Source organism: Monodelphis domestica, chromosome 1, assembly GCF_027887165.1.
Source record: "Monodelphis domestica isolate mMonDom1 chromosome 1, mMonDom1.pri, whole genome shotgun sequence".
NCBI lineage: Eukaryota > Metazoa > Chordata > Mammalia > Didelphimorphia > Didelphidae > Monodelphis > Monodelphis domestica.
Window position 1 is genome coordinate 43069117 of NC_077227.1, and position 62810 is coordinate 43131926.

Below are 62810 nucleotides of genomic sequence, written 5' to 3' on the forward strand. Positions count from 1 at the left end.
TGGGGAAAATGATGCTTGAAAAGATGAAGAGCCTTCCAGTTCCGAATCAGTGATCCCAAGCAGAGTTGGGATTCAAGTCCAGTTCTTCTGACTCGAACTCCAATCCCTTTTCACTGTATTACAGAGTCCCTCAGTGTAGAAGGACCCAAGAGGCACAGGGGAAGAATTTTCTCTTCACCCTGATTCTAGAAGATATGTTGGTATTCATTGTCTGGTCTGAATGTCAGCATCAGGTTTGAAGAACCTTACTCTTCTATCTTATGGATTGTTCACATCTTTAGGAAAGATTGTGCCCTCCTCCCCTTTCCAGATGGAGGATTAGGGCACAGAGCATGTCAACAATTAGCCTAATTTCCCCATTTAGATTGAGTGAAGAACTCAGATTCTCTACTTGTTTCTGGGTATTTGCTTCTCTGGAGAACAGTGCCTTAGAAGGCAGCTGTAGGGCAGGAGAAAGGGCACCAGATTTAGAATCTAAAGTTCTGAGTTTGAATTTTAGGATCATTTTTTGCTAAACTTGGTTTCCTCATCTGTAAAATGGGACAGTTCACTTAGATGACCTTCATGACTCAATTCTTAATCCTATGCACTTAATAATAGGAAATGGGACCACATTCTTCTATGGAAGTTAGGCAATCATGTTTTCATAGGCTTTCTATATCTAGTTTCACTTGGTGTGGAGTCCCAGGCAGACTCGTCTGCTTGGTGTCCTCTCTTTCATTTCTGAGTCTTTGTAAAGGTGGTCTATTCTCCATGCTGAAGTAAACTCTCTTACCATTTCTGCCTTTTGGATTCTTTAGTTTCCTTTGAAGCTCAGTTCATGCACCATGTCTTTCTTGATCCCTCTCATCAATAAATAGACATTTATTAAGTACCTACTATGTGCCATACAAAGCAAGCCCTCTCTTCTTCCTGAAATTATTTACCATCTGTGTGAATCTTGTACCTCATTCCTCAGTAGAGTGTGAATTTCCTGAGGGCAGGAGCTCTTTTTAAAATTTTTTGGTATCTTCAGCCTTTCATTGTTGACTTGAGCATAGTAGGCACTTACCAAGTGTTTGTTGAATGAAAGAGAGAACTTTGTATTAAGGATTTTCTTAATGGTGTGACCCTATGTATTCTAGCAGTTCCTGTTTCATGGATGGAAAAGAAGAACCTATCCAACTTGGAGGAATTTATTCTCTTGGGATTCCCAGGGACGCAGGGTTTGCAGATATTCCTCTTCCTGTTGTTCTTTGTCATGTATGTGCTCACTGTAATGGGCAACATGGCCATCATCACCTTGGTCTGGATCCATCAGCGCCTTCAGACCCCCATGTACTTTTTTCTCTGTAATCTCTCCTTCCTGGAGATCTGGTTCACCACAGCCTGTGTCCCTAAGACCCTGGCTAATTTTGCATCTCAGAGCAAAGTCATCTCCTTCATCAGTTGTGCCACACAAATGTATTTCGTCTTCTCTCTGGGATGCACTGAATATTTTCTTCTGGCTGTAATGGCATATGACCGCTATCTGGCCATCTGCTACCCTTTGAGATACAGCACCATCATGACGCACTCTGTGTCAGCCCGTCTTGCCTTGGTTTCCTGGGTGTGTGGCTTCTCAGCCATCACTGTGCCCACTGCCCTCATCACTCGTCTCTCCTTTTGTGCTTCCAATGTCATCAACCACTTCTTCTGTGACATTGCCCCATGGATCGTGCTATCTTGCACGGACACTCGGGTGGTAGAACTCGTGTCTTTTGGGATTGCTTTCTGTGTCATCTTGGGCTCTTGCATCATCACCTTGGTCTCCTATATCTACATCATCTCCACCATTGTGAGGATCCCATCAGCCCAGGGGCGACACAAGGCCTTTTCCACGTGTTCCTCCCACCTCACTGTGGTTCTCATCTGGTATGGTTCTACCATCTTCTTGCATGTGAGAACCTCTGTTGAGAGTTCCCTGGACTTGACCAAGGCCATTACAGTTTTGAACACCATTGTAACTCCTGTACTCAACCCCTTTATATACACTCTCAGGAACAAAGATGTGAAGGAAGCCTTGAGGAAGACAGTCAGTGGGAAGTGAATGTCCCCCAGACCCAGCACCCTGGTTTGATAATTGAGGTCTGGAAAGTTCCTATTAATTCGAATGTTGCGTGCAGGCTTCCTAGACTGTATATTCCTTAGTTAAAGCTGATAAAGTCTAATTGGGGCATGTTGACTAACTGGCATAGGGATGGGATTGAGTCATGTACTAGATAATGTAAACATCATCACCGATAAAAGCTTATTAACAACATTCAATTCAATCGAACACAAATTTAATAAGTGGTTTCTAGGTGCTAAATAAACACAAAATAAAGGGTAGTTGCTGGGCATATGAAGACAAAAAAGAGAAAGTCTTTTTCTTTTCTGGGTCAGAGTCTTCCCACCACTGGGTCTATGCTAGTAGCCTGTGGAGTAATTTGTATTTTTTCCTCCCTTGGTTTCTTTTGTACAAATTAAGAAGCAGTTTCCCCCCTTTTCCTAGCATACTTCATGGAGAAGAAAAACAAAAAAGTAAAACCAAATCCTTGTAACAAATGTCAAGAAAAGCAAATCTTCACAATGGCCATGTATGAAAATATTTGTCTCATTCTGCCTTCTTTATTTTGAGGTTGTTACCTCTGTTTCTCTTGACAAGCTTCTAGTTCTTTCTTTTTCTACAGAAAAGAAGAAAAGATAAGCATACGAGTGTTGCAGGGATTTTCCCATAAGACATTCTGGCATGGGGGAAATATTGCTCATCTTCCTCTGTGGAAGTGGTATTCCCTCATTTTGTAGACCCAATATCTTAGGTGCTCAGATCCTGAAAAGCAGAGAATACAAACCATGACTTTAGGTGAGCATGATGGAGTGGAAAGAGGGGAAATTAGAACACATTTTTAGTACTCAGAACAAGCTTTTCCTTGTAGCAACCAGGAAGTGAAGAAGTACAGTAGATAAAATATTGGACCTGGAGTTAAGAACACTTGGGTCCAAATTGGACCTCAGATAATAGCTGTGTGACCCTGTGCAAGTATTTAACTTCTGTCTACCTCAGTTTCCTTTCCTTTAAAATGGGAATGATTTTAGCACCTACCTCATAGCTTGTCGAGGATAAAATGGTATAACATTTATAAAGTAGTTTGTAAAACTTGAGAAAGTACTATATAAATGTTAGCCATTTTAATTATTTTACCCATATTCTTAAATTGGTGGGAAAAAATATTCCTCCAATCCTAACTTTCTCTTTATGAAAATACAGAATTAGGATATCTTGACATTTAGCTCTTTTATACTGACTGCAAGTTTCTATGGATGAAATTATTATCAGTAACAGTAATAATCTATTGACTTGTGCTTTCATCAGTGGGGATACTTACTTCTCCAGAGCATTTCCTTCCCTCTTCAATTGATCTTTAGGTGATCTAGGGAAGTTGCTGTTATTGAAAAAATCACCACCTTTTGGCAGAGCTGGTGACTCACTAATACTAAGCTGAGCTTGCCCTTGAGTTACAGTGATTCAGTGATACTGAGTCCACACTAGAAGCCTTTCCAGTTGTGTAGGTCTCATTTAATCTTTCCTCCTTATGGCATCATTTTCAAGAACCAAGGATCACCTCCAGGAGCTACGCCATCATCACCATGATGAGGAATCAAAGAAGGATTTTAAGGAGGAGTGAAATAAATAATTCATAAGATAACAGATATGGAGTTGGCAGAAACCTGAGAGGTCACTCAGCCTAGCCTCCTCGTTTTACAGCTGGGGAAACTGAGTCACTGAGCCATTATGTGACAGAGGCAAGACTTGAACTGACTTGAACTTGTCTGAACTCTCTGTCCTCTATGTCTCATTGCTTCTCTTTTCTTATTATATTTATTAAAAACACAGAAAGAAAAATTAACTTTACATTTCATAGCATTAGCCACCTCACATCAGTGACTTCAATACTTTTAATTCTCTTTTTTTAACCCTTACTTTCTGTCTTAGAATAGATACAAGTATTGGTTCTAAGGCAGAACAGGGATATGGGCTAGGCAATGGAGGTTAAGTGACTTGCCCAGGGTCACCCAGCTAGGAAATTGTCTGAGGCCAAATTTGAACCCAGGTCCTGCTGACACCAGGTCTGGCTGTCTATCCACTGAACCACCTAGCTGCCCCAGTTCACTCTTATAAGGGAAGAAGGGAGGAGAAGTTTCTATGAAATGTGAAATGAGAAATAGCAGAATCACTTTCATTTCCTCTTGGTAATGGCCTGTGAAGGAGATAAAATATGACCAGTTAATATGCAGGGTATCCCAATAGTCCCAATAGACTTGCCAAATCATATAAGAACTTTTATGAGTCGGAATTCTGGAATTCCACAGTTCTTTAATCCAGGGAATTCTCCATGGTATTGTATGACCTTTACATGAGTAATCTTTTGAAGAAGAGTCTTGGGAAGAATTCATCTCAACTTACCCAAGATGATTCTATCATGGGCTGCTTTAGATCCCTAGGATGTGTTGATTAATATTCTCCCATCATGGTGAGGGAAGCCAGAAAATAATTTTCTCTTTCCCAGTCAGTCAATCAATCAATCAATCAATGAAATAATCAACTCTCAAACATTTATTAAGCACCTACTTACAATATGTTAGGCATGCTATTGCCATAGAATAATTTCCCAGCAATATGGCACAGGGATAGGCACCTATAAATGTGTATGTATATATATACACATATGTATGTATATATATATATATAATTTTTAACTCATATATATATCTTAGACATTCTTCTCCATCAAATCATATGTATATGTGTCATGTTTTTCTTTGTTTTTTTTTTAAATATAACTCATTAAACATTATTTTCAAGAACTTTTTTTTAATGTTACTATTTGGAAAAGAGTCAAATCTTTTTGTATCTTAATCTTTTAAATTTATAAGATGGTTACACTTTTCACACTCATTACCTGATTCAATTGGCACAAAAAGCCTGGGAGTTAATTTAGTCAGTCTCATAAGACTCATCAGAGAGGAAGAGGGAGAGCATTTTAGCCACAGAGGACAGCCAAGAAAATGCCCAGCTGGGGAGAATCAGAAAAGAGTGATATTCTGAAAATCTAGGAAGAAGAGGATGATGAACAATGTCAAAGCTGGCAGAGAAGTCAAGAAGAATAGACATTGAGAAAATGCAAGGAATAAATCACAGAAACAAAAATAATCATTTTTAATCCATTTTTATTTTTTTTTAAATTTTATTAAATTAGTTAATTTAGAGTATTTTTCCATGCTTACAAGAATCACATTCTTTCCCTCCCCTCCTCTCACCCCATCCCATAGCTGACATGCAATTCCACTGGGTTTTACATGTGTTGTTGATCAAGACCTACTTCCATCTTATTGATAAAAATAATTATTTTAAAGAACATTATAAAGAAATTACAAACAAAAGATACCATAATGCAGCCGAAGTGATCCTTTGAGAAAAATGTATCCCTTTGAAAAAATAGATGAACAAAAGTGAGAAAATGAAGATAATACATTGAGTATTCAATTAAAAAGAAACTCTTAAATATAACAAAAATTGTTAAGTTCTCCAAATGAACAAAAGTGCAATTTTAAATTAGGAAATAAAATTAAAAATAGGCAGTTACATGGATAAAAACAAAAAAAAATTTAAACTCATACCTTTTGTTTTAGAATGGGTACAAGTATTGGTTTCAAGGCAGAAGAGTGGTGAGGGCTAGTTAACTGGGGCTAAGTTACTTGCCCAGGGTCACACAGCTAAGGAAGTGTCTGAGGCCAGATTTGTGTTCAGGACCTCCAATCTCTAGCCTGGTGCTCAGCCACCTAGTTGTCCCTAACATGTGGTATTAAATTTTATTTCATTTCTCCTTAGGTGGGAGAAGCAGGTACTTCCACCATGGGGCTTTTGTGATAGAAATAGAAGCCAATCTTCTTCAAAGGCAGCAAATTGTAAGGGTAAGAGCAGTGGCGTTAGGGTCAGAAAGTTAACTTGAAGTTCTGGTTTTACCACTCACTTGCAATTTGACTATGTTCAACTCATAATCTCTCCAAGCCTTAGTTATCTCATCTGTTAAAAAGAGATTATAATATTTATGGGGAAAACAATACTATAATAATAACACAAGATTATTGCAAAATTTAGAGGACATAATGGGTATGAAAGCAAAATACTACTTAAAAGTAAGCTGTTGCTGCTTTTCTTACTTTGGGGACCATCTAATTCTTCTTGTCCAGCAAGCAGCCTCAGAAAAGAGATTGTTAATAAAGTCCATCCAACAATTAATACCCTCTGAATTGAAAAACAACCATGATACTAACATTTGAGAAAGTCAAACCTCCATGGGCATACTTCATTCATTCATTCATTCATTCATTCATTCATTCATTCATTCATTCACTCATTTATTTATTTATTCATTTATTGTTTTTTATTTTTTTTGAAAAGTTTAATTAGATGATTTAGAATATTTTTCCATGGTTACAAGGCTCATGTTCTTTCCCTCCCCTCCCCTCACCCCCTTCCCATATCCGATGCACAATTCTACTGGGTTTAACATGCTTCCTTGATCAAGACCATGGGTACATTTTAATCACCTGAAGTCCATAGTCCCTGCCAGGGGAGGAGGAAGAGCAACTTTTACCAATTTGTCATTGTGCACCTTCCTGGGTTGATCCCTAGGGTCTCGTTAGCTATCTACCAGTAAGTAACATTAAATGATGGCTGGGCAGTTCTGAAGGAGGCTTAGAGGAAGTAGCATCGCTAGTATTTTCCCCAGGGTCACATTTAAATAGAGAAATGGGGGAGTCAAATGTGTAACTCAATTGTGAGTGCAGACATCTGTGTTCTCACAGAGGGATCCAGGTTAGCCAGGCTTTGGATGTGATTCCAAGTAACCTTGGACAGCGCTCGTAATAGATTTATAGTCTCATTTCCCTTAATATCTCTGGGACCTAAATTATGATTTAATCATACACATATTTCCATATCTTGAGTGCTCTGGATTGTGTTTAAGCATGATTCATTCAGGATTCATATAATTAGAATATTAGAGACAGAAGGAAACTCAGAGGTCATCCATTTCAGCTTCCTACCCAACGCAGAAATCCTTTATTCAGTGCTCTGGACAAGGGGCTCCTATGATTATGGCTGCTTGAATGCCTCGAGTGATAGGTAGTTGTGGTAAAGATAGTAGACATAAAGATTTTTATTTATCTCTGGGAGAAAGAAGCAAGTCATCTCACTGAAGGGACCCTCCTTTAGACCAGTATGAGCTGAACAAAATTGATCTGGGAGGACGAATCTGAAATTTCATAAGCTGGAGCTGAGATTCCAAGTCTTTTCATACCCTGTGCCTGGATTCAGTGCCTCAGTACCTTTACATTTTGACTTCCTCAGTTTACTTTAGGATTCAGATTGCATCCACTTTTTCATAAGAGGCTCTTCCCATCCCCTTTCCACTTCTAGAGCCTTCTCATTGAGATCAGTACAGCACCTGGTACATATGATGAATTTTAAAAATGCTGAAATTGATGGTGAGAACTGGGAGCTCATCTGGAGAGACCTAGTCCTCTCCTGAGCGTCCAAAGAAGTGTTATATTTCTTTTAGCAAAAGCAGAAGCCCTAAGCCTAGAACTTGAGTTTTTCCAGACCAGCTCTCTTGGCATGAACCTGAAGCATTATTGACTGTCACTTCACACTATTCACTCACATGGACTTTGCCACCTATTGAATTTCTCAGATCTTTTTTTTTGTATGAATCTTCACCTAATCATATCTCTTCAATCTTGCTCTTGGGAGTGTCATGCAGACGCATAGTGATTGCTGATTTTCTTTCACCAGTCTTCTTAAATTCAAAGTTCCATATCTGTAGGATTTCACCCTCTTCTTTCTTTTGAAAGCTGGAGCAGCAGAGCCTCTTCCATTTTTCATGGTTTTTCAAAGTTCACTGAGAGTAACTCAGCAGCCATAGCTTCTACATCTTTGAGTAACCCAGCATGAATTCCATTTGGTTATGTTGGCTTAAACTCATTGAGAGTAGCAATACTATATGCTCTTTCCATTTTCTCACTGATTTGGAGTTTTACAGAAGCACATTTTTAGAGTTGATAGGGGATTCTAGTTCAACCCACATCTAGAAAAAAATGTCCCCTTCACAGCATACTTAACGAGTGGCCATTGTTTGACGATTTCTTTCTTTCTTTCTTTTTTTTTTTAAAACCCTTACCTTCCATCTTGGAGTCAATACTGTGTATTGGCTCCAAGGCAGAAGAGTGGTAAGGGCTTGGCAATGGGGGTCGAGTGACTTGCCCAGGGTCACACAGCTGGGAAGTGTCTGAGGCCAGATTTGAACCTAGGACCTCCCATCTCTAGGTCTGGCTCTCAATCCACTGAGCTACCCAGCTGCCCCCGACGATTTCTAATAGAGAAGTGAGATGGTAAGACAATTTGTCACAAATTATTTTTATTTTAGCCTTCTCAGTCCAAATATTATTCTCTTTAGCAGAGAAAACAGAAGTAAAAATATTATTCTGTTAGTTGCTCCTTAGGGAAAAGAAATGGGGACTGGATTTGTGATTTCATTGGTATAGTGAACTTCCACGTCAGAAAAAGTCCTCTGTTAAAGCTGATCAGCCCTTTTCTCTGTAATTTAGTTGCATAGAGAGTTAAAAGATTAAATGACATTCTGAGAGCCACATAGCTAGTAGTATATTGTGAGGAGAAGGGACTTGAATTTTGGTCCTTCTGGGTTCAAGATTGTCTTTCCACTCAGTAAGCTATATTGCCCTTAATTAGCATTATTTTTTTCCACCCAAAGTTTTGCAACCCTCCCTTTGGACATTTTATTGCTTTCAACATAGCTTTTTTAAAAAGCCCTCCTTGTTAGTATTCATTGGCAACCTCATGTCATTCTGAACTTCAGTGTTCCTAACACTTTTCTTATAGGATCATGTCATTCTTTTGTATTTAGCTTTGATTACCTTCCTTCCATCATTTTTACTTCTTCAGTATTCAATATTAGGCTACTTCCTCTCATTAGCAGGTCACCAGAATTATGCTTTGTGAAATATCTTGTGTATTAAAAAAATCTAATGTGGTTAGTGAGTTCTTTTTGCATCTGTTTTGAATTTGAATTATTTGTATTTTCAGAATTTCATTCTTGAGACCTTTCCATACATCTTGGTCCATCCATTTGTCTTAACCATCTGGAGTTCTAAATTAACTTTCTTCTCATTTCTCTTCATGTTGATAATTTAAAATATTTTAAAACTGCATTATGCTCCAAATCATAGTTCATTTTCCTCCATTATTTATTTACTTTTATTAATCATGAAGATAATTCAGTTCAAAGCAAACCCATTTAATGAAGTAACCTAGTAATTAGTAGATAACAAATAGCCCACTCACTTTGAGCTTACTCCCACACATATACAGAAATGCTTGTTCAGAATAGCTGATGCGAATAGGAATTTGCAATGGAGTGTACACATGAAGGCTTGAGGAGAAGGATGCATATTCAAGAAGCAAAGCAAAATGGCCTTAGATTATGCAGACAAAGGGGCAGCTCATGGCTTTGGTGATGTAGAGCTATGGAGGTTTTCTGGAGGTGTCACAGAACAAAGTATGTATGTTGGGAAGAGTCTGGGATTAAGGGACGTTTTCTTATGCTATAGAAACAGCCTAAAAGGAAGGGCAGAAGAGGATTGAGACTTGGGAAGGAAAGGGTTGAGTGAAATGAGGATGTGAGTGTTGGGAATGGCAAAAGTGGGGGGAACTATTTTTGCCTTAAATAAAATACTTCACTCTCAAGGATTCAAGGAATTGGAAGTGAAAGTTTTCTAGCTATAGGACAGGAGAAGTACCTATAGATGAGAGTCTCTACCATCTTGTTATGATAATGGAGACACAGGCATCTGCATTCCTTTAGCAAACATGGAGGATCTGGGGGATAGGGACAGTTGGATGTTGAGCTCAGGTAGATGGTTGGGTAAGCTGAGACAGCTGGATGGTGCAGTCGGTAGATCACTGGGTCAGAAGTCAGGAAGACTTAAGTTCAAATCTTGCCTCAGACATTTACTAGCCATGTGACCCCAGGTGAATCACTTAGCTTTTCTTTGTAATTCCCTCACCTGTAAAAGGGCCGTAATAATATTTACCTTCTAGGGCTCTTGTGAGGATTAAATGAGATGATATTTATAAAATGCTTTGCAAACATGAAAGCACAATATGGATGCTACAATAATAATAATAAAGATTATTAATTTCTTAAAGATGTTAAAAAAGAAAATAACATAGTTCATATAAAAGTTTAAAACTTTTCAATAGACTTCTTTGTTATAGAATATTTCAAGTAAAATGTATTCCTCTAAATCTCTGCTTTTGGTGGCAAAAAATTGGAAAGCGAGGGGGTGTCCCTCGATTGGAGAATGGCTGAACAAATTGTGGTCTATGTTGGTGATGGAATACTATTGTGCTCAAAGGAATAATGAACTGGAGGAATTCCATGTGAACTGGAATGACCTCCAGGAATTGATGCAGAGTGAAAGGAGCAGAACCTGGAGAACATTGTACACAGAGATTGATACATTGTGGCACAATGGAATGTAATAGACTTCTCTACTAGCAGCAGTGCAATGATCCTGAACAACTCTGAGCAACTTATGAGAAAGATGCTATGCACATCCAGAGAAAGAACTGTGGGAGCAGAAACACAGAAGAAAAACATAGGATTGATCACATAGTTTGATGGGGATATGATTAGGGATATAGACTCTAAACAATCACCCCCCTAATGCAAATATCAATAATATGGAGATAGTTCTTGACCAATGACACAAGTAAAACCCAGTGGAATTGCTCGTTGGCTATGAGAGGGGTGGGGGAGGAGGGGAGGGAATGAACATGAATCTTTTAACTATGGAAAAATATTCTAAATTAATCAATTAAATTAATTAATTAAAAACCCTAAAAGCAAATATCCTAAAAACAAACAAATAAATAAATGATATTCATCTAGGACAAAAAAAAATAAATTTTTGCTTTTCTGGAGGCAACCTGTGTTCTACACACTTCTATAGAGTCATTATCATTCCTTCCAGCATTTCCCCACAAAAGTATAGTACAAAGAGCATCACTTGGATAGTCAGAAGACCTGAGTTCAAGTCTCAGCTGCTCTGCCACTGCCTTCATGTTTTACCATATGATATGCCTCACTGCCATCTGCTCTAAAGATCTCTGGCATTGCAACCTGACATCCAGCTGTATTGGGAGCTTCTTGATAATAAAGAATGATTTTTCCCCACTTGAATATCTAACATTTAGCAGTTCTTTGCATATTTCAGTGTTTAATAAGTACTTTAAAAAATTCATTTAATTCATTCTCACTTATGCAAATGAAAAGCTGTATGGCTTTAGGAAAAACACTTCCCATCTCTGGGCTTTAGTTTTCGTCTTTGATTATGGAAGGGGCTAAATTAAATTCTAGCTTTAATATTCTATGAATTTACAAAGGGAACCAATGGGAATAAAATGAAGAAGGAAAATATTGGAAGAGTACTCAGGGTTCCATTGGTAAGTAGTATCTTTTAAAGAATGGCTCACTTTGGAGGTGAGATGACTGCCTATTCCTGACTGTCCTTTCAAAGCCTTTGTCAAAACTACACTACCACTTCTATAAAAACAGGACCATCTCCCCATTCCCCTTATAAAGATTTTTTTTTGCTATAATTAGCTTTAGACCCAAACTAGTCTACTAATTGAAGACATGTTGCTGCTGCTTCTTGGCTACTTTCTGCTCATTTTTTTGAATGAAAACTTTATTATTCTTTATTAGAACCAACAATTAGCCACATATGCTTAGCCCCTGGAAGTTAAAATTTCCCATGTAACCTTTCTGGGATCTCTTTATCCTTCCCAAATGGAGGCAACTTGATCCCTTCTAGTGCCATGTCTCTTTTACCTCACCAGTGCGAGTGATGTCTGGAAGTCTGAAACTTGGTAAGAGCTACTCCCCTTCTATTTTAGGTGGCATTTATCTTTCTTAAAAATAAAATTTTATGGAAATCTTTTGTTATCACCAGAATTCCCCTCATCATCCCTCCTTAACCCCCTTTAAGAAAGCCAACAAATTTTCCTTTAGAGGAAAACAAAAGAAAAAGGAAGAGAAAAATATACAAAAACTGATTAATACATCCCCAAATTCTAAAAAAACAAATGCAATATTCCTCACTTATGGGCCACTAACTTCTGCAAGGGACTGGACTGGGAAGGGTCTTTTCTTATTCCTTTTTGGATTCATATTTATTCTTCATAATTTTGCAATACTCAATTTTGATTTTTTTGAGTTGTTCTTTCCATATGCATTGTTATAGTCATTTTGTATAGTGTTTCTTCTTACATCTCCACATATTGGTTCATGCAGATCTTTCCATGTTTTTTTGTGTTCATTACACTCACCATTTCTTAGAACCCAATTATATTCCATTACACTCAGATGCCACAATTTGTTTAGTCATTTTCAACTCATTGAGCATCTATTTTGTTTAGAGTTCTTTGATACCACAAAAATTGCTACTATAAATGTTCTTATCAATGAGGCCTTATTAACTGAGGCTATCAAGGACTGAGATAATGTGCAAAGAATTATGTATAACAGGATATTTTCAGAATAAATTGTAGGCAATCATGGAGGAAAGGAACTAGGTGATTATACATAGTCATTTTATATATATATATATATATTTCTATCTCCCATACATTTGAAAATTATTTCTATTCAGCCTGGTGAAATGAATATGAGCTGATATTATAATTATGATTAGTGCCTTCTGGTTTGCCTAAATAAAAAAACTTAGTTGGGTGACTATTTGGTCTATTATGTGTAATATTTATTGGGAAAGGAAATGGGATTGGAAAAATGGGGATAATGGGAGATTTGTATAGGGGTAAGGAGGAGTTAAGGGGAGAGAGGGTATATTGCTTGGCAATGCAAGGGAGAGAGATGCCCCCTGCTGAGAGGAAACAGCAGGGGTCCAATAAGGATGGTTTGTCCTGGAATGACTTACCTGAAGTTCAGCTCCCTCTATGACCAGAAAAGATAGTCTACTTATCTGACTGCGAATTCAAATAATAAAAAGTTAGATTAGGAGTTTTTGGCTATTGACTCCTAAAAGATCCATGGATACAGAGAAATCGAGTGTTTTGTCCAATTTTACATAACTAGGTCACAGGGCTAGGACACTACCCTATTAGGGCCACTGAAGTGTGGATGACTATGTTAGCCTCTCTTTACTGAGCTCAGGGAAGAAGAGAACAGGAGCCTATGTGCCTGGTAAGGAATTCATTGTGGTGAATTAGACATCAGCTCGGTGACTCTTCTGAAAAACAACAACTATAACAACATTTTTGTTGTGCTTTGAGGTTTACAAAACTGAAAAAATAGAGAAGATAGCTTTATGAAATATAAATTTACTGTGAAAAATTTTTGCTTTGTATTTTTTAACTTCAAATAAAGACACAATTCATTTTTATGATGCTACCCCCTTGTCTTTATCATTTCAGGATGTGATTTTGATCTTTTATTTGGAGCATGATTATGGGCTTCAATTAAGTTTGGTACAAACCAACTTTGGAGAAAAAAGGTGGTTTTTAACTGGTTTTATTCGCCAATAACATCTTGTTCTATAAGGTTTATAAAGTGAATTATGTGCATAATCTTATTTGGTTCTGATCACACCTCCCCCTGTTGGTTATTATAGTTATTATCCTCATTTTATGAAGAGTAAACTGAGACACAGAGATCAAGTGAGATCCCATTGGCTAGTATATTTCAGAGGTGGGATATGAATTACTGCCTTCTTGAATCCAAATCTACACCCCCATCTACTAGGAAACATCTGATCCTGAATGTACTACCATGTTCTGGAGCCATCTGGCATGCTTAGAAAATACCTATATTTCTGATATGGTGCTGGGATAGGGGAAGGGAGAAGCATATTCTGAGGGCATTTTACCAATCGCCTTATGGGAATTCCTATCACAGATGGGAGATTACCTGAATCAGAAAACTGCTTGTTTTTCCTGGGTAGGAACGGAAGCATGTTGTCCACATTATATAATAGAAGCACATGAAGCTTTGTAACCAACTCTAGGACTATCAGTTATTTCTCCCCTCCTTTCCCCTCCATTCCACGTAGCTTCTGGTAGTAGCTTCGAAGTTGGCTTGTAAGATAGTAGGATGGTTTAGGAAGAATTGTAGGTAATGAGATTTCCAGGTGGATAGGAGTAAAACTGGTTTTATAATTACTCTGGAATTTCATCTCATATATTTTGTACAGCCTTATCTTAGGGACTACTTTTTTTAAAGAGTTTCAGATCACTCTTTTCTTGCAAGAGGATCTTATGGGGAGGATTTGTCTTACAGAGCCATTTATTAGATAAATCTTCCAGAATGAGCAGGAAATGTAGGGGAAGGTTAGTATGCCTTTTCACTTCTTAATTTTTTCAGCAAAGTTGGATAGAATGGGGGGCTTTGGGCAGGGAGAGAAAATCAGCAATACACTGAGGCTTCTATCTAGTTTCAGAATGTTCTCTCAGATAGTGGCTGGTTAGGTTTCCCATGGGGTAAAGTCTGCTAAGAGTCCACTGTGGGAGTCCATGAAAAAGAAGTGGGCAAGTGAATAGATGATGAAGAAGGCCACTGGCAAAGCAAAGAATAGGATGGAATATGAAAAGAATGAAAGGAATAGTAAGGGAGAAAGATTTAGAGTAGGACACAGTGGCACCTAGAGTGGTTAAAAGAGGAAAAGGAATAATTATATATTACTTTCATAAAGAGAGGGGAGAGGAAAATACTATAGACTAGGAATAGAAGAGAGGAGAGAATGGAAAGAGGTAAAGAAGAGGAATACAAAAAAGAATAGAAGAAGAGGGAGAGGCTGAGACATAATGGAGAGGAGGAGAGATGGTATGGTGGCAGAGAGAATAGAAAGGAGAAGAGGGCAGTGGAAGTAATAATTAGGTAAAGATGCCAGAGGCATAGGGAAGAATGAGATCTCATTAACCCTTTATTTTCTCTTCACTTCAACACCTTCCCCTCCACCCCCCAAGCCAGCCGTTCATATGCCCATCTCTGGATCACTTCCAGTCCCTTGTGTCCCACATCCTGGATTTTTCTTCAGTGTTTCCTTTCAATGTTCTCATTTCTGTTCCATCATCTTCACTCTGGCCACTTCAGTCCATTTTCATATGTCTCTTCCTTGGTCTAGCTTCCCTCATCCATCTTCAACCTTTCTGTATTCACTAGTGCAGGAAATATGGCAAAGCAACTGGCAAAGCAGCTATAAAGATTGAATGGAGCCAAGGAATACATAGTATAATGGGAAAAGACCTAAATTTCCAGTCTTTGAACCTGCTTGTCTGATTGGATCATTCATGTGGTTTCACTGGGTCTCAGTTTCCTCTTCTATAAAATTATGATTGGAGGACTAGAAAACTCCTTTTTAGATCGAAATCCCAGAATTTGACTGTTCCTAATTCCCATTCCTTACCCTAATCTTCATAGAATCCATCCATAGCATAGGATAGGATACCCACTTTACCCAGATATTAGATTAGGAACTTTCAAAGGAGCTGTTATGCTACTCTTTGGAAATTACTTTCACAGATGAGATAGGTCAGCATTGTAGCTTAATGTGAGGAATTCCCCTCAGAGGAAAGATGGCAGTGGGAAGCTCGGCTGTCTTAGGACTTTGTTCAGAGAAGGAGCTAGGAAAATCACTCCTATAAACACTTCTTACTCATCTGGTTACACAGGACCTTACTACAGTGGCCAGCACTTGGCACTATTCCTTGTACCTATTAAATATATGCATTCTTTTGGGAAAATGTAAGCTTGGATGAATGGTAAAGGCTTGCCGAGGAAAGAGTGCTTTATTTTTTGTCATTTTATTCTCAAGTTTCAGTGAACTGCAAGCTCAAGATGAGTTTACCAAGGGGATCTGGAAGTTCAGTAGTTGATATCTAGTCACATTTTCCTTATCTTGTACGTGTAAAATTATATTTTGAGCATGTCTAAAGTTATCATTCCACCATATTAGCTTCAACCCATGGTTCTAGCTACATTATTGCATGGGATAAAAAAGAAAGGCACAATGCAAATCAAGAGACAAGTATGTAGTTACAGATTTTCATTTTGCTGGTCTTTTTCTCCTCTTTCCTGAGGAATAGAGGTAGTAATGAGAGGAGATGAGACATATATCCACTTAAAACTCAGATGAATTTCTCTCTCACAGAGGAGCTAAACTGAGCAGCCACAAAGAATCTGAGCATCCTGGTGAGTTTGGCCAAGGCTTCCCACACTTCTCTGTTTCTCAGGCAGTATATGATAGGGTTGAGGAGTGGTGTCACCACTGAATAGATTATAGAGACCAGCTTGTTAAAGTCAAAGGTGCTGATGGCTCGAGGTCGGGCATACATAAATATAGTGGTAGTGTAAAAAACAGTAACCACCACCAAGTGGGACGCACAAGTAGAGAAAGCCTTCCGGCGACCTGTTCCAGATGGAATCTGGATAACAGTAGCCAGGATGCAGATGTAGGAGAATGCTGTCACACAGAGAGAGGTCATGAGCACAGCCAGAGCTGCCACAAAGTCCAGAGTCTCAATAGCTTCTGTGTTTGAACACGAGAGTTTCAGCAGTGGGGAGATGTCGCAGAAGAAATGATTGAGTACGTTGGGGCCACAGAAGCTCAGTTGGGAGATGAGCACTATAGACACAAAGGAGGCCAGGAAGCCACTAAGCCAGGCACTTAGGGCCAGAACCAGGCAGACAGTTGGGTTCATCAGTGTTGGGTAGCGCAGAGGGAGACAGATGGCCAGATAGCGGTCATAAGCCATGGCTGCCAGGAGGAAGCACTCAGAAGAGGCAAGGGAGAGGAAGAAAAAGAGTTGTGTGAAACATCCAGCAAAGGAAATAGTCTTCTTCTCGGTCAGAAAGTTGGCCAACATCTTGGGTATGGTGACTGAGGTATAGAGAGCCTCTAGTACTGATAGATTAGCCAGGAAGAAATACATGGGGGTGTGGAGTTGCCGGTTGACCTGGACAATTACAATAATGACCAGATTCTCTATAAGGGTCATCACATAGATGATACAGAACAGTAGAAACAGCAGAGCTTGTAGGTGATTGAGGCTTGGGAAGCCCAGTAAGATGAATTCTTTCACAGAAGAGGTCCCATTAGTATATTTCATGTTCTTTTATTTTCTATTAGTAGGTTTCTGTTGAAAAGGCAAATTGAGAAAAAGGATGGACAAATGGTTATTCTGGGGAGCATGGTACCAAATCTTTTATCACTAGTGAGAGAGTCATAGGGAGGGAAAATGGGTTGAAGTTTCAGGAAGAGGCATTTAGTCTAGCCACAGTGTATTGAACTAGGAAAGATTGAGGAAATATTCTTTGTTGAACATCTTAAAAAATAGGGCAACACCAACTTAAGCCAAGAATAAGTTCAGATGTCATCTAAGGGCTTCTGACACAGAGCTGTACAGATAGAGAGCTTTAGACTTGGATTCGAGGATCCAGTTATTTGTCTGTGCACATGGTAGAATGTAAGGAACTTTAGAGCAACAGTGATTTTGTGTTTTCATCACATAACCTGATGCCTTGAATATGATAGATGCTTAATAAATGTTCACTTGAATCGAACTCAATCCCCTTCTAGTAGTTGAGTAATCTTGGCCCAATCACTTTGTCCTCTCAGAACCTTGCTCCCCTAATATTACAATGTGGGGTAATTCACAATTGTCTCAATTGAAATGTCAAGTACGAAAATGCTTTTTAAAATGTGAAGCATTATTAGTTCCCTTGAAAGTTTTGATCTTTTGTTCTTCCAAATGAACTTTGCTATATTTTTTTTCTAATTCAACAAAATAATTTTCTTGGTAGTTTGGTAGATATGGCACTGAATAAATTAATTAGTTTGGGTGGGATTGTCATTTTTATTATGTTAGCTCATCCTACCCATGAGCAATGAATGTTTTTCTACATATTTAGATCTAGTTTTAATTGTGTGGAAAGTGTTCATATAATTCTTGTGTTTGTCTTGGCAGATAGATTCCTAAATATTTTAAATTGTTTAGGGTGATTTTAAATGGAATTTCTCTTTCTAATTCTCAATATTTGACAGCCCCTGTTATAGGCAATTATGTCAGCTTTTACTATCACCTCATTTTGTTTCATTCAGAGAAGTACAAATATTCTTGGTCCTTAAAATTCTACTATATGATAAAGTTCACTAGAACAAATCACTACATGCATTCAATTCAGATCTCAAGAGCGACAGGACAACTATATTTTATCTCATTGAGTACACCAACAGTCTATAATACAGCAGCTGCCACCTAGGACTATTGAACACATCTGCGCATCTTTCTCCTCTAGTAAATTCTATTCAATGAAGAATTATTAACAACTTCCATGTTCAAGGGCCTTTGGAATATTTGGGGAATAAAAAGATAAAAGATAGAATAGTTCCTTCCTTGAAGGAACTAGTGAACTAGTCAGGGTGGAGATGGGAGTTGGGGAAGTTATAGATAAGGAAATACAAGATAATTTGAGGAGAGAGATTTTAGCAACTTGATGAAACAGGGAAGGGTGACCTCAGAGGTGATGACAGAGGAGAAGAACTAAGACTTAGAGGGAGAAGAGGATTCTGAGAGATTAGGAGGGAGTAAATTCTGGGTAAATGCTTGTAGTTCTAATGCTTCGAATGCCAACTTTGGAGAACTAGTAGTGAAGTTTTTCTGGAAGTGGAGTAATTAGGAATAGTAGAAGATAAAACTAGAATGATAGGTGGGAGATAGATTTTGGAAGGCCTTAAATGCTAGACTAGAGAGTTTATATCACTGAGGCAATAGGGAATAAATGATGGTTTTTGAGAGAGGAATAATATGAACAGCTTTATACTTTAGAGAGATTATTTCACCAGATTGTAGAGAGTAGACTGGAAGGTGGGGGGAGGCTGGAAGCAGGCATTCTGTCTTCCCTCTGGAATTTTTGAAATATGCTTTCCCCCAATCGAGGGAGAACATACATTTATGCCTAGCTTTTCTTTTTTCTCTTTCTTTATCACACATTTTATAAGGGAGTGGTCATTTCCCTTTCCTCCTCCAAAACCCAGCAACATTCCCATTATTTCTACCCTAGAAACTAGGTTCTCCCTTTTAGTGTAATCTGGATTCAGTTTAGATTTTTCCCTTGTTAGTTCTGCTATCATTTATTTGAAAGATGAAATTATCACTAAAAGAAGTCAAATTATTTGTTAATTACTTGTCAAAATCAATTACTTGCTGTTCTGCTTTTTTTGGAAAAAGATAGTCAGTAGATGTCTAAATAACTGAAGCCTCTGCTAACTTCTGTTTTGTACCTCTATGCTGGACTTGTTATTCATTTCTTGATCTATTTCCTCCTGTTCAGGTAGTCTTTAATATATTTGATGATAGAATCCCATCTCTCTCTCCATTGATTTTTCAACCAAATACTCTCTGACCTGCTGCTCATCATGATTTAAAAAATATTTTTACAACACATGCTTTTAAAATATATGCAATGTTTGCCAAATTCCATTATTTATCCTGTTTCTTTTGAATGATACTTACCCTTCTCCAACTTTGATCTAGGTTTCATTTACAAGTTTCATCCCATCAAAGTCTTAGTAAAAGGCAAAAAGATTTACCCGATCTGAAGAGAAACCAGAGTATGCCATCAAATCTGTGATACTTATTTGGTTAACTTTGCCTTCTTCCTTCAAGACTTCTAGTTTTGCTTCCTTGTTGCCTAAATTTTATTCGTATTGAGACATTTGAGGCAACCGATCTTGCGATTATTTCTTTTCTAGGATTTTGTCACCTTTGAACTTTTTAGATGTTTCTAGGGCTACTCTTCCTCCAGTGCAACTCTCTCCCTATAGTTTCTAATTTTATGGTTACATACATAAGTGGTTTGCTCCCTCCTCCACCCTTTATAGGTTGGGTTTGAAAGACACCTGGTAAATACATCTTCATTAAATTTTGTTAGGTATATTCCTTCCTTGGCCAGGATCCCTTCATCTCTATTTTAAGCTCTTGTTCAGAAGCCCAAATCCTATTTACAGACATCTTAATAGGCTTTTCACTTTTCAGAAAAAAAGTGCATTCTCCTATCATCCTTTTCTTTGTACGTGAAACATTGAGAAAACACAACAAAGATCTCTTTGATCTTCAGTTTCTTTTCTAGGCTTCATACTTTTGGGCAAAACTTTAAAACACTTAATAACTCATGATCAGTGCAGTGACCAGTTATGAATTTAAGGGATGCTTGATAAAGCCTGCGTCTGATAAAGTGAAAGCAACAGAGTGCAGAATGAGACAAATATGGTCAGTGTAGAATTTTGTTTTACTTGACTATTCATATTTGTTACAAGAATTTTCTTTGCTTTCCCTTTTCTTTTTAAAGTGAGAGGGGGAACATGAAAGAGAAAATGGATTTTTGTTCATTCAAAATAACAAGTTTAGATGTTTATTATTATTAATATATGTCTTCTTTAGACTTCTGTAGTCTCCTAACTCCTTCTAATATATTAATTTGATAAAGGAATAGACTTGATCTTCTGGTTTGCAGAAGAGAAAATTAGGTGCAGTGATTGGAAAAGAAAAACTTTGACTTGGTAAAAGGAAAAACTCCCTAATACCTTTTGCTTTCCAGAGAACCTCAAGTTAAATCTGGATGGCTACTTGCAAGCTACTTTGTAGAGAGATTTTTGACCAGGTGTGGATTGAATTACGTGGTTCCTAAACCCTCCTCCATATCTGATATTAAGGTGTAAAGGACCTTAAAGGTCATATCCTCACAGAACTGTAGATTTGGGTCTTGAAAAGACTTTAGAGGCCATTTAGTCCAACCTCATTTTAGAGTTAAAGGAAATGAGGCCCACAAAAACTTAGTAACTTGCCCAAGTTCAGACAGATATGTAAGAATCATAGGTAGGATTTGATTCTAAGTCCTTTGACTCCAGATCCAGAGTTTTTCCGCTATATTGCATTGCCATGTGGTCCAAAGACACCAATTTAAAGATGAGAGGGAAGGGAAAAGACTTGCTCATCTGGAATTGTAGTTTTGATCTAATTTTAAAGTAGGACCCTTAAAACTGTGAGTCCAAAGAGATATTGTTGTTGTTTTTTTTTTCTGGGAAGCTGTTCTTTGGTACAGTCAAGGGTGGATAGTGGAAGAAAGATGTGATGACAAAAAGGCACCTTTAGAGAGAAAGCTGACTTTTAAAGGGATTTGGTGTTCCAGAGGACTTTTATTTAGGAGCTGTAAGATTTACTCCTTCCAGAGGAACTTCCTTTGCTGCTTAGACAGACCGTTTATCTCTCAGTGTCTCAGTTTGTTGAGTTAAAAACTGGGTAACAATGCTAAAGATTTGTAGGGAAAAGATAGAGTACATTACTAATTATCTCTGCTAAGAGAAGAAATATTATGAATAAAGGATATCTATAGGTAAGACCCAAATCTCTTTGTATCCATGTTTAAGCTTCATCATGGATTTACGTTTTCCCATTTTCTCCCTTTCTTAGTCCACCCTTTAATGAAAATATGATTAGAAGTAAATTATGTCCAAACAAGGTGGTAAGGGGCATGAATAATCAATCAATTAACCATATGTTAGGCAGTGGCTAGACAAAGATCAATTGATGGTTGGAAATATGAAACCCTTTGGAAATATAATGTACAATTTACATATTGGGAATTTGAAAGACATGATGGCACATACCTGGAATCCCTCATATTAGAGAGATGTTAAAGCTGGTGGATACTCTGAGCTCTGGAGTTCTGAGCTGCAGCAGGGCGATGCCAATTGAGAGTACACACTAAGTGGGATCAATAGGGCAAGTTTCCTTGAGAGGGACAGAAGACTTCCTGATGTGGGAACTGACAAAGGTCAGAGATAGAGTAGAACCAAGCTTCTGGGATTACAAGAATTAGGATTGGCTTATAAGAAGCACCTCAACATCTAGCCTGGGAGAGGTGAGGAGACCCAGTCTTTAAAAAATAGATGTGGTCAGATATCAAGTAATAGGTAGAATGGTATGTTGGAGAAAAAAATAATTATATTAAAAGCAAAAGAATCTTGGAGATTACTATTGTTCCAGGTACTAATGAAATTCATCACCTTCAGCAAATTATTTCTCCTCTTGGGTTATTAGTATTCTTCTCTGCCAAAATAAGGGACCAAACTAGATTATTTTTTAAATCTCCAGTTCCATTGCTTATGGCATTATGCCATGCTGCATTTAACAAGATCCTTTTAGTACTCTAGCGAATAAAGTCCCTTTGGATTAATCTTCTATTCAATTCTATTCTATATGAAACATTATCATAACAAGTCTATAGCATATTATAATCTGTTTTTCAAATGGAGGAATGAAGACACGGATAGTTGAAATGTCTGACTCAGTAGTTAGAATCTGATTTAAAATATAACTTTCATCTCATAGAGTGAATGAGGTGACAACATAAGACAGATTGTGCTGAATGAAGTTTGGTATTATTCCTTCATCAAAGGGTCACAGAGAAGGAGCAGAGGTCAGATTCTATGGTATCACAATTTAAAGATGGTCACTATTTAGCCTCTTCATCTTCACCAGGCTCTGAAATCCATAAAACCATTTACCCTCAATTCAGTTTGGAAAATAATTTGAAGCAACTAAAACATATCTCATTGAGATGTAAGAAAATCCCCCTGAAGTGGATGCTGTAGAATTAGTTCTTGCATGTAATCAGGAGTTTGTAGTGAATGGTCATTGGGCCTTTCAAAAACTCAGATTTTTTGAAGGAAAATTGGCTCAGGGATGGGGTTGTGAGAAGCTTGGTTGAGGAAAATGTTATATGATACATTAAATGGCAATTCTGAAAAGACACAAATGGAGAATTATGTCATCAAGACCCTAGAATCAGGAAGAATACAGGAGAGTGAATGTGGACATCCACCATGTTTCATTCTATGGCAAGAAGAGTATCTCTGAAGAGTGGAAAGAGGTCATGGGATGATAATCTTGGAAGTTGAAAGGATCCAAGAAATCATCTAGTTGAACTCTTTTAAAGATGTGGAAAGTGAGACCTAGAGAAGTAAAAAAGACTTGTCCAGATCACACACATAAGTGGTAGAATTAAAACTGGATCCTGGTAGATTTGAGCTAGATAAAAGAGACTATTTAAATATTAGCTAGTAAATTGAGATTCATTACTTAATTAATGATATAAACTTAAAAGGTAAGTGGATGCAATACAGGTCTAGGTAATAACAACTTATGGAAATTTTGAGACACTTGGACACAACTCCAACCTTTGAAGTTGGTGTCAGAGAAGATATCTGTACCCTTTCCCAACAATCATCTTGTCAGCTTCTGGACAGAACACTTGATTCATTTATTTAGTTTTTTTCCTATCGGTATCTATCTTGACTCACCTTGAGACTGAGGACATTCCTGGATGTTTTTGATGCTTCCTACTTGCTCTTTCTGAGCAGACTAGATGATGTCTCTCCTTTACCTGGTCATGATTTTCAACCAACTGAACTCCTTCTGCCAAAGAAAGTACTGAGCTTCTGGCAAGTGTTGACATGTCTCTGCCTAAGGATCATTAGTAAAAACATATAGCCTCATCATTAGTTCCTTTTTTATTCTTGTCCCCACAAAGAATTTTTATTGAATTATTGAGCTCATTAATTATTGAGCTCATTAATATTTTCATTATCCATCAACTTCCCTTGGAACCTGAGGGACTAATATCCCAGAGCTTCTTTAAGATGAGACTCTCAGAGCAAATTATGTTGTTATTCCTATAAGGGTCACAGGGGAAGAAACCTGAATAGACTCAGGCCTCAAATTCAAACGATTCTTGCCTTTCTTCCATTTTTTGGTTATTAACTATTGAGAAAGGCTCAAGTCAATTTTTGAGTAGGCTTGGGAGCTGAGTTATTCTGAAAGCCCTATAATAATTAGAATACTGACTAAGGGGATCTGAACCTTTGGGAAGCATGTCTAGGAAAAAAAATGTGGTATTTCTTGGGTCCTCAGGAATGGGGCGAGTAGGAAAAAAGAATCTACTCATCATTTTCTCCAGTGGATGCCACTAAATGTATTGGGATGAAGGAGGAAACTTAATCAGTAGTCAAGTAGAGGTACCATCTAGTATTAATAATAATGGGAAATATGCTGAATTTGAGAATGATATCCCCTGGTAGGCTTTAGAATCATTGTATAAAATAGTCAAATGATATTTATTAAGCACCTATTAGCTGCTAAGCACTGGTTCTCAAAGGATCGGATAGGTCATGTACCCTAACTCATATCTGCTCTTCCAACTGCATGATGAAATCTGGCCAACAGATATCTTTCTTACAGCTTTTTTCCCCTGAGGGTAGGGAAGATCAGGAGGATAGAGATTTATTGAATGCCAACCATGTTCTAGACACTGTGATAATTGAGTTATAAATATTATCTCAATTGATCTTCATAACCCTTTGAGGTAGGTGCTATCATGATCCCCATTTTATACTACAGTTAGGTCAATCTCTTTTTAATGGTTATGAGTATTTTTTAAACCCTCACCTTCCATCTTAGATTCAGTGCTGAGTATTGGTTCCAAGGCAGAAGAGTGGTAAAGGTCAGGAAATGGGGGTTAAGTGACTTGCCCAGGGTCACACAGCTAGGAAGTGTCTTGAAGTTGAATTTGAACCCAGGACTGCATGTCTCTAGGTCTGGCTTTCAATCCACTGAGCCACCTAGCTATTTTGTAACTTTTCAGGACTTAATGCAATTATTTGAATGTCATTTGAGAATAAGAGAATTTGGAAAACATTTATTGATAGAGAATCTTTATTCTATTTGGAGGGTCCATTGACATTGCCAGTCTTTATACTGAATTAAGATTTCTGTCTTAAGCAATTTGAATTTCAATAGCGATGTGGTGTTCCACTGCTAGTCCAATAGTTCTGATGATGCTAGTACCTTTTCTCTCCAATGTGTTTATAACCTCATCTAGGGCAGCTGTAATGCATTTATTGTCATGATTATCGGTCTGCATCTGGGTAACCAATTTCACCAGTAGATGGCACAAGGATGCTTTTTTCTGCAACCAATTTGGGGATTTTTTTTTTCATTGACTTCCAATATTCATCAGATAGATCACTTTTTCTTGATTAATTAGATTCTTCATAGAGAAAGTATCAACTTTACAAGTAAATATTAAAAAAACTCCAGTCCAGATTGTAATCAAAGCAACAAATTGTTATTATATTTATTTTATAGCATATATTATATTCATTCTAACAAATGGACTGTGTTCTTAGCATATGCTGAAAAGGTAGAAGCAGACAATCTAAAAACAAAACAGGGAACAGTTCATACATTCAAAGAGCTTATGCTCTCATCGGAGAGTACAACTCACATACTGATAATGAAGTACAAAGTTTGGAGATGGAAGTGAACTAGCAACAGGGAACATCAGGGAGGACTTTACAGAGGAGGCAGTAACTAAGCTCAAGCTAAAGAAAGATGAGGGTATCGGGAGGCACAGATGGGGAGGGAATGCATTCTAAACATGGGGAATAATTTGGATCCATGTACAAAGCACAATGAGTTCAAAGGACAGTCGAATTTTCCTGGAATATGGAGTAAAAAGGAGAGCAATGTGAAATAAGGCTGGAAAAGCAAGCGAGTTCTATGTAAATCGTGGAGAGCCTGAAGTGGTAGGTTGAGGAACTCAAAGCAGCTATATGGAGCCACTGAAGGCTTTTGAGCAATGAAATGATAAGGTAAGCTTTGAACCTTAAAAAGATTGTCTTAGCAATTGTGTGGAGTGTCTAGAAGTAGGAAGACCAACTAGTTATTGTAGACCAGGAAAGAACTGATGAGGAACTGACCTAGGCTGATGGCTATTTAAGTGAAGAGAAACAATTGGATTTAAAGATGTTTAGATATAGAATTGACAAGCCATGCCAACTAAATAGATTTTTATTATCTTATTATTGCAACAGTAATAGCAGCAGCAGTCACAACAACAAAATAAAGAAATTGCAAAGATCAGAGAAATAATTATGATAATAAAGAAAAATGAATTTTCCAAAGAGAATGATGTAGTTGCATAGGAATTTAACAACAAAATTTAAAGTATGTAGAGTGCATGTATGCAAGTGGATGTGTACAGAAGCCTGGAATGATCTTGTAAAAAATTGTATTGGCTATACCAAGAAGACTAGAGAGGAAGGAGGGCAACAAAAATGTGGGTTTTTTTCTGTATTAGAGAAAAGAGACATATCAAATAAGAAATATGATTAATGTTTGAGTGTAAGAGAAAATTATAACCAAAGACTTAGAGAGGAAGAAGTTCTCAGCTTTTATTTTCCTTCTATTTTTTTATGGAGGAGAATAATCTTTTAACTAGAAAGGAATAATAAAGATAGATTTAAACAATTGAAGCTTGAAATTAATCTTGGGATTGTAAGATATGCAGTTACAATTGATCAGTTTAAGTAAGCAGATCCAGAAAAATCGCTCTTGACACTTATAATCTATGCACAGTCAATGTCAATAATCTGTGTTGAGGTGGCATAAGATTGTAAAAAACAAACAACCAAAAGCAAATAATTTTACTTCCAAACAATAGCCTTGTGAGTTTGAATTTGATACTTGGCAAAATTCTTGAATTCGTTATCAAAGAGATATTTAGAAATGAATTTTTATAATAAATATTTATAAAATGAATTAAAGATTATAAAGAGCCAGTCTGGTTTCATCAGAAAAAAGTTAGGACAGATGCAATTAATTTCTCTTTTTGACATGATTATTAGTCTAGAAGATCAAGAATCTTAGAATAATCAATATAGGATTGGAATGAGCACTAGAACTCATCAAGTCTACCTTCTTCATTTTGTACATTAAGAAAATGGACACAGAGCAATCAAGTGGTCACACTGTTAGCAAGTATTTGAGATTTGAGATTTGACTCTGTATCTTCCTAACTCTTTCAAGTTCCCTAGTCTCTATATCATCACTGGTTCCTGTGCATAAAGTTTGCCTAGATTTCATTCCAGCTTTTAATAAAGTTTCTCATCATAACTTTGTAGATAAAGTGGGGAGGTGGACACTAGATAATACTGTTCAGTGGATGAAGAATTGATTTCGTGGCCAGTCTGAGTTTGGTTTTAGCTGCAAAGAAAATCACCAGCTATTTTTCCTTGTCTCTGTTCTATTGAATATTTTTATCAATGGCTTGGATGAAGACATAAATGGCATGCTTATCAAAATTGTACATAACAGAAAAACAGAGAGGTAGAGTAAACATGTTAAATGGTCAAGTCAGGAAAGGTAGAATGTTGGATCAAATAATATAATAATAAAATATTAATAAAGTACTCCATAAAAATAAGCACTTGCATTGACAAAATGAGATCAAAAGATAAGATTAAGGAAGCATGCAGATAGCAGTTTGTTTTTAAATGACTTAAGAGGTGTCACTGGACTATCAGATCAATGATGGTCAATAGGGTGATATGGCAGCCAAGAAATTTAATGAGTTATTTGGGTGAATTGAGAGGTCCTTGTTGCCTGGAGTAAGGGAGGTGATAGTCCTGTTTCACTTTTCCCTGGTTAGATCACCTTTGAAGTATTATGTTCAGTCTTAGGATACTATAATTTCTTTTGTTTTCTTTTCCTTTCTTTTCTTTTCTTTTCCTTTTTTTCTTTTGTTTTGTTTTCTTTTGTTTTCCTTTTTTCTTTTCTTTCCTCTCCTCTCCTCTCCTCTCCTCTCCTCTCCTCTCCTTTCGTTTTCTTTCCTTTTGTTTTCTTCTTTCCTTTCCTTTCCTTTCCTTTCCTTTCCTTTCCTTTCCTTTCCTTTCCTTTCCTTTCCTTTCCTTTCCTTTCCTTTCCTTTCCTTTCCTTTTCTTTTCTTTTCTTTTCTTTTCTTTTCTTTTCTTTTCTTTTCTTTTCTTTTCTTTTCTTTTCTTTTCTTAACCTTACCTCCATCTTAGAGAAAATTGTATTGGCTTCAAGACAGAAGAGTGTTAAGGGATAGGAAATGGGGAACAAGTGACTTGCTCAGGATCACACAGCTAGACATTATATTTTAAAAGCACATTGACAGATTGTCAAACACTCAGAGGTGAATGATCAGAATATTCAGGGTCCTGAGATCATGTCATATTAATGAACAAGGAAAAAGAGATTAGTAGGCTATGTCTTACCTATTCTAGGGTTTGCTAATATTTTGCTAATATTCAGTTCTGAGATGATAGACAGAGCTCTGAACATCTGGCATTGTCAACAGGAAAGATCCAGGGGCCCTTAACTCCAGAAACTATGGGTCAGAGCAAGAACACAGTGGATCCAAGGAAAGAACTTCTAGGAGCTACTATGCCCCCTCCCCCCCAAATTAAAGCATGGAGGATGGAACCTCCTGGCCTTGGTACAAAATCCCAATTCAAAATGAAAAGTTAAGAGATTTGGAAGTTAAAAAAATGACTTAATAAATAAATAAAACATTGTCCAAAATTTAGAGATCTCCAAGAGAAATTATTCTACAATAGGCATAAATGGATAATAAAAGAAAAAAAATAATTTTCTACAAAGACTGCATGAATAATTAGAAAAAAATAAAGCAAGAGATTAAAAAAATGAAATAAAGGATCTAGGCAAAAGAATCAAAAAGAGAATAAATGACTTAGGAAAGAAAGTAAATGTCCATGAAATAGACTCCTGAAAATTTTAATAGAACAAAGAGAAATCAGTGGCTTCATGAGATAGTGAAAAAAATTAGAATAAAATAAAAGTAATGGAAAAAGAAGAAAATATAAGTTTTCTCATGTAAGTATAGGTTGACATGAAAAATAAATCAAGGAGAGTGATAATTTTAGAATCATCCAAGTACCCTAAAAGTCATTTTTTTTAAAGAGCCCACACTCTATATTTTAGAAAAGTAACAAGTTAAAATGAGGTTTTAAAAAAAGCAAGTATTAGACTTTTAGATCATGTGACAAACAAGATAGAGGAGTAGGAATTTACTCTGATTTCCATAGCCTTTCAGACATTTTCTAAACAGAAATTATGTGTCAAAGATAAAAGAAAATTAGCTGTCTCCATGGTCTAGGACACCTGGAATAAAAAAAAATGTTATTATAAATCAACTAAATCCTACCCAGAGATCACTCAGCAGTTCCTCTTTCACCTCTTATGTTATCACTATAAGGAGTAAGATGGCATCAACTGGCCCAAGGACCTGACACATAAACTTGCATCAAAACCCACCCCTGTGAGTGGCTGAACAAATTGTGGTACATTTGTTAATGGAATAGAATACTATTGTGCTATAAGAAATGATAAGCAAGATGATTTCAAAAATTGCTATCAAGATCTGTGGGAACTGATGCAGAGCAAAATAAGCAAAACTGGGAGAATATTATGTACAATAATAGCAATATTGGATGATGATTATCTGCAAAAACTTGGCTACTTTCAGCAATGTAATAATCTGGGACAATCCTGAAAGACTTATGATGGGGAATGTTCTCCACTTCCAGAGAAAGAACTGTTTAAGTTATATTTCATATCAGTGTTTTTACAGTTTTATTTTGGGGTTTTAGTTGGGTATGAGTTTGCTCTTACAACAGTGACCAATATGGAAGTGTGCTTTGCATAACGATAAAAATGAAAAAACAAACAAACAAACAAACAAACCCCAAAAGCCCCCACCCTTGCAACCTAGTCCTCCTTCCTTTCTTCTGTGCCTTGGACATTCCTCCTTAAAGGAGTGTAATTTTGCTTGAGACCTTTCTGAAAGCACTGTGACAGCAGCATTCTGTATTTCAAAAGATATCTGTAAGAAAACAAACTGAGGGAAAGGGGAAGGCATAGAGGTACCCGATCCTACCCTTTTCCCCAGAACCTCAAAGACCCAAACTTTAAATGGTAGAAATTACCCTTGTTGTGGTGGCACCAGTGATACCTTGAACTTTCTGGTCAGAGAATTGAAAAACAGAAGGAAAAATGCATGCTTGTGGTTGTCTACAAGGGAGGAGGATATTGTGAGAGGGAAACATTTAGCTGGGTCCATTTCTGTTCCCTTGAAAGTCACTTGGGACAGAGATCTAGACAGGTGAATCAAGAATTTCCTAATAAGGGAGACAGCTGAGACATTTTTGAAATTTAGTCCTTAGTAAAATTTCTGTCAGAAGAGAGGGAGTCAATAATTGAGTAATAGGGGAAGTTTTTTAAAAAAGGAAAAAGTATTGAAATTTTTAAAAATATCAAGAAGAAAAGTCAGACTTTGAAGAAAAGCAGAAAAATTGATAGAGAAAACATTAACAGTAGGAGGAAATATGTCTGTAGATGTCATAAATAAATACTGCAAAACAAAAATAATTCAACTTGATAAGATTAAGGACTCTGTATTTTGAGGATAACATGGAGCCACAATATACATTCCTGTGTGGTTTAACGAGAAATGAGAATTGTGGGAGCAAAATTTATGTCTTGCACAGCAAAAATAATTAGAATAGAAAAAAACTGTACTTTGCAATGGCAAATCTTTCCAAGGAAACAAAATGGACAATAATAAATTGGGAATGCAAATACATAAAAGTGAAGGCAAACTAGAAGAAGAACAATGAAAGAAACAACTACCCAAACCATTCAATAACATTAAAAGAAAATATACTTACAATCCAAGCAAAACATACTGATATTGAAAACAGGATGTGTAGAGAAAACCCCAAAGAATAAGATAAGACAAAAACAAAACAAAACAAACAAAAAACACACCCTTTAACAACACAATCCAGGAAATAGTATTCGAGAATTGCTCAGAGCTTCTGAAAATAGAAAATGAAACAACAATGGCAGTAATTCATGGATTATATCTAGGAAAAACAAAATCTAAGGCTGTAAACTCTAAGACACCTAGTGGTTAAATTTTTAGTTAAATTTAGTAATTTGATTCAGCAAAGCAATTATTATGAATGGAGACAGGTATAGTTTCATAGATGATCTTTTTATGTTCTGGCATGTGTATTGAAGTATTCTTTATTTTGGGTGGGTGGGTGGAGAGACTAAATTCAGAATAAAAAAAATACAACCAGCAATTGTAGGTGCTCAGTATTGAGAAGCTAAATAGCCTCATTTTAATTTTCCTATTTTTAATTTTCCCCTGAAAGGGGGCAATTTCACTTCCTCTAGACCCACTAATTTATCCATATCATGAGAGGAATAAGAACTGGAATAGAGGGTAAAATATTCACCTTTGTGCTCTTTACTAACCTCATCATCTCCATCTACTTTTGATTTGATTAGCTTTAATCACAGAGACAGCTACATGGTATGGTAATTAGTTGCCTGGACATGGAATCAGAAAGACCTGCATTCATTTCCAGCCATGTGACCCTGGACAAGTCTCTTAATCCCCTTCAGCCTCAGTTTTCTTATTTTAATTTTTATTAATTTTTATTTTTTCCATGGTTACATGATTCTTGTTGTCTCTCTCCCCTCTTTTTTCCTCTCTCCTCCCCTCCCAGAGTTGACAAGCAATTTCACTGGTTATACATATATTAGCACTCAAATCCTATTTCCATATTATTCATTTTTGTAATAGAGTAATCTTTTAAAACCAAAACCCCAAACTCATACCTATATAAACAAGTGATAAATCATGTTTTCTTTTGGATTTCTACTCCCACAGTTCTTCCTCTAGATGTGGATAGCATTCTTTCTTAGAAGTCTCTTAGAATTGTCCTGGATCACTGCATTGCTTTTAGTAGCAAAGTTAATCACATTTGATCCTCCCATGATGTTTTGGTTACTGTGTAAGTTTTCTCATTTTTAAATAGGAGATATTAATACCCACTCCTCAGAATTGTGAGGACAACATACAGAAAACACTGTGCAATCTTTAAAAGGGTACATGATCCCATTATCATCTCATCATCATCATCAAACCATGACTGTTGATTTAGTACACCAGTTTTCAGGGAATCCAATCATGTCAAACAATGTATCCCTTCATTAATATTTGTATTATATGAAAATATTAAATATAAATAAATATTAAATATATTAAAATAAAGGAATATCTCTGGATATTCCTTTCTGAACCTCACTGTTATGAAATTAGCAATACTAATAACACTTTGATAGCACTTGAGCTTTTAGAAAATATTATGTGTTATTTTTTATATTTTTATAAGAATGTATACTCATATATATATATATATATATATATATATATATATATATATGGGTGTATGGGGTCCTCAGGGAGGAGTAATATCTTTGTTATGGAGGGCTTGTCGTGCCCTCCTAAGGCAGCTCTCCAGCCTCTGACCCTCACCTGACACCCAGCTCTTACTTGTGGTTCCCAGTAGCTGCTAGCATGAGGCAGCGGCCACACCCCGGGCAATGGCTTCGACAGGCCGGCTAAACCTTGTGAAGGTAGTCATCGGGTCGTCGTCGACCCCTGGTGAACTAGGGCTTTGCTCACCCAGCATGCGAAGAATGTTTTGGCGGAACAGGTGGAAGAAACCAACAAGAAGGTTCAACGGCTGAGAGGGCGATGCAGCAAAGCACTGTGGAGTGCTTAGGGCATGTTGGAGCACAATGGACAACAGGGCCATCCAATGCAGCTGAGGAAGTCTCCAGGTGTAACGACTTTTCGTGTCACTGGACCCAGGCTTCCAACGCCGAGAGAGTGGGACTGTCTCTGTGCATTGACTTTTCCACTTAAATCTCCATGCACAAGTTCTTTGTGCACAAAAACACACAAAGACAATTGTCATCCTCGGTTACTGAGAGACGATGATGACTACTACTACTCTTATAATACTAAAATAAAATAATATGCATTATAACATATATCTCACTTGATTCTCACAACAAACCTGGGAAGTAGGTGCTATTATTACCCATTTTACAGGCAAGGAAATGGCCACAAAATAAATGATTTGCCTGGTATCACATAACTAGTAATTGAGCATGGATTCAAATTTATATCTTTTAAGTCCAGCACTCTATGGCTGCTTTCTCCCAAATTGGGATATAACTTTTCTTTCTGTGATTATTCTCTATCCTGCATAAGACAGGGATCAATATTATGCAGAGTCTAACCATAAAGCATGTGGTTCTGAGTTAAAAAATTTGTGTTGAAAATTTTGAGTTGATCTCAGTGATTATAATCTCCCATTTCCTTCTGTAGTTGAAAAGAAGTCAGGTATGAAGCCAGCAGTTTCTTGGGCATACCCTGAACTGGTCTGATGGGAGAGTTTGGTTTGTACCTGCAGGTGGTATTGTAGAATCTGGGCCAGCAAAGAAATTATCACTTGAATAGTCTCAGGGCAATTGGGTCCTTGGATTAGTGATCCTTTTCCCATTTATCCTTTGTTTTATACTAGGGCTATACATGTTGCACACTCCCCACTCCCCATTAGAATGTAAGCTTTTAAAAGGCAAGAGCTGTTTTATTTTTAATCTTTGCATCTTTAGCATCTACCACAGTGCTGGATATGTAGTAAGTGGATTGATTTGGAGAGTATATCAGGGTATCTTCTCTGTCCATATCCAAGTGAACCAACAGAGATCACATCAAGGCTTCTGGAGGGATGTAGCTCCTTTATGAAGGACCTGTATCTCATCTATGCTGGGATGGTGGCAAGTGGGAAGGAAATTGTGCTCCCACATAAGTTTTCCAAGTCTTTTCAGAGTCTCTGGGTCAGCTTTGGGGATTTTTAATTGATGGACAGCACAGATATCATAAGAGTATTGCCATAACTGTACTCACTAGGGATAAGGAGATGTGCTGTCCATGGGCATTAAGGAGGATTCCCAACATGAAATGTTTCCACTTTTTATCCTATCAAGATATCTATATCAAGAACAGAACAGCTGAAGAGGGATGGGGGAAAGAGGCAAGAACGTGGGAGTCAGAATCCTGAATTTTCAGCTGATATCTTTTACTTCCCCAAAAGCCTTTGGTAAGTCACTTTATCTCTATGAAGCTCACGTTCTTCATTAGTGAAATGGGAATAACACATTCTATACTATTTTCCTACCATGGTTTTTGTAAAAATCAAATGAAATAATGTGTAGAATAAAAATGATTGACATTTCTGGGGCACTGGTAGGTTCACAAAGCTCTTTACATAGTCTGTCTATATGCTCACAAAAGTCTTGTCATCCCCATTTTATTTCTGAAGAAACCAGAGCTCAGAGAAAGGCTAAATGATGTCTTCAGGGTCCCTCAGCTGGTAGGTATCTGAAGCAGGTTTTGAACCCAGGTTTTTCCAACCCTGCCAATAATATTTCATCTGTTAAATTGCCTCATTAACAATGGGTTCAAAGCACTGGATTTTGTTCAGGAAATCATCTCATAATAATGTCAACAACATGTCCAGCTTCTTATAGAAGCAGGATGGGACCATGATGTTGGTCTAGACATTTACCTACATCAATGGATGGACCTCCCTATGTGTAAATGACTTCCACTGATCTGAAACAGGGGAGTAACTCCTCCACATTTTATTATCTTTGAACCTACCCTGGGGCATTGAGATATCAAATGCTTATACTAGGTAACAAAGTCATTATGTGTCAGAGGCAAAACTTAAACTCAGGTCTTCTTGATTCCAAGGCTGACACACTATCTACTATGGTAACATGTTTCTCTTGGTCAGCTTATTTCAAAGAATGGAAATAAAGCAGTTATTGTACTAGACTATAGGATTGTATAGGATCAGAGATTTGCAGCAGGGAAGTAAAATTAGGAGGCACCTAAACTAACCCCCTTCTTTTATGAATGAGGGAAGTAAGGTGAGAGAGATAAAGAACTGGGTGGACTATAGACTTCCCTGAATGTGAGCCTCACTTCTAAGATGTGATCTAACTGAATTTCTCTCTCTCTCTCTCTCTCTCTCTCTCTCTCTCTCTCTCTCTCTCTCTCTCTCTCTCTCTCGCTCTCTCTCGCTCTCTCTCTCACTCTCGCTCTCGCTCTCTCTTCTCTCTCCACATAAATATGTGCTGAAAATGATACATTTTCTATGAATAAGTTTCAATTTTTTAATTTGTTTTTTGATTTGTCACACATTTGATAAGCATTTCTTAAGCACTCCGTATACGCCTGACTCTGTGCTAAGTGTTGGAGATACAAAGAAATGTGAAAACATGGTTTCTACCTTCAAGAAACATATTCAAATCAAATAAAATGTTTCTCCTTTTTATCTGTCAATCTAAACATCTATCTATTGATCAAGCTATCTGTCCATCCATCTATCCATCCATCTATCTCTCCTCTATCTACCTATCTAACATCACTTCTGTTTAATTTTTTTGTCATTCTTTTCTTAACTAGGGGAACTGGTATTCTTCCTATTCAACCAGGTCTGTGGGAAAATATAATACATATATTTCTATATTCATACATATAAACATACACATACATATATATAGCAAATAATAGCTGATAAAAGTTGACCATCATATCTTATACTTTAAATTATAAAAGTGCTTCACATATATATTATCTCATTTGGTTCTCACAATATCCCACCCAGTGACGATGGCATTACAGGTACCATCTCCACTTTTTAGATGAGGAGATGGAGGTGCAAAAGGGTTAAGTGCTTTATCCAGGGCCACATAACTAGGAGGCATCAAAGATAGCATTCAAATCCAGGTAGTTCTCCTGGATGTAGGTCAAGAGAACTTTCTATTATACTATGTCACCTTTCAATATGATATTAATAGAACAATTATAATTGCCAGCAGTAGGAGGAGACACATATATCTTGAATGGATTTGATGACAGGACATGATCCTACATTGTTAGTAACTATGAAGGGAAACATCCTTGGAACCATGGACGTGCTGTAAAGATGCTCATCTGTGGCGTCAGGCTCTAAAGGAAGCTATTCCCCTAAAGGCATGATGATAGGGTCAGTGCTTTGCACAGTGCCAGGTACGCAATAGATACTTAATAATGTTTATTGATTGCTTTCTCTGTTGTAGCTCACTCTACTCCTTAATTTATCTCAGTGAGTCATGGTGGTCAACCTCTCTCCTTCTCAGATCTAGGGTGTGCCATCTTCTTACTGATCATCTTGCCTTTTCATGTTGAGCTTGTGAGACTCAATATTCTGAATTTTGCCACTGAGAAAAAAGTTTTAGTCCTTCAAGCTACCTGGGAATAAGTTAGCAACATTTCAATACCTCTTGGAATTCATATTTTCAATGATTACTTTCAACTCCAGTTGGAAATTGAACCCATCACTGGCAGTAATGTTTTTTGCCTCTCCTTGAGGTATAATTAAGAAGGTGGCAAAAGAGGGTCTTGGGAGGCTGAGCACTTGTATCTAGAGAGATTGGCTTGGCCAGCGATGTGGGAAGCCTCTGAATTCCTGGTTTGCTAACTAGTCAAGTTCTTTGAGCCCCTTGTTGCTCATTAGTTTTAGTGATAAGCCAGTCGGATTTTCCCTCTGGGAAAAGGGCAAATAAACTAACCCAGAGCACTTCATTAACTGGGAGGTGATTTGGATTAGACTTGACAAAACTTTGTTCTGGAACTTTGTGTAAATCTAACAATTAATAGTCCAACCAAAGTTGCTGTGGAGTCTCTGAGGAGCCAATTTATTTCAAACAAGCAATTAAATCTTCCTTTGAGGTGCCCTACTGGGGATGGGTCACCTACGGTGCTGAAAACATCCGAGCAGTTGTGGCTGGATTTTAAATATCTAATCTCCTTTACTGATGTTCTTGAATTTAAATGTAATTTATATGGAGAATGAACTGAGCTTAAGAGAGTCTGGGAGGCAAGAAACACTTTGATTTAATGAAATAGATTCTTGGAGTGAGAGGGACCTCAGTGGTCATTTGACTGTACAACCCATTACTGTCCAAGAATTTCCTCTATAATATTGCCCAAGTTCAATAAACTTCACTGAAGGAACTTCAGTGGTGGGGCATTTTCAGGTGTCCCTTTTGACCTTTGGCCATCTCTAAGTGTTACAGATTTTTTTCCCCTTATGTGGCATCCCAACGTGATCCTCTGCAACTTTTGCCTATTGCTTCTAATGCTGCCCTTGCGTACCAAGCAGAATAAATCTAATTCCTGTCCAATGAAAGCCCTTCAAATACTATCCAGATATCCACCTCAGGGTACCTTCTTGCTATCTATCCTTGAACCTTGACCTCCAGAAACTGTCCTGGGACAATCCGCTTAGTTTTGGAATTTTCAGACATTTTTTTCCCCTCTTAAGACTTATCCAGGCTAAACATATGTATTTCTCTTAATGGATCCTCTTACATCAGCTTCTCTAGATCCCTAACCATTCTGGTCACCGTCCTCTGGATATGTAGTATTCATAGTTAGTACCAATCCTCCACATATGGTTTGACTAAGGCAAAAATACAGTGGGGACTATCGCCATCTGCTGCCATTTAAATGCCTTTTCTCTTTCATGCTCTGCTATTTTTTTTCCCGTTGAGCATCTGGTCTGGACCTGAATTTACTGATAGGAAGTGAGAGCTGCTTTGTTCAGAAATTTATGGATCTTGAGTGCATGTAAAATAGAATAAACTGCTCCCTTCCAGAAAACTCTATGGATAAATTTTACCATTAAATATTCAGCCTTTTGGCTAGCAAGTTAAATCAGGAATGGAAATAGTCCTGAAACTTAATATTTGATACAATAGAAAGAGCTCTGATCTAGGAGTCCCAAGACCCTTGTTCTACCAATTACTACCTCTGTGGCTTTACTACTCGAGGCTTTGGCTTCCTTACTTGTAAAATGAGAAGTTTATTTTCCATGGCCAATGACGACTAGTGAAGGTAATTTTTTACCTTTAGACCTTTGAAAGTTAACCAAAGTTTGATTGAGTGTGTTCTCCTGAAAATCCCAGGCAGCTGAGATCAGCTTCCTTAAAAAAATTACATTTTCAATGATAAGGTAAGAAAGCAGGTATCATTTAATGCTGTGCCTTTTGGACAGAAGGGGGTTTCAGTTGAGTGGGTTGTGGGAATCTGGCAAATCAAAGCAACACAACTGGCTACCAGAGCTGGGATAAGTCAAGACATTTGTGCAACCGAGGAAGGTTGGAAAAAATCCTTTGTCAAGCCTAGTATGAACATTTCATACCCTGGGCCCACTGGAGGCTTTGAGTCTTTTCTGCAACCCATGAGATGACATCATAAAATCAACAGCTACATGCCATGGAAAGGAAGGGCTTCTGATATTGAAACATGCACATTTATCCAGTCACATTAAAGAAATCCCATGTTCCATGCCCTCTCCCAATCATGCTATATCTTATAACAATAGCTGACATTTCTGTAGTAAAGTTTGCAAAAGACTTTGACTACATTTTCTCATTTGTAAGGACCATAAAAGATTGGCACCACAAGTAATGTTATCCTATCCTGATGTCCACCTCAGGCCACCTTCTTGCTATATTTCCTTGAATCTTGACTTCCAAAAACTGTCCTGACAATGTTGAAATTCCATGTTTGTAGTTGAATTTCTCGATTAGTGAGTGCCCTATATCTTTCTGGCCTCAATCAATCAATCAATCAATGGACCAGCAATTATTAAGTACCTACTATGTGCCAGATTCTGTGCCAGGTACAGGAATACAAAGGGGGAAAAAGAGATAGTCCTCACCTTTAAAAAGTCTTAGGTTCTGTTAGGAGAGAAAGCCCACACACAAATAAGTGTATAGAAAATATATACAACATAAACCCAAGGTTCATGGAAGTGAATAACACTTAGGAGGAAAGGCTTTAATAAGAAGCCTTTGCTTGAACAGAGATTCTATCTATCTATCTATCTATCTATCTATCTATCTATCTATCTATCTATCTATCTATCTATCTATTCATCCATCCATCCATCTATCTATCTATCTATCTATCTATCTATCTATCTATCTATCTATCTATCTATCCTCAAAGTTTCATTTTATTTACCATGACAAAACACACACACACACAACTTCTATGCTCATACAGTTTTGAAGGCTACAAAGGATTTTAAGAGGTGGCAGTAAAGTGGGAAAGCATTCCAGGAATGTATATATGTAATCCTCTATGTAAGGCTGGAAAGATAAATTGGTTCGAGACTATGAAGAGCTTTAAAAGTTAAACAAATGAGCTTTTGCTTCACCCTAGATGAAATAAGGTACTATTGGATTTTATTGAAATGAAAAGAGATATGATCAGACTTGCAATTCAAGTAAATCACTTTAGTATCTGTTCAAAGATTTATTAAAGAAAGATTAGTCTCAGCCCAACCCATCTTTTATTTTATTTTACTTTTTAGCAAAGAAACCCATTCATTCAAATAATAGAAAAATAGAAATCAGAGAAGATATACACAGGAGAATATACACCACATAAGACATAATGAAGGAGCTCCCCCTTTGGGAACAAGATAACTCAAATAAGAGAAAGGGTCCTGGATTTTACCTAAGGAAAACTCCCCAAAGTATCTAGAGTAACAAATTGGGAATAGAGATATGATAGAGGCTGCCAGCTACTCTCATGTCTTTCCAGAATTTGTTCTTTCATCAACCTGAAGTAGAGTTGACCTCTTCTATCTTCTTTCTTGAATCTGGAAAGGTAGGAAAGAGATATTAGGAATCACACAGTTTTCACACTACCTGTGAAGCTTAATTTAGAAGTAAGATGCCTGTCTAATGACAACAAATGTGCCTTCTATTAAAGCAACTGAACTTATATGAGTATGACATTGTCACTATAAAACAGACCCAAAAGACAGAAGGAAGCCAAAGATAAATGGAAAGATGGCTTGCAATTTCCTCTGGAAATAAAGGAGAGGCTGGAGTATATTTATTGTTCATCCAAGGGCAATAATAAACATCATTTCTTGGGGTGATCGATCATCTTATAGTCTTATGACATCTTATAGCCACTTATGACAAGTGGCTGTGAAAAGACCACTATGAAAATAATGTAGTTTATTCACTAGCATCTACTGCAGAGAATAAAGATCTCCAGGTCCTTTATTTCCAAGTCTTGTAGCATAGTGCCTGGAATACAGAAAATGCTTACCAGGTGCTTCTTGACTAATTGATCTAGAGAAATTTGATAGAAAATGTGATAATTCCACAAATTAAATCAACATAATATTTGACATTTGACTACTTCAGTGAAAAGACAGAAAAAGGTGAGGACAACAAGAATAAGTTGTAAAATGTGGAAGAGGAGTAAAGTATAAGTCAAGAAACTTAATGTACTATTGAAAGTCCTCAAGCCTCTATTTTGTGAATATTTTCTTCAATTAAAAAGTTGGAAGTCATTGGATATGGTGACAAATAAATGTCATAAGGAACTGATTTTATTTTATTTTATTTTAACAATCAAGAGTTGGTATTTTTGATGTGGGAGTCTTTCTTGAATCAACTGTATTGTAACAAGTCTGTCTCATTTGTGCTAATTATTGGTGATCCCATAACTCTGAAATAAAGACAAAAATTGATGCAAAGGTAGAAAGAATAAGAATGAGAACAAAAATGAGAAATAATTTAAACTTCCTCAACTTGTTTAATTTAATTTAATGCAGTCAAATGAATCATGATGAACCCCCCCCCCCAAAGATACTAAAAACTATTATTTAGCAAGTACTTGTTAGCAAGTTAGCAAGTTAGCAAGTACTTGACTTACTCATTGAGAGAAAAGAAAAAACAATCCAGGGTAGTGTAGGTTTAAAATATAAACTCATTCATAAAATTTTATAAATGTAACTCCATAAAATTTTATGGAAATAATCATGAATGAGTATGAAAATCATCATCACATTAAACAGCGAGAAGTAATAGTAAGAAAAAAACAATTAAAAAAAAGCTTGACAAAAGCCCTAATTAAGCTATGTTTTCCACTGGGCATTCAAATGAGAAACACAGACAATGGATAGAAGAGAGATAAGATTTGCAGAGATATTTATAACACACTGTTTTCACCATCAAGGACAGTGAAGCTATCATATTTGGACCAGATTCCTGGTCCAGGTATTTTTATAGAAGAAATGGAAATTTCACTGGAGAGAACACATACAGGTAGACTAGAACCAGTGTTTACAGGGAAGATTGGTGCTAGAAGAAATACTTTTCATGATTGAAGGACTGATTTTTTATCTTAAAGAGGAGAATTTATAGAAACATAGAAAAAATTAAGAATTATTCAATAGTTATCTAAACATGTGGCAAATTCTTCTATGTAAATTTCTATGGAATAATTTATCCAAGTAGTAAATGTAGTCTTGGTGAGGTATTAGAGAGTCATAGCTAGGCTTTCTCAAGTGATATTCTACAATATACACATTTTTAGGAATACTAATTTGGCCCCTGGGAAGAGAAAAGAATGAAGAGAAAGGAAGTTAGACTAATTAGAAGATTATTACAGTTGTTCGGGTCTGAGGTAATGAAGATGATGGATGAACTAGAGTGGTAGCCATGTGAGTGAAGATAAAAGGAATAAATGTAAGCAATATTCTGGAGGAATAATCCACAAGAATTGGAATTAAATATGACTTCAAGACTATATCTGGGTAACTGGAAAAACAACAGTGTTCTCAAAGAAACAAGGAATTTGGAAAGAAAAAAATATACCTGGATGTGGTGATAATGTGGAAAGAGATGAGGGCTAATATGTAGATTTTGGAATTAACTTATGGAGGTGACAATTGAATTCCTAAGGACAGATAAGATCATATATTGAGAGAATAGAAGGGGGTCCACAACAGAGTGTTGGGATACACCCATGCATGTACAGAGGATAGTAAATAAAGTTTGAATCAGTCAAGGAGACTGAAGACAAATGTTCATTCAAGGTGCTAAAATATCACAGAAACTGAGGAGAATTGAATAAAATGAAAGAAGAGATGGCTAACCATTTCAAATATTTCAACAAGGTGAAAAAGTGTGAGGGCTGAGGAAAAAACCCTTGGATTTAATATTATAGGAACAACTCAAAACTTTGAGAGATGAATTTCAAGTGAGTAGTGGGGTAGGTGATCAAATTACAAGAGACTGAGAAGTGTCTAGTGAGAAGGTAGTATCAGAAATAAGAGCAAACTTTTTAGTAGTTTGGCATTAAAAGGGAGAAAGAAAATTGATTAATCTGAGGGTCAAGTGATTTTTTTTAAACCCTTACCTTCGGTCTTGGAGTCAATACTGTGTATTGGCTCCAAGGCAGAAGAGTGGTAAGGGCTAGGCAATGGGGGTCAAGTGACTTGCCCAGGGTCACACAGCTGGGAAGTGTCTGAGGCCAGATTTGAACCTAGGACCTCCCATCTCTAGGTCTGGCTCTCAATCCACTGAGCTACCCAGCTGCCCCCTCAAGTGATTTTTTAAAGGGTAGAAGAGGCTGCAGAAAGATGGGAAAATAGGGAGATAGGAAAGATAAAAGAATTATGATATAAAGTATATGATATAAGGTATAGAAAACAAATAGATATAAAAAGTTTATGGCTGTAAAAGTATATGTGACACACACAAACACACAGATATATATATATATATATATATATATGTACATATATGGGGGGCAGTTAGGTGGCTCAGGGGATTGAGAGCTAAGTCTAGAAATGGGAGGTCCTGGGTTCAAATTTAGTCTCAGACACTTCCTAGGTATGTGACCCTGGGCAAGTCACTTAACCATTACCTGCCCCTTTCTGCTCTTCTGCCTTAGAACCAATACACAGTATTGATTCTTAGATGGAAGGTAAAGGTTTAAAATATGTATGTATAGTATGTATACAATATACATAATGTATATAGATCAATATAAAGTTTAAAAGATGAAGGAATAATCAAAGAGGCAAATACACCAAGAAGACAGGAGGAAATGGGATCGAGGGCACAAGCACAAGAGTTAACTTTGTCAAGGAGAAAGGCCACCTTGAATATGTAAGTAAAGAGAAGAAGTTGGTTGACAACATAGATGGCTTAAGAGAAATGAGATTTCATGAGAGAGAGCCATGATGTTCAGGGTAAACTAGAAAGTGAAATCATCTGTTGAGAGAAAGAGGAAGGGGTTGATGTAGGAAGTTTTAGGAGAGGTTTTGGACAGCCACTGTTAGGAGCATAAGTAATCCATCAAGGAATAATAAAGAATTTCCAGGCACCAGTGAGGTCCACTTGGGATTAGTTAACTTGAATTTGCAATAGAATCAGTTGATATGATCATGAGAGTAGGAAGAGAAAAGGCAGGTAGTGGGGGTCACACAAGATTGAGGAAAGGCAACAATACAAGAAAAATAGAGGTTAAAGTATAAAAGATAATAGACACTTGAATTTGTCAACTGTCATTGGTTCAAAATGTAAAAGAAAAAAATGGTGCTAGAGCAGAAATGATAAATTGGGAATATAAGGCTAAAGATCATGATGAGGAAGATGTATAACTTTAGAAGGAATGAAACATGGGAGAAAAATGTTAGTTTAAGGGGAGGGGTTGATCAGAGGAGTTCCTAGAACAATTTGATGCACCTCCTGAGAATTGAGACTTAGATTAGAACCTTTGATTGTCGATACTTTTCCCTAGAGGTTATAGATTTGCCCATGAGCATCTTGATAAAAGGATACAAGACAATTCTAATGAACTGACTGCCCTAAGAAGAACAGATTGGTTTGGAATCATTCCTTCACTCCTCTTAGGGGATGCATTCTTAATGACTGGAGCTGCCGCAAGTGGATTTGACTGGCTTAGATTCTTATGGTGATAAAGTTTTGTGGGAAGACCCACCTCTTTCTGTTAGTCTGTAAAAGTGAGTTGAGAGACCCTTTCAGTCCCATTCTTCCCTACTAACTTTTGCTTCTTGTTACTTCTTCCTTTATCCCTTTCTTTTAGAAACTGATGGGATGCCAATTACTTGGGGAATGGCTGAAGAAGTTATGGTATATGACTGGAGTGGAGTACTATTGTGCTATGGGAAATGATGAGAAGGTTGGGTTCAGGAAAATATGGCAAGACCTATATGAACTGATGCAAAGTGAAGTAAGAAGAACTGGGACATCATTATGCAGAATAATGGCAATATTTCAATGATGATCAACTGTGAAAGACTTGACTACCCTGATGAATACAATGATCTGAGATAATTCCAAGGGATTCATGATGAAAAAATGCTATCCACTCCCAAAGAGAGAATTGAACTCTTAAGAACAAAATGAAGTATAGTTTTCTCATTTTTGTTAATTTTTTCTTTTTTTTGGAAATATGGTTAATATAGAAATAAGTTTTACATTATTTTACATACCAAATTGATAGTGTATTGCTTGTCTCCTCAGTGGAGGGGAAGGGCATTGATGGTAAGGAGAGAATTTTGAATCTAAAATTTAAAAAAGTTAAAATAAATAATAAAATGTAAAATAAAGAAAAAGAAATAGAAACGAGATGTTAAGGCATCACCTTTCAAAAAATATTGAAGACCCTAAAGAACTTTTGTTATGTGGGTTATATTTATTGGTATTACCATATTAGACATTAAAATATCAGTAATATTATGAAAATGGTTTTGACTTCATGGACTTGATAAAAGTGTCTCAAGGATCCCTAGGAATCCTTGGAGTATTCTTTTAGAACCCTTGGTCTAGTCTCTTCCATGATGCTTTATAGAATTGGACATGCTTCAAAGAAGCTATAGAAGAGTAAAGGAAGCCAATAAAAGCAACCCAAAACTATGGTTTGGTTTAAAAAGCAGAATTCTTCAAGATAACAGAATAGCAACAATCTTTAAATTTCATGGAAATGAGAACTATTTATCTAAGGAAGAATATCTTTTGGTTTCAACAGCAGAATTGCTTAAAGATCCTCAAGGCATTTTCTTCTGTAATCACTTTTATCTGAATCCTCTATCTTGCTATTTCTCACACATTATATTTGTTCTCAACCTCTTTATCCACTCTGTCTATGACTAAAATATACTCCCTCCAACACTCCTGCCTCTTAGGATCTTTAGTTTTTTTTAAAGTTCAAATCAATGGTACCTCCTACATGAGGCCTTCCTTAATCCTCTAGTCCCTAGTGCATTCACCACAATTACCTTGAATTTATTTTGAACATACCTATTTTGTAGAAACCTAGATGTGGGTATGATTTTGACCCTGATGGAATATAAGCTCTTTGTCACTTACTATCTGTATGACCCTGGGCAAATTACGTTACCTGGTGTACCTCAGTTTCCTCATCTATAAAATGAGCTGGAGAAGGATGACAAACCACTCCAGTATCTCTGCCAAGAAAACCTCAAATGAGATCTTGAAAAGTTGGATATGGTTGAATAATTGAACAAGAAGCCATTTGAGGTCAGGGACTGTTTCATTTTTATCTTTCCATCTCCAGCATTCAACAGAATGTTTGACACAATGCTTATTAATAAATTCATGTTAATACATTATCATTTATTCTTTGCCAAATGACTCAGATAAATCCTTTTAGAATTAGAACCTAAATTCCATTAGCCAATACATTTCTAAGTCTCTCTGTCTGTCTTTTTCTCTCTCAGACCTCACACTGATTCTCCCTATCTTACTTGGGATCATTAAGTGGGATCATTGCATTGCTGCTAGTAGAGAAGTCCATCACATTCGATTGTACCACAGTGTATCTGTCTCTGTATACAATGTTCTCCTGGTTCTGCTGCCTTCACTCTGCATCAATTCCTAGAGTTCACATGGAATTCTTCCAGTTTATTATTCTTTTGGGCATAATAGTATTCCATCACCAACAGATACCATGATTTATTCAGCCCTTCCCCAATCAAAGGACATCCTCTCATTTTCTAATTTTTTGCCACTACCATATGTGTGGCTATAAATATTTTTGTTCAAGTTTTTTTTCCTTATTATCTCTTTGGAGAACAAACCCAGCAGTGTTATGACTGGATAAAAGGGCAGGCAGTCTTTTAAAACCCTTTGGGCATAGTTCCAAATTGCCTCTCAGAATGGCTGGATCAATTCACAGCTCTAGCAGCAGTGCATTAGTGTCCCAATTTTGCCACAACATCTCCAACATTTACTATTTTCCTTTACTGTCATATTGGCCAATCTGCTAGATTTGAAGTGGTACCTCAGAGTTGTTTTGACTTGCATTTCTCTAATTAAGAGAGATTTAGAACACTTTTTCATGTGCTTATTGATAGTTTTGATTTCTTTATCTGAAAACTGCTTATTTATGACCCTTGATCATTTATCAATTGGGGAATGGCTTGATTCTTTTTTTTTTTTGGTAGAATTGACTTAACTCCATTTAAATTTGAGAAATTAGACCTTTGTCAGAGGTTCTTGTTATAAATACTTTTTCTCAATTTGTTGCTTCCCTTCTAATTTTGTTTGCATTGGTTTTTCTTGTACAAACCCTTTTTAATTTAATGTATTCAGAATTATTTATTTTATATTTTATAATATTCTCTATCTCTATCTTGGCCTTAAATTCTTTCCTTTCCCATAGATCTGACAGGTATCCTATTCTATGTTCACGTAATTTATTTATAATTTCTCTCTTTATATTTAAGTCATTTGCCCATTCTGAATTTATCTTGTTATAGGGTATGAGACATTGATCTAAAGCTAATCTTTCCCATTCTGTTTTCCAAATTTTCAAGCAGTTTTTGTCAAGTAGTGGATTCTTGTCCCCAAAGCTGGGATCTTTGGGTTTATTGTATACTATCTTGCTGAGGTCATATCCCCCAAGTCTATTCCATTGATCCACCCTTCTTTCTCTTAGACAGTATCATATTGTTTTTATGACCACTGCTTTATAATATAGTTTAATATCTGGTATTGCTGTGCCCCCATCTTTCACATTTTTTTTTCATTATTTCTCTTGATATTCTTGATCTCTTGTTCTTCCAAATGAACTTTGTTATAATTTGTTCTAATTCTATAAAAAGGTTTCTTGGTAGTTGGATATGTATGGCACTGAATAAGTAGATTAATTTGGGTAGGATTGTCATATTTATTATATTAGCTTGTCCTACCCATGAGCAATTAATGTTTTTCTAATTGTTTAGATCTAGTTTTAATTGTGTGAATTGTTTTCTAGTTGTGTTCATATAATTCCTGTGTTTGTCTTGGAAGATAGATTCCCAAATATTTTATATTGTCTAGAGTGATTTTAAATGGAGTTTCTCTTTCTAACTCCTGCTGCTGTTATGTTGGAAATATATAGAAATACTGATGATTTATATGGATTTATCTTGTACTCTGCTACTTTGCTGAAGTCGAGAATTATTTCTACTAGTCTTTTAGTTGATTTTCTTGGGTTCTTTAAATATACTATCTTATCATCTGCAAAGAGGAATAGTTTAGTTTCCTAATTGCCTATTTTATCTCTTTAATTTCTTTTTCTTCTCTAATTGCTACTGCTAGCATTTCTAGAGTAATATTAAATAATAGAAGTGATAATGGGCATCCATGCTTAACTCCTGATCTTATTAGGAAGACTTCTAACTTATCCCCATTGCATATGATGTTTACTGATGGTTTTAAATATATACCATTTATTATTTTTAGGAAAGGCCCATCTATTCCCATACTTTCTAGTGTTTTCAGTATGAATAGATATTTTGGATTGTCAAAGAGTTTTTCTGCATCTATTGAGATAAGCATGTGATTTCTTTTGTTTTGGTTACTTATATGGTCAATTATATGGATGGTTTTCCCAATATAAATCATCCTTGGTATAAATCCACCTGGTAATAGTGAATAATCCTCATGATAACTTGGTGTAGTCTTTTTGCTAGTATTTTATTTAAGATTTTTAAAATTATGTTCATTAAGGAGATTCATCTGTACTTTTCTTTCTCTGTTTTTGGTCTGCCTGGCTTTGGAATCAGTACCATATTTGTGTCATAAAAGGAATTTGGTAAAACTCCTTCTTTGCTAATTTTGCCAAATAGTTTGTATTATATTGGGATGAGTTGTTCTTTAAATGGTTGATAGAATTCACTCATGAATCCATCTAGCCTTGGGGATTTTTTCTTAGGGAGTTCCTTGATGACTTGTTCATTATTTTTCCCTGAAACGGGATTGTTTAAGTATTGTATTTCCTCTTTTGTTCATCTAGGCAGTTTATACTTTTGTAAATATTCACCCATTTCACCTAAATTGTCATATTTGTTCCAGAATAGCTCTTAATAATGACCTTAATTTCATCTTTATTAGAGTTGAGGTTGCCCTTTTCATATCTGATATTGTTAATTTAATTTTCTTCTTTCTTTTTGTTAGATTAACTAGCACTTTATCTTTTTTATTTTTTCAATGAAACAACTCCTCATAATTATTAATTCAATAGTTCTTTTACTTTCAACTTTATTAATTCCTCCTTTGATTTTTAGGATTTCCAATTTAGATTTCATCTGGGGATTTTAAATTTGTTCTCTTTTTAGTTTTTTAAGTTTCATGCCCAATTCATTGACCTCTTCCCTCTCTGATTTGTTGATATATGCACTCAGGGGTGTAAATTTTCCCTTGAGCACTGCTTTGGTTGCATCCCATACATTTTGATATGTTGTTTCCTCATTGTCATTCTCTTCAAAGAAGTCAGTAATTGTTTCTTTGATTTATTCTTTGACCTATCAATTTTAAAGAAATAGATTATTTAGTTTCCAATTAATTTTAAATTTGCATTTCCATAAGCCCTTATTGATTATGATTTTATTGCATTATGATCTGAAACAAATTGCATTCATTATTTCTGCTTTCCTACATTTGTTTACAATGTTTTTATGTCCTAGTACATGTTTAATCTTTGTATATGTGCCATGTGCTGCTGAAAATAAGGTATATTCCTTTTTATTCCTATTTATTTTTTTCCACATATTTATTGATTCTAATTTTTCTAACTTTTCATTCACTTCTCTTACTACTTTCTTTCTTTCTTTTTTGGTTTGATTTATCTAGTTCTGATAGGGGAAGGTTGATGTCCCCCACTAGTATGATTTTACTCTCTACTCTCTTGTTAAGCTTCTTTAATTTCTCCTTTAGAAATTTGACTGCTATACCATTTGGTGCATATATGTTGAGTACTGATATTTCTTCGTTATTTATGCTAACTTTCAATAAGATATAATTACCTTCCTTATCTCTTATAATCAGATCTATTTTTGCTTTAGCTCTGTCTCAGATCATAATTGCTACGCCTGCCTTCTTTGTCTCAGTTGCCCTGCACTATTTCTGACCATTAGTCCCTCCTTAGGCAGCCTGGTGGATATGTTTCCCAGAAATTCACCATATTGGTTCCAGACAGTGTGACTATAACATTAGTTAAAACCCTATTGTAGTTCAGAACTCCCTCACTCAAGAAATTCACCACTTTCAGCTCCACTTAGTAGTAGGGATATAGGAATAAGACACTGAGCCTGGATCATACTTCTAACAACATATGAAATAAATATTGTGGGGAACAAAGCTCTCTGTATTGTGTTTTTATTTCTTTAAAATAACAAAGTAATTTTAAATCTGTAAAGAATATTTTAAAGTATATATTTAATATATTTCCATTTTCCCTTAAAATTTCCACAAAAAAGACATCATCTGGAAATTGTATGTTTTCATATATAATCCATAAAGAAGGTTGATCAGAGGAGCCATGGATCATTTTTCCAAATCTCTTCATTTGACTCGTTAGGTTCCAGAGCTTGGACTTTTGCCAGAGGGTTCACCTCCCATGATAGTAAACATATAGACATAGACACTAGCCCCTGATCAAGAGAATACTGGGAATTATGTTGATTCCTTCCCATCAACTGACTAAGGGTCAAGTAAACAGAAGAAATTCCCTATCTATCCTCTATAAGAACAAGCCTTTAAATGATTCTCCCACACCCCTTTTCTTTTCCAATAAGAGCATTTAAAATTTTTATTTTCTTAATTTATTCCAGTAACAAATCTACACATGAATTTTCCAAGGTTACATGATTCATGCTGTTTCCTTCCCCTCTCCCATTGTTGACAAGCACTGGGTTTTACATGTCACTCAAATCCCATTTCCATATTGTTCATTTTTGTAATAGAGTAATCTTTTAAAATTGAAACCCCAAATCCTATACCCATATAAACAAGTGGCAAATCATGTGTTTTTCTTCTTTTTTTTTTATTCCCACAGTTCTTTCTCTAGATGTGGATAACATTCTTTTCATAAGTCCCTCAGAGCTGTCCTGAATCATTGTATAGTTGTTAGTAGCAAAGTCCATCAAATTCCATCATCCCACAATATTTCAGTTACTATGTATAATGTTCTCTTGATTCTGCTTATTTCACTCTGCATCAGTTCATGTAGGTCCTTCCAGTTCTTAGAGAAATAAACCATTTCATCATTCCTTATATCAGAATAGCATTCCATCACCATCACATACCACAGTTTGGTCATCCATTCCCCAATTGAGGGACATCCCCTCATTTTCCAAGTTTTTGCTATCACAAAAAGTGAAGCTATAAATATTTTTGTACAAACAGATCATTTCCCATTTTTTATCTCTTTGGGACATAGACTTAGTAGTGGTATTGCTGGAACAAAAGGAATGCATTCTTTAAAAACCCTTTGGGCATAGCAAAAAGTACACTTTTAAGTAACTTCCCCAATGCCAAACTCCTAGGAATTTGTGAAAGTGAGACATGATGAAGTCTGAAACACTGAAGGATTTTCTTTCTTTTTGTGTTATTATTTATTTTAAAAATATATAACAATATGCAACATAAAATAATATAATAGAAAATTTATTATAAATATGTAATAAGTTATAATAGCTTTATTATCCAAGAGAACACATTTTTACATCAACCATGTCCAAAAATATCTATGTCTCATTCTATTTTCCCCCTTCCCTAAGAAGGCAGGTAATATAATCTAGGTTGTACATATATTATCATTTACTACATTTTTTCCTGTTCATAATGTTGTGATACAAGACACATCCAAATGTTGAGAGGTTTAGAATACAACAAGTGCCAAGTCAGGGTGCTTTCCATTTAATCGCCTGAGATAAGATGATGATGGGGAAAGATGGTTGGATCTGAAGCTGCAAGCCCAAGGTTTGAAACTTGGCTCCATTACTCTACTGTTTTATCTCTGGTGACTCTGGGCAAATCATAATTTCTTTGGGATTATTACTCATCTATTAAATAAAAGAATGGATTAGGTCTATAAGGGTTTCTCTAAACCCTTATCTTTTGTCTTAGAGTCACTATTAAGTGTAGGTTCCAAGTGGGCTAGGCCAAGTGGGTTAAGTGACTTTCCTAGGGTCCCACAGCTATCTGAGGTGACGTTTGAACCCATGCCTTCCTGTGAATTCATGCAATGTTAGGAGTAACAAGGTGAAGGATGGGGTGGAAAATGAGCCAGTAGAGAAAGGGAGATCAGTAAGGAGATTATTAGATTACTTGGGCTTGCATCTGATTGCAGAAGAAGTAGAATAGAGAGAATAGTCACACATCTATTGTGCAGAGATAGACAGAAGACTGGATTGAGTCATGAGCACATATTTGATAAACATGCCATCTATGTCATTGGTTTAAAGAAACATTGAATAGTGTAGGTCCAAGGATAGATTCCTGGAGATTGTATTGGAGATTTTCATGAAGAATGGCATCCATATTTAAAATAGGTCTTGATCAATGACACATATAAAACCCAGTGGAATTGCTCATTGGCTATGGGGGCGGGGAAGGAAGGGAAAGAACATGAATCATGTAACCATGGAACAATATTCTAAATTAATTAATTAAATAAAAAATTTCAATTAAAATAAATAAATATCAAAAAAGAATGGCATCCATATTTAAAATAGGTCTTGATCAATGACACATATAAAACCCAGTGGAATTGCTCATTGGCTATGGGGGCGGGGAAGGAAGGGAAAGAACATGAATCATGTAACCATGGAATAATATTCTAAATTAATTAATTAATTTCAATTAAAATAAATAAATATCAAAAAAGAATGGCATCCATATTTAAGATAATTCCTGCATTAAATTTAATTTTAAGTGGGTCACCCAATGTCATTCTTTGAATGGTCTTGAGAAGACAAAGGGGGGATTTTGATTCTTCTATTTTTTTTTCCATTTAAGAATACTGTTTCATTTCATGTTCTGATTCACCTCCTTGGCATGACCAAGGTTTGAAACTTGGTTCTTCTACTGTAGTATCTTATCAAGGTAACTTTGGGCAAATCATAACTTCTCTGGAATTATTGCCTCAGCTAGAGAATATGTCTTTATTTACATATTAAAACAATAATGACAATGAGTTTGAGGTGAAAATTATTGTTTTAACCTTTACCTTTTGTCTTAGAATCAATACTAAATGTTAGTTCCAAGGCAGAAGAGCAACAAGGGCTAGGCAATGGGGGTCAAATGACTTGTCCAGGATCACACAGCCAGGAAATGTCTTAGGCCAGATTTGAGTCCAGAATCTCCCTTCTCCAGGCCTGACTGTATCCACTGAGCTACTTAGATGCCTTTGGAAATGATTTTTCTCATGAATGTCCTAAAATATACCTGGTAACTTATCAAATACCACATATTTTATAGACTCAAGGTCATCAAATGGACTGAAACTATGAAGTTGGTGGCTATTTCAATTCCTCAGCTATGGGCAGCTAGCTAGGTGGCTCAGTAAATAGAGCATCAGGTCTGAAGTCAGGAGAATCTGGGTTCAAATCTGGCATCAGACACTTACTAGCTGTGTGACCCTGGGCAAGTCATTTAGCTGTTTGTTTCAGTTCCCTCATATATAAAATGAGCTGGGGAAGGAAATGGCAAACCCTTTAGCATCTTTGCAAAGAAAACCCAAAATAGTGTCACAAAGAGTCAGACAGGATTTAAATGTCTGAATAACAAAAATAGAACCTCAGCTTTCTAATCTGCAAAATGGGAATAAAAAATCCTTCTAAGGATTGCTGTGGGGATCAAATGACAGTCTGTGAAAGTGCTTTTGAATTACAAAATGCTTCTCTTTTGCCTACAATGGTACATAGAGTGTGGTATAATACTGCAGTGAGGGGGTAACACAGGTATTATTTAGTTCTACTTATTTAATAGTTGAGGAAACTGAGGACTTCAGAGGTACCATGACTTTCCTTAGGTCTCACAAGTAGGGAGCAGCAGAGCTGGGCTTCAAATCTAGGTCTTCTAACTCCAAATCCAGTGCCTGGAACTGCTTAATACATATATGTTGGAGAATTGAATACTGCTTCTTACTTTTCATCTTACCATTTGTTTGACCTTAAGCAAGTCATTTAGCTCCTCTAGCCTTAATTACCTCACATGCAAAATGAGGATAATAATAAAATGTACGTCAAAACAAAAATCAAATGACACAATGTATGTTTTTAAATGGAATATGCTTTGTCCCATTTATATCTTGATTATGCCTTCAATGTCCTGGCATGTGATAGGCACAGTTTCAAAAGATTTATTCAATTAAATAAGAAAGGGAATGAATGGGAAATGTTCTTTGAAAAGTGTAAAGAATCTATGCATAGTACCCTGATCAGGATCACGTAGCCAGGGAACTGGAAGACACGTCAGAGGCTAGTTAGTTTAATTCTCTCATTTTACACATGAGGAAACTGAGTCCCACAGTAGCGCACATTTGCATAGGTAATTAGTGGCAAAGCTATACTATGTACCCAAATCTTCTAATTCCAAATTTGACATTCTCTCTTGCTGTATTCCACCCCTCTCTTTCTTCTCCTCCTCCCCTTCCTCTCTCTCTCTTATTCTTCTCTTCCTCTTTTCATCCTTCTCTTCCTCATTTTCTTTATCCCTCTCTGTTCTCACTTATTCCTGTCTCTATTTCCATTTTTCTTCCTCCCTCTTTTTCTCCATCCTTTTCATTTTTCCCCTCTTCTCCCCTTTTCTCTCTTCTTCTTCCCTTTCTTCCTCCTTCTCCCTTCCCTTCCTCCTCCTTCCTCTGTCCACCTGAGTTAAGTATCACAAATTCATCCCCTGCCAAATTCAGTATGAAGTACTTTCTAAGTTGAGGGGAGTTGGGTGGGAGACGTGGGAAAAAGAGATGTCTCTGTGAGGTTGGAACTAGAGAAGCTATGCTGAGGTGGGAGTAAGAGCAGGATGGGATGGGGAGTAGCTCATTCCAGTCACCATCTAGTAGGTTCCTGTACTACCTAACTTGGTGTTAAATATACTACCTAACTTGGTGTTAAACTCAGAGTTCTCTAATTGGCTTGGAGACTCTAGGGGTTATATGTCATGTCATTTGAGCTTCACCATAACCCTGTAAGGTAGAACCTATAGATATTATGATCCTCGATTCAGTGATGGGGAAAGTGAGGCTTTTAGAAGTTAGAAAGTCACACAACTGCTAAGTGTCAGAGATGAGATTCAAACTCAGGTCACCAGGAAATTGGGATGACAGCTCCATAAGTCCTCCTGAATCCTAGGCAACAGCATCCATCTTCTTTGTCATCCTCTGCACTGTCTTCTTTAGGGCAACCTTCACTTCTGTGTTCCTCAGACAATAGATAATGGGGTTAAGGAGTGGGGTGAGTACGGTGTAGACTACTGACACCAATTTATTATAGTCAAAAGAATAGATGGCTCGGGGCCGGGCATAGATAAAAAGTGAAGCTGAGTAAAAGATGACCACCACGGCCAAATGAGAGGCACAAGTGGAGAAGGCTTTCTGCTGTCCTGAGGCAGAAGGAATCCGCAGGACAGTGGAGATGATGCAGACGTAGGAGAAGATGGTAACTAGGAGTGGAACGATCAGGATAAGCAATGCCAGGAGAAAGTCAATGAGCTCGGCCATGGACATGTCAGTACAGGCGAGGTTCAGCAGTGGGGATACATCACAGAAGAAATGATTCATGACATTGGGTCCACAGTAGCCAAGGCGTGAGATGAAAAAGACCTTTCCCAGGGATATGGTAAAACCACTGAGCCAGGAGCTGGCAGCTAAACGGAGGCAGACACCAGGGCCCATTATGGCGGGGTAGCGGAGTGGGTTGCAGATAGCTACATAGCGATCATATGCCATGACGCCCAGGAGGGCACACTCAGTGCAGGCCAGCCCTAGGAAGAAGTAGAGTTGGGCCATACAGCCCATGAAGGAGATGCGTCCAAATTCAGGGGCCATGAAGGTAAGCAGCATTTTGGGTACAGTGACAGAGATGTACCACACCTCTAGGAAAGACAGGTTACTGAGGAAGAGGTACATTGGCTTGTGGAGAGAAGGATTGACCCTGATCAGAGTGATAATAATGATATTTTCAATGACAGTCAAAGAGTAGACGAACAGGAACAACATAAAAAGGGATAAATGGAGCCCCAGAGAACCAGGGAAACCCAGGAGGATAAACTCGGTTACCTGTGTGTAGTTGTCCCATGAAAACATGATCGCCACAAAGTTTTTGATCTAAAGGAAGACCAAAGACAGTGAGGGTTCAATGAGTGAAGTATCTGGCAAGAAAAGACAGTGATGACATCCTTCCTGACCCACCTAAAGCCATGGGATTGGCGCCATGTACAATCTGGCTCCAACACACATTACCTCAGTCTCTTACAATCTGTGGACAAACCTCTTTGGATTTGGCCAACAATAAAAATGACAACCCTGACTCGAGTCAGAAGGTGGGTTAAGATCCCACCACTGACACTACCTGTGTGACAGAAGACAAGTTACTTTACCCTCTTGAGTGGTTCTTATTTTCTTCATTTATAAACTGAGGGATTTGACCTCGTAGGACCCTAAGACTCCCTTCCAGCTCTGGAGATATGTTTCTAACATTCTATGCCAACTAACAACGTTTTAATATTACAAATTACTTGAGTAATTCTTTAGGTAGGTATCATAAGCATCATTATCTCTTATCTGGCAGATAAGGAAACTGAGGTTCAGAGACATTAAATGATTTGCCCAGCATCACAATGGCTGTAAATGTCAAAACTAAGGCTTGTTACCAGCTCTTCAGACTCTAACAGTGGGGAAAGCCCAGAAGAAGCATGGGGACCAAAGAGGAGTCTAGTTTGACTGGAGCAGAGATTCTTTGGCAGGGGAACCTGTTTTTCTGAATGACTAATATAGCCTTAGAGAATGCCAGGTCTACCTCTATGAGGAATTCTTGTTTGATATTCAAAGCCCTCCAAAATCTGGCAACTCTCTTCCATTGGAAGTCATATTGGCCTTAAGTAATGTTTTGAACAAACTTGGGTGCTTTCTAAACCCCAAATATGACTGGAGATTTCTTATTTCAGTGCTTTTGGTTATGCCTTGCCCTATGCCTTAAAAATCATTTCTTCTTTTTTGTTGTTGATTTCCTACATTTCTTTTAAATGCCACTTCCTCCAGGAAGCATTCCTTGACTGCCCCACCACCCATCAATAATGAACATACCCTTGGACTATACAGATTAACCCCTTTCATGCATTTATCACTTAATTGCCTCTTTTTGTAACTCCAAGACTTAGGACAGTGCCTAGCACATAGTAGATACTGATTGATTAATTGATTATGAGCAGCTGGATAACATAGTAAATAGAGCACTAAAGTTGGAATTGGGAAGATGTCAGTTTAAGACTTGCTTGCTGTGTGACCCTAGACAAACCATATAACTTCTGTTTTCCTCATTTTTTCACCTATGAAATGAAGAGAATATGAACACCTACCTTTCAGAGTTGTTGTGAGGATCAAATGAGATAAAACTTGCAAAGCACTTTGCTTAGTACCTGGCACACAATAGGGACTTAATCAATGCTTATTCCTTCCCTTCATCACACAACACTGTATTACAGTTGTTCAGGTCTCTTACTTCTACTGGATTGTATGTTCTAAGAAGACAGACATCTTATTTTCTCTTGATTTTCTTTCTCCCAAGCACCTTGCACAAAGTAGGTGCTAAATAAATGTGTTTGTATCAAATGGATCAATTTTCTCACCCTCGTTCCCATTGCTCACCATTTGTGCTCATCCTTTTCTTTCTCTTCCTCCTTTTCTTCTCCTTTCCACATCAGTAAATGTTGAATAGATGAAGGAATGGTATTGGTAATGAAGAAAAGATCAAGGAGAGCCCATTTAGGGGCTCCGGAGAGTTCTGTGGTCACTGAATGGCTGTTTTCCATATCTATATACAGATGTGTTTTGGGAGACCCTGTTTTTCTGGGAATGGGGACTAAAGGTGGAGTCCAGTGTTAGGACTTCTGCTCTAGTACATGGGCAGAAATTCCTTAGGAAGCTAACCCCTAGGAACAACTAGGATCCCTGATTTCTTGAGGGAATTTCACAAAGGGACCATCTATTTATTCATTTATTTATTTTATAAATCTCTAACTTTTGTCTGAGAAAGGATACTAAATGTTAATTCCAAGGCAGTAAGGATCATCAGTGATAGTTCAGTGACTTGCCCAGGGTCACACAACTAGGAAGTGTGTGAGGTCAAATTTGAACCTAGGACCTCCCATCTCTATCCACTGATTTACCTAGCTGCCTCCACAAAGCAACTTTTAGAGGAAGTATAATTTTGACATCTTCATATCCAGTAGACTCAGACTACTACTATTCTCTCTTGTCATCTTCATGCCCTATTCCTGAATGGTGCTTCCTCCTTCCTTTCCCTTCCCTTGCAGCTTAGGGAACAGTAATTAAACCATTGCTACCATTAAGTGGAGAGAATGGGCCAGATCATTGCTCTATGGCTCAACTTGCCACCTTTGTGCCTTCCCAGATCGAAACATTCCTCTCTGGCCAATCCTCCTTTCTATGCACCATCTTCCTCTAATAAGTTCTTTGAGGGCAACATCTGTCCTGCTTTTTGTATTTGTATTTTGTTGACCACCGTGTCTGACATAATAAATATTTAATAAAGAAATGCTTTTCCCTTCCTTTCTTCCTTCTTTCCATCATGAACTAGATACTCATGGATATGGAAGAATTCCAGAGTTATCCTACCTGAAGACCTGGGGATAAATGGAAGAGTTTTGGAGTCTATTTCCCACCCCCATTCTTTTATTAAAATAGGATGTTATTAAAGTGAAGAACTGAAAGACATTTCAGCATTCGTGGGATTAGAGACTATCTTGAAATCTGAACCCACCCAATCTGCCTAGATTCTTGCCAGAGCACCTGGGTTCTAGGTTTTGCTCTGAAAAACAGTCATCTCATTGGCCCAATGGTGCTCTGCCACCATCCAACAGTCTGACACTAAAGATCTCAGAGCATTTTGCCAGATTCATTTGTTAAGGGGAGATAAGGATGAGATGGGCCGCGTTGTGGCAGTACTTTTAAGGTGAGCTTTAGGAAATGAAATATTTCAATTTCTGTCCACCTGATGCCTTTCATGACTTTGGGGAAGGTATAGAAACTCAGTTGAAAAAACAATGAAATGCAGAGACATTAAATGACAAATTTAATGTCAAAGACTACTTTTTTTTAGTTGCAGAAAGAGATATTTAGGTTAGACATGAAGAAGCACCCAGCCCAATGTGCTAGAAGTCTTCCTTTATGTAACATTCTCATGTAACATTCAGGTTGGCCAGCTATTATTCTTTATTATTACTACACGAGCCCTGGAAATTTCACAAATCTATTGATTTGTGTATGAAGCAGCACAGGATTTGGGTCCAAGAGACCTGGGTTCAATTGATGTTTCCCATGCCTCCTACCTATGTAACCAAGGGCAGAGCATTTAATCTCCATGAGCCTCACTATCCTCCACTGTGAAATGGGATAATAATACCTACAGGCACTTCTTATAGGGTTGTTTTAAGGATCAAATGAAATAACGAATGCAAAAAGTACAGATGTTAACTGTCATGTTCATTTCTGCTTTGGTCATTCATTGTCTGGGTAATCTTTGGCATCATGTGCCTTTTTGGGGTCTTGGTTTTTTCTTTCTAAAATAGGGATAATAATCACTGTTCTGCTTTCCTTAGAGGACTATGAGGAGACCCAACAAGACAACGGGTGTGAAAATGCTCTGGGAATTGGAAAACGATGGGGAAATGGAAGTGATGATCGATCACATGCTAGAAGATATTATGTAGAAAGGTCCCAGGTTATACTCTGGAGTTATTTGAAATCACAGGATCCCAGAATATGAAAGCTGCAAGTAATCTTTGAGATCTGTTGGCAAAACCAGAAAACTACTGACCTATACAGTCTGAGAACCATAAAGGGACTTCAAAGGTAAAAAATATAACTCATACCTGGACACCGATCAGCATCCTTCATCAGGAAGTCCGCACCTTTTTTTTGAAGACCTCCAGGGATGGACACTATTTCTCATTCCACTTTTAGACATCTACAGTTAATTCTTTTAAATGACTAGCCAAAGCATTTCCTTGCAACTTAGCAATAACAATTTTAATGGCTCACATTTAGTTAACACTTTGAGGATTTACAAATATTATCTCATTTGATCCTCACATTACCTCTGCAAGGCAGGTGGTATTATTTTCACCGCTTTAAGAATCTCTATCTCTTTGTCTCTCTAAATGTATCTCTTTGTGTCTTTGTCTTTATTTCTTTTCATCTTCCCTTCTCTCTTCTGTTTCCACTTCTTTCTATTTCTCTTTCCTTCTCTCTTTTCTTCTTCTTCCCCTCTCTGTCTCTGTCCATCTGTCTATCTCTTTCTTGCTTGCTTCTTTGTCACTAGAGATTCTCAAGACTTCTTCTCAAGGAGGTTGTGGGGGGAAGACTTTTCCAACACTTCGGAGATTCTGTGATTCTCTTTATTGGAAAGATGAAGAGTTACATCCCTAAAGCATAACTCTGAAAAGTACTCTTCACCTTTAAAAACACTTCTTAATAAGGAATATTTATGGGGCTGGAGGAGCCATGGAGGCGCATCCATACAGAACAAAGAGGAAAAGAACTTTGGTATCTATGTATTTTTTTGTTTTTAGTTAGGTAGGTGGCACAGCATAGAGAGTGATGAGCCTTGAGTCAGGAAGACCTGAGTTCAAATCCACCATCAGACACTAGATATGTGACATTTGGCAAGTCACTTAATTTGTCTTTCCACAACAATAAAATAAGGAAAATAATAGTACCTACTTAAGAGACATTTTGCAGATGAAATGAGAAAATATTCCAAAAATATTTCATATAATGCTTAAGAGCATGTCAAAAAATGCTGGCCATCATTTCTGTACTGCAATCCTTTGGCATTATAATAAAGGTTATGGACTCCACTGAATAATGTTTTTAAAGGAATGAAATACATAGGGTTATGAAGGAAACAAGATGTTGGTGAAAATAAAGATGCCTTTTTCTCATCCAAGTTCATGAATCTCCTGACATCTATCCATAGAACCCTTGAAGGTCCATGGACTCCAGTTAAAGAATTCTTTTTTTTTTTTTTAATTTAAACCATTATCTTCCATCTTAGAATCAATGCTGTGTAATGGTTCCAAGGAAGAAGAGTGGTAAGGGCTGGGCAATGGGGGTTCAGTGACTTGCCCAGGGTCACACAGCTGGGAAAGGTCTGAGGCTAGATTAGAACCTAGAAGTTAAATAATTATCTACTTGCTACAGTCAATGGAATCGGGCAAGATGGACATTTATGGTTTTAAAAATCCCCCAAATTCCAAGGTTCACCTCTGAAAACCAATCCAGATTGACTATCTACACTAGAGGCATTTAGGTGGCATAACGGGCATAGAGTCAGGGAGACCTGAGTTCAAATATAGCCTTGGGCATTAGCTGATTGAATTTGGACAAGCCATTCATCTCTGTCTGTCTGAGTTTCCCAGGTTTTATAGTTATAAAATGGGGATGATGATAGCACCTAGCTCACAAGATTATTGTGAAGATCAAACAAATGAGCTACCTTTGTAGAATGGAGTTTCTGTCAAATAGGGAGGGGCAGCATCATGACTGCCACTGTGATCATTACTGGGCTACCAAAAATGCCATTAGACAGTATATTTTGGACACTTAACATAGCAAATATAGAAGAAAATTCAGAACATTGGCTTTGGTAGATTTTTGTTAATTCAGCTGGTAGAGCATTGGAGGGACCGAGGACTCCAAGGTATCTTAGGAAACTTTATCCAATGCTACCTGATAAATGGTAATAATGAATAATAATAATTCATCATCATAATATAGCCTTTCTATAGTACTTTAAAGTCTGCATAGCATTTTACATTTTACATATATTATCTCATTTACTCCACATAGCATCCTTATAAGGTTTATTTCTTTTGTTGTTTCCTTTTCTTTAGAAATAAGGAAACCTACCTGAGAGAGGCTCAATGACTTTCCCATGGTCACATGACTAATACATATCTGGGGCCGGATTTGAACTCAGGGCTTCCTGACTCGAGTCTCTGCCTCTTGTTAAAAAGCTGGTTCTGTTTCTTTATAGAAGATAAGATAAAATATGCCCTCTGCCAAGAGACAGGGATTCATTGATGAGAGGACTAAATGAGAGCATCAAAAGTTATTTGGTCTCTGTTTCTATCAAGTACTGAGTTTCCTTACTTATGAAATAGGACAACAATAGTTGAAGCATCAGATGTATGTCACAGTAAGGAGATACTAAGTCAACTCTGCTCCTTCTTTTCTCCCTTGTCACCACGTATGGACACCAGGGCAGCTCATTCACAAAGCTACATTGAGAAAAAAATTGCTCAAACCTTTCCCACCATAACTCAGGGTTCTAGTGATTGCATAATACTGTGCATGCTTCCTAGTTCTAGACAAGTTAAGAAGTGGGGAAGTGTTAGGAAAGGAAAGACTGGAGTAGCAAGTGGGACTATTCTCTTATGGCACTGTCTTGCTCCTTTCGTCTTTACCTCCCTCCTATCATGTTCCCCGTGAAGCTCCATTTCTGTCTCCTGAAGTCCATGCTAAGAGGTTGGTTGCAGTATGGCCAGGTGGTTCTGTGCTTCCAGGAGGCTTACCACTGAGTACAATGGGACAAGAGGGGGAGAGGGAGCCCCCTCTTCAAAAGCCAGGAAGGGCCATGACTGGCACTTCCCCAGTGCCTCCAAGGTAGGAATGAGACAAGAACTTCAATGAAGAACTTTGAAAAACATTATGGGAAAGCCTCAGTCACCATAAAGTTCCATTATAATTATTAATGACAATAATTAAAAATAAAATAATAGCTAAAGAGGTTCTCATTCATATAATGTTTCATGTTTACAAAGCACTTCAGAAGCATTATTTCTTTTGGTGACACTATGATTACTGTTCCTACTTTCAACATGGGGAAACTGAGGCCTTATGAGTAGAATTCCACTTTTTCAAAGTCCCATAGTGATTAAGGAATTGATAGGGACTGACCATGAATCCAGAACTTTTCTCTTTCTTTCTTTCTTTCTTTCTTTCTTTCTTTCTTTCTTTCTTTCTTTCTTTCTTTCTTTCTTTCTTTCTTTCTTTCTTTCTTTCTTTCTTTCTTTCTTTCTTTCTTTCTTTCTTTCTTTCTTTCTTTCTTTCTCTTCTTTCTCTCTTTCTCTCTTCTCTCTTTCTCTCTTTCTCTCTTCTCTCTCTTCTTTCTCTCTTTCTCCCTCTCTTCTCTCTCTCTCTTTCTCTCTTTCCTCTCTTTCTCTCTTTCTTTCTTTCTTCTTCTTTCTTCTTTTTCTTTCTTTCTTTCTTTTCTTTCTTCTTTCTTTCTTTCTTTCTCCCTTTCTTTCTCTCTTCTCCTCTCTCTCTCTCTCTCCCTCTCTCCTCTCTCTCTCTCTCTCTCTCTCTTCTCTCTCCCCCTCCCTTCCCTCCCTCCCTCCCTTCCTTCTTCCTTCCTCCTTC

At 37.0% G+C, this 62810-nt stretch overlaps 3 protein-coding genes across 3 annotated transcripts; 1 reads left to right on the forward strand and 2 right to left on the reverse strand.

Annotated features, from left to right (window-relative positions):
• Positions 1-230: 230 nt before the first annotated feature.
• On the forward strand, positions 231-2330 carry LOC100028179 (olfactory receptor 287). The gene has a single exon (XM_001378241.3). The coding sequence runs from the start codon at positions 1142-1144 to the stop codon at positions 2066-2068; it is 927 nt and encodes a 308-aa protein (XP_001378278.2). The 5' UTR covers positions 231-1141; the 3' UTR covers positions 2069-2330.
• A 13955-nt stretch (positions 2331-16285) lies between these two features.
• LOC100028191 (olfactory receptor 6-like) lies at positions 16286-17266 on the reverse strand. Its single transcript, XM_001378249.3, has one exon. It carries the CDS (start codon positions 17264-17266, stop codon positions 16286-16288), a length of 981 nt encoding a protein of 326 aa, XP_001378286.2.
• Positions 17267-54497: 37231 nt separating this feature from the next.
• LOC100028205 (olfactory receptor 6B1-like) lies at positions 54498-55454 on the reverse strand. The gene has a single exon (XM_001378261.3). It carries the CDS (start codon positions 55452-55454, stop codon positions 54498-54500), a length of 957 nt encoding a protein of 318 aa, XP_001378298.2.
• Between the last annotated feature and the right edge of the window lie 7356 nt (positions 55455-62810).

Coding starts and splice junctions, on each gene's coding strand:
- LOC100028179 (XM_001378241.3), top strand. CDS start 1,142: ATGGAAAAGAAGAACCTATCCAACTTGGAGGAATTTATTCTCTTGGGA.
- LOC100028191 (XM_001378249.3), bottom strand. CDS start 17,266: ATGAAATATACTAATGGGACCTCTTCTGTGAAAGAATTCATCTTACTG.
- LOC100028205 (XM_001378261.3), bottom strand. CDS start 55,454: ATGTTTTCATGGGACAACTACACACAGGTAACCGAGTTTATCCTCCTG.